The 72,089-nt window shown below is 45.1% G+C and overlaps 1 protein-coding gene across 2 annotated transcripts; it reads left to right on the forward strand.

Moving 5' to 3' along the window:
• The first annotated feature begins 3,674 nt into the window (after positions 1-3,674).
• Positions 3,675-57,395, forward strand: DPYSL2 (dihydropyrimidinase like 2). Of its 2 annotated transcripts, none has more exons than XM_035139242.3 (14): positions 3,675-4,204; positions 16,048-16,136; positions 18,868-19,052; positions 37,416-37,580; positions 38,629-38,690; positions 40,204-40,284; positions 40,700-40,768; positions 43,739-43,859; positions 48,106-48,262; positions 50,346-50,487; positions 51,780-51,950; positions 52,745-52,924; positions 53,893-54,058; positions 55,976-57,395. In XM_035139242.3, exons 1-14 carry the CDS (start codon positions 4,166-4,168, stop codon positions 56,065-56,067), a joined length of 1,719 nt encoding a protein of 572 aa, XP_034995133.2. In that variant the 5' UTR covers positions 3,675-4,165; the 3' UTR covers positions 56,068-57,395. The 2 variants fall into 2 exon arrangements, with proteins under 2 accessions (XP_034995133.2, XP_034995132.2); XM_035139241.3 differs by having other exon boundaries at positions 3,681-4,204; positions 53,893-54,070; positions 55,976-57,085.
• Positions 57,396-72,089: the final 14,694 nt, after the last annotated feature.

Raw genomic sequence — 72,089 nt, forward strand, 5'->3', positions numbered from 1 at the left:
GAGATGTTATCTCTACTAATAGGGTAAAACCTGACATAGAAAAGTTTGAGGCTACTGGAAATATACCATGACTCTAGTTCAAGAAGGATGTGGAATAACTCCTGAGATAGTTAGCTAACTAACTAGTTCTTGTCTCATGACATTGAACCTAAACTTATTACATTATGGTGTAGGGCAGGACTCCAGGTTGGCTCCAGGTACGAGGGGGTCCTTGGCAATGTGCCTTCTGTGTCCTGTCGTATGTTGGTAACCTGGCCTGGCTGTGGGTGTTACTTGGCTGCTGAGCTGTCAATTCCCACTGCAGGCAATAGCCCAGGGGTCAACAATCTTTTGGGGCCTGTGGGCACATTTAAAATTTTGAGAAAGGGCTGTAGTTAGAAAATGTCTGCTATGGGTGTGTGGCATGGCACAAAATGGCTGCTGTGAGGGTGTGGCAAAACACAAAATGTCTGCCACATCTAAAAGAGCAGGGGAAAAATGCCACGATGACTAAGTAGTGCACAGGTAACCCCTCCGCAAATCAGCAGGGGAAAGGAACCTTCACCCTAGAGTTGCCATATTCCGAAGAGCAAAAAGGAGGACACATTTGCTGGGGCGGGTGGAGTGGGTGCCAGGGTGTGTGCCGGGCATGCCATGGAGCAACATGCGCATTGGAGCAACATTGGAGGGTGCTGGGGAGGGATAAGGCAAATTGTAAGGGAGAGAGAGACAGACACCACACACACACACACACTGCCAACCCCTACCCTGTGCATGGTTTCCCCTCCTCGCTACCTTGGGCAGATTTGCAGCTGGGCCACCCCAGCTGGAGGGCACCGGGGAGGGGTGCTGCTGGTGTAAGCCAAAGCAAACAGGAACCAAGCAGAGAGCGCAAGCAGCCTCTCATGCATTTTTGAGGTGATATTTACTGAGACCACTTGTGGGTGTTATAAGAGGTAGCGGTAGGCACTCTGTTGCCCATGGACACAGTGGTGACCTATGTATTAGCTGTTGGGCTTTGCTGGAGTGCAGCAGTTCCCCAAAGACCAAATGGGCCTTCTGTAAGTGGGAGGGCCGTGGAACCCCCTACTTGACGAGTCTTGGGTGGCCTTGTCTTTAATGGGTCTTCAGTGTTTTGTTAAACAAGCATTTGGGGTTAATATATGTTCCCCCATGTACTCACAGGAATTCTGTTTTAACCTGATCTTGAGTTTTAGTTGTATTTCTCTCTCTCCAATTATATTGTGACTGAGCTGCCTAGCATAGTGCCTAATGGCAGGGTAAAAAACAAATTCACAAATAAATAAATAAATAAATGAGAAACTTATGTTTGTGATATGGTGAATACGTAATGGCTCTGCCTGTAATGCTGAGCCATAGAATCAGCAAGCAAGCGTGCAGCTATGCAAGACAAAAATCGCAGCTGCTTTGCCGCTGCTGTTGTGGCACCCGAGATTAAGCCATAGTTCGAATCAGTCGTGTCTGAACTCATGCTAATGGTTTGCCTTGTTCCAAAAAGACCAAAAGCTGTAACCATGGTTTTTGTGTGTGTCTTACTGCTCCCCCCTTTTTATATGCCCACTCATAATGATATCGGAGTAGCTATATGTAATCCCACTTTCAATGCTGTTTGCACTTGCAACACTTTTGGAACGAACATACTGTATTACTTTGTTTCCAGTCAGTGTATGTCCCACAGTTGCCTGCTGAAATCCTGTAATTTTTTATACCACAAATGTTCTGGTTAATTTTTTTGTCCCGCTTTTGTGGGAGTGCTCCTCCAGATGGCAATAATGTGGCAGCAGTCAATGTCACAGAACAACTAATACAACAGAATTGTGTGTGGAAGCTCTAGAATAAATGCTCCACTCAGTGGCGGAGCTTCATGCTCTGGCACAGGGGGCGGAGAGCAGGCAGGGCGGGGCTGGCGCACGTTCTAGGGGCGTGTCAGCCAGCACGGGGGGGGGGCAGCTGCCAGGGGCGGTGCGCTCCCCCCCGCAATCCTCTTCCTCAGCCAGTGGTACCACTATGTTGCAGAATCTTGCAAGCAAAAACAAAACCACTAGTATGGAGGGCCCTGTTTTAAAATGACTTTTTTATTATGATGAAGATGATCTGCAGGCTTCCTACAGGCATCTAGTGAGCCACTGTGAGAACAGGATAGTGGGCTAGAGGGGCCTTTTTGGTTGGTCCACCAGGTCTATTCCTATGGCACTAGTAGGAAATGGGTGGCACTGTGGTCTAAACCACTGAGCTACTTATGCTTGCCGATCAGAAGGTCGGCTGTTTGAGTCAGTGCTCCTGCCAACCTAGCAGCCTGAAAGCATACCAGCACAAGTAGATAAATCGGTACTGCTGCGGTGGGAAGGTAACCGGTGTTTCCATGTGCTCTGGCACTCATCAGTGTGTCCCGTAACTTCCGTTGTACCAGTAGCGGTTTAGTCATGCTGGCCACATGACCTGGAAAGCTGTCTGTGGACAAACGCTGGCTCCCTCAGCCTGAAGCCAGATGAGCTCCGCACCATAAAGTCAAGTTTGACTGGACTTAACCATCCAGGGGTCCTTAACCTTTACCTAGATAGTAAATTTTCCTAGGTTTACTCAGTGTACTAGCCAAAACTTGATCATCAAAGGACAATTAATATGCAAGTGGGAACTGACCAGCCCAGATTCAAATTCGTAAGACACACTTTATTAAAACGATCCCTCGGCAGTGCATGAAACTGAAAGCAGACTGAAAGCATGTTCATGGATAATTGTATGTCGTTTCACAATAACCTGCAGTTTCTATTTTGGAAGAGGCCCAAACAAACGTTTTGGAAGGATGGGGGAGAAAGTGTTAAAATTAAAAATAAAATGCACCAGTGAAGCTAGTATCAATCAAGGGAAAGAAATCGGAGGTTCGTCTAGTCTAGCTCCTTTTAATAGCCTCCTCCATCATGGGTGGATGCCATTTCCTGCTTCAAAGAAAAAGCCAAACAATACCTTTGCAACCCTCCCCTCAAACTAACTGATCCAGCAGTTAGCAGCTGCGAATGCAAATACAGCCAAGCGAATGCAGAAGCCGCTCTCCTCCCCGCGACAGCAAGGGATCAAAAGCATATACGCATTATCCCTCTCTCTGTGTATGTCTGGCTGGCAGAGAACAGGGCGTGGGCAGCAGCAGCAGCAGCAGCAGCTCATCTGCAAGACTGCGGATCTCTCTCTCTCCTTCCTGCTGCACCAGAATGCAACTGAAAGCAGCACTGGAACAACCCTTTGAAGGTGCTGCACCAGCCCGTACAGCCGGAGATAAAATTGGCTGCCTTTTGCAGCATGTTTTTTTAAAAAACCAACACCCGAAGGACAGGGATTTGGATGCATCCGTGCAAAGGAGATAAAGAGAAACCCCGCCCCCCCCACTGCTTCCTTATTGGCACTGCAGCCTGCAACCCAAAGGACGGCAACGGTGGCGGCGTCCAGCCCTCTCCCTCGTTAGCGCGCGCCCTGCCTTCCAAGTCGCCGCGAGCCCGCCGAGGCTGCAGCCCGCTGCCGGTTGGCTCCTCCACTGCGCCACTTTGCATGTTGCCGCTCTGCTCGCTCCCCATTGCACGGCGGCTGGGCGGTATTTGCATGCCGCCTCCTCCTGCAGCCAATCAGGGCCCCGCAGCCGGCCGGACCCACTCGTCTGAGGAAGACAGGGCGTGGCGGGGCGCGCAGGCGCGGCAGGACCTTCCTTGTGCTAAGGCTTTGATTGCTGTCGGAGAGGGTTCCTCTCTCTCTCTCCCTCTCCCTCCCTCCCTCTCTCTCTCTCTCTCTCGCCTCCTCCTCCTCCTCCTCCTCCTGCCTCAAGACTGGGCTGGGTTTGGAGCAGAGGGAAGAAAAGGCGGCGCACGGGGGGATCGCGGCTCCTTTCTCATCCTTGCGATTTTTTTGGGGTGGGTGGGTGTGCAAGCGACACCGTTTCACGGTTGCTTTTGCAATATATATATACTGCATCTATAGTTTTAAATATTATTTCTTGCAAGGAAGACAAGCGCAGCACTGTTTACGTACCCTTTTCAAAAATACGAATAACAATATTGCAATTTTAAAGCAAACAAGCGCTTTTCGGGGGGGGCAACTAACAGAATCTGCAGAAAGTAGGGGTTTTATTTATTACTGTTTTTTTTAAAAGAAAGGTTGCGTGGGACTTTGTTTCCCCGAGATGTCTTACCAAGGAAAGAAAAATATTCCACGCATCACGGTGAGTTTCAAGCTGTGGCGAGGAGGGTGGCGCGTGGGAGGGCGATGTGGATCAAGCCCTTTGTGTGTGTATTAAGGGGGAAAAGGCAGAGAGGCTTATGCAAGCAGCGCGCCAAAAAAAAGCCTTTGATGCAGCCGTCGATATATATACTGTAATGATAATGAACATGATGGGGAGGGAAGGAGGGGAAACCTGGTGCAAGCGGGGGAACAATGGTTGCCTTGAAGTTGCGTAGCGGATGCAAACGTGAAGAGCTCTCTCTCTCCCCCCCCCCGCGCTCTATTTGTGGCCGCCAGAAAGATGCTTTTATTTTGCCATCCCCCGATAGTCACAAGCCGTTTGCAGATTTTTCAGTGTACATGCCTGAAATAATAAAACTGGACACAGAAAGGGAGAGAGTGTGTGTGTGTGTTACCCTGTGACTGTACGTTGTTTCATAAGCCCATGATGAATAGCTGCCCTTAGCGGTCTTGAAGATCTGTTTTGTTCTTCCTTTAAAATCATAGCTGCCAAGTTTTCCCTTTTCTCGCGAGGAAGCCTATTCAGCATAAGGGAAAATCCCTTAAAATAAGGGATAACTTGGCAGCTATGTTTAAAATACAATTTAACTCCACGCATTCATTCTGTTTTGTTGGATGGTAGTGGAGAAATGGGGTCCGAGGGGTGTCCCCCTTGGCAGCGAGGGTGGGCAGTTGGGTGGTCGACCTGAAGGTGTGTAGCCTCTGGTAGTGGTTGTGGCAGGCGAGCCAGTGAGAGTATTTTTAAAATTATAATGTCTTTTTAATTTTACTATTTGAAGCGAGGATTGAAAAGAACGTGGTTGCGATGTTGGGAGCTTTGGCAAGTCTGCCCCACCCGCTGTCTTTGGGTGCTGGTGAAGGGAATGGTTGAGTGGTGGGCTTGGCTGGTGTCTTAAATTTCTCTTCTCCGCCCTCCCTTTCCTGATGTTTGCTATCCTCCCCCCCAATTTCGCCCTCATTATTCATACAAAGGAGGCAAATGGGAGCGGGTAGGGGGAAGGCTGGAAGACAAACCTACCGTAGGGCTTTTTCCTCCCACCCCACCCCTTGCAGGAAGTAATGGCGGTGATAGCTTGGGTGATTTGAGCAGAAATGGGCTGTTCATCTTTGCTGTCCTTCCCCAGCAAGGAAAAATTGGGAGTGGGCAAGCAAGTGAATAAATGGTTGCCTGTTGGTACAGGAGACCCTCACCCTCTGCAGCATGCTTCCATTCTCCAGTCCACCCACCCTTTCCCCATCTGTATGCAAGATGAAACAGGAGTCATTTACCTTCTGGAAGGATTTCTCCCCACTTTGTCAGTCAGAATCTCCCCATGTTCATTCCTGCAGGAAATCCGAAGGGGGGCGGGCAGAAGAGACCAGTTACATAATAAAGTCCTAGTGTTCCTTATTGCAGGACCTGATTGCCATGCATGGATTTCTAGATGTAGGGGCAGGATCCATGTACACAGCACAGTTGGATGCGATTGCAGTATATATTAGTAGGAGATGCAACCCACTACTTAAATTAATACTCTAATGTGCTCTAAGAAGCAAGAGGCTTAATTTCCTTCTCTTTCCTGTGACTTAAGTGACAGCTAGACATGACTAGGACACACCTCATCATGCCAAGCCTTTTTTCTTTGAGTATTAAAGCTGAGAGTTGTGAATAAAATTTTAAGAAGCCGAACAAAATGTTGGGTTGGACAGCAGTCTCTCCCTCCCTCTCTTTACATAACATGCCTCATGTCAAAGAATCTTTTCAGTGAATCGGTATTTTCTCACTGACTCTTAAAATCTAAAGCCCTTAAAAAACCATGTTGGAGTGACATTAAGCACGAGGCATTTAGGCCTTCAGCTGTTTGGTACACTTGTTTTTTCCTGCAATGACAGCAGTGATCTAAGATAAACGGGTGAAATGCATAAAGAGTGCGATCTAGTTTGTTTCAGTGTGAAACCGAGAATAACTGCAGGGTTAATGGAGTGACAACAATGGAAAAGCACTGACCACGTGACTCTGCATAGAAGTGGATTTTGCCAGGAGCAACACTTCTGCAACCAACAGTTAATACAGTGTTTCTCAACCTTTTTTGGGCCACGGCACACTTGTTCCGTGAAAAAAATCACGAGGCACACCACCATTAAAAAAGTTAAAAAATTTAACTCTGTGCCGCCCTATATTATAATTATGACTGTAAGAAACACTTGCCAAATATTGCTTTCCGGCGGGTAAGTGTTGTGTATTGGCGGCTGCCAGGCTTGTTTGCACTGAGCTTTGGGAAAGAGGAGGAGAAATATTGCTTTCCGGCGGATTAGTTTTGATCATTGGCGGCCGCCAGGTACGTGACAATGCAAATCGCCCTTCTCGTTGCCGCACGTCGCGGCACACCAGCCAGCGTGTCGCGGCACACGGTTGAGAAACGCTGAGTTAATAGAAGGGTGGAATTATTAGGCCTGGATGGGGTTTGAAATTCATTTTGACTAGTAACCTTCCACCTTCCAGCTCTGCGATTCATTTTGTAACTCATAACTTGCAATATGGGTACTGATTTTATGTACAGTATTTATTTTTATCTTGTTCTTCTACATTCTTTCTCTGCACTTTCTCCAGTCTTCTATACTCCTCTTTACAAAATGTAGTTGTGGCACTCTTGGTGCAATCTGCATAATCTAGTTATCGTTGCAACTCTCTGGTTGAAGGGCAGTGAACCAACCCCTTGAAACAAGGCAAGTTTCAGTTAACACAATCCTTTAGAGACCAGGGTCACATCCACAGTATTGTACAGTATAGATTTACAGACCTCAAAGAGCTACAATTCCTGGCACCCTTAACAAATGACACTTCCCAGGATTCTCCATCACTGTTATGCTGGTTAAATAAAAAAATTCCTTCAGTAGCACCTTAAAGACCAACTAAGTTTATATTTTGGTATGAGCTTTCGTGTGCATGCACACTTCTTCAGATGTTATGCTGGTATAAGAGTTCTTTAAATGTATGTGGATGTGACTTAGCTCACATATTCCACACTGTAGAGGGACTATAGAACAACTTTGACCTTAAACATAATTGCTTGATTTATCCTGAAGAAGAGCAGATTTAGCTCAAACACCTGAAGGGCTTTCACATAGAAGAGGCCAGTGGCATCTTTGCTGCCCCAGAGGGTAGGACAAACAAGATTATATGGGCTTATATGATGTGAGATTTCAATTTAACATTTTGGAGGAATGGTAAATGATTTATGGGGTGGGGAGTTGACTGTCCCTTCCGGAAGGCCTTCAAGCAGAAACTGGACAATTTGCTATGCTCTAGGTTTGGATTTTTTGTTAATGGCCCACCAGGCCGTCTTCTCCAAATGCCAAAGGAGGCCCCCTCCAATTCCTATGATTCTCAGTCATAAGAACATAAGAAGAATCAATCTTGATGAGTTTCATAGGCACCTATTTGTGGGTAAGTGTGCCTTAGAAAACCAGGTCTAGATTATTCAAGGGAGTGAACGTATCATGCTGCTTAGCAGTGATGACAGGCATTTTTGGCAAAAGTGTTGGGAATCCAAGTTTAATGTATAAGAGGTTGCCACCATGGAACATTTCAGATGTCTACTTTGACTTGCAGACAGGGTGCCAGGTGCATTTTGCGCTTAAAGATTCTCCATTTGCGAGCACTTCCAAAAGTCTGGGTGTCATTTTTTGCACCTGGGTGACACTCAAGTATATGTTAAGGATAGACAATATGTTAAGGAGTTTTAAGAATGAAGAGTAGAGTGTTTTGAGGACTGAATTATGGTACCAATATTTTTTATTGTAAACACCAAATTAAGCATGAATTAACAATTTCTGCTAAAAATGTGATATTAACAATGTGTCACGTATGTGAAATGTGTATTAATTCATGCTTATCAAATTAAAAAAATAAAAAGTGTTGCCAGCGCCCCCCCCCGGCAGCTGTTTTCGCACCCACAACCCAGGACCCAGAGACCATTTCGCTCCTAGCTTTTCTAATCCAGTTTCTAACACTGCTTTCAGAGCAAGTTACAGTACAAAGTTGAAGATGGATTCAAATGTGTGTGTCTGAGCCCTATCTGCACTGTAATAGGGGCTGAGGTGGTGCTTGAATATGTGTCCCCTACTCCCCTGACAAAGCTACAATTCTGAGAGTGGTTTAACAATCCCTCTTCCCAGGTAACTGGGAATTGTAGCTCTGTGAGGGGAATAAAAATGTAAAGGTAAAGGGACCCCTGACCATTAGGTCCAGTCGTGACCGACTCTGGGGCTGCGCGCACATCTCGCATTATTGGCCGAGGGAGCCGGCGTATAGCTTCCAGGTCATGTGGCCAGCATGACAAAGCCGCTTCTGGCAAACCAGAGCAGCACATGGAAACACCGTTTACCTTCCCGCTGAAGCGGTTCCTATTTATCTACTTGCATTTTGACGTGCTTTCGAACTGCTAGGTTGGCAGGAGCTGGGACCAAGCAACAGGAGCTCACCCCGTCACAGGGATTCGAACCGCCGACCTTCTGATCAGCAAGTCCTAGGCTCAGTGGTTTAACCACAGCGCCACCTGGGTCCCTTGCCATGAGGGGAATAGGGATCTCCTAACAATTCTCATGAGTTTGACCAAAGTGCGGGAGGCAGTGGAAGACAGGAGTGCCTGGTGTGCTCTGGTCCATGGGGTCACGAAGAGTCGGACACGACTAAACGACTAAACAAAACAACAACTCTCAACACCCTTAACAAACTACAGTTCTCAGGATTCTTGCTGGGAAACCATGACAGTTTAAAGTGGCGAGATACTGCTTTTAATGCATAGTGCAGATGGGGCTTGAATCTCTGCTGAAAACAGACCTGTGGCCTCTTGCATTTTTGTGCCATGCATCTTGCATTTTGCACCTGCTCCATAGAATGACCACCCATCTACAGCATGGGTGAGTAACCTGCGTCCCTCCAGATGATGCTCAGTGGTGTCCTTGGCAAATACAGCCCACTATCTACAGTGGCGGTCCCCAGATATGGAACTCCCACCCTGTGAATATTGCACATGTCTCTTAATACGAGTGTCTTTTAAGGGTCAGTTAAAGGCTTGCTTCCGCCCCTCCCCCAGGCCTTTGGCACATAGTGTTAATGACACCCACAAAGTTCTGCCTGTGGTATTTTTATGGTTTTACCAATGATTTCAGATTGTTTTGATGTTGTGGAATGATGATTGAAGGGCCAGGGATAAGAAAAAAGATTGGATAATTGCATAAGATGGAGAGTCGCCAGTTATGTGACTCTTGACCACCAGATTGCCACTGTGCTGAAAGGATGGAGGAAGAGGTCCCAGTTTGATTGGAATAAGGCATGTGATTTCTTGCTGATGTGACTGGATATGTGGTGGTTGTGAAAACTTGCTTAAAAGTAGAGTAAGGTTTTTACAGACTCTGGCATATCAGTTTTTATAGTGTTGTTCCTAGCCTAAAACCGTAGGCTGGGAGGTATGATTAGGCCAATGCCAAGGAATTGGGTTTACTCCTTATAGTTGATCCTACCACTCTGGCTACCGATTGCAGCAGATCCCACCTACATATTCTCTATATAACCACCATGGGTTATATTTTGGTTTTCGTGTGAGGGTAAACCTAGAATTGGAGACTCAGGCAGAAGTTGAGCAAATAATAAAATATTTATTTTATAGAACAAAGTTGATAAAATACAGGATGTGTCAGCTGATAAAGGTCTTTCAGGAAAAAGTTAACTTATTACAGTAATCATTATACTAAATCTAGTAGATGTTTCTGGCTTCTAATCAAGGTAGTAAATACACAGTTGCTTAATTCAGTTATTTCTCCTCAGTTAGATGTTACAGGTTTCTAGACTAGATGGTAAATGCTCAGCTTATTTCCAGTTATTAACTTAGTTGTTGTGTAGATGTTACAGCTTAATACGTTGGTTCTTAAACAAGGTGGAACTTTCTGACAGTTTCCAACCTTTTCTCAATCCTGAGGTACTTCCAGCAGTATAGCAGACTCAGCAGATCACTACTGTCATACCTCATGTTACGGACGCTTCAGGTTACGTGTTTTCGGGTTGCAGGAAAACCCAGAAGTACCGGAACGGGTTACTTCCGTGTTTCGTCGCTTGCGCATGCGCATGCGCAGAAGTGCTAAATCGAGCTTTGCGCATGTGCAGAAGTGCCAAATCGCACTTGCGCAGACGCAGCACTTCAGGATGCGAACGCTGCAGGTTGCGGATGTGCCTCCGTCATGGATTACGTCCGCAACCCAAGGTTCCACTGTACATCCCTCTTAACTGGTTTGGGAGTCTTTTCTTTCTGGAAGATCTCTCTCCTCCTGACTAACACGGGACCCAAGGAGACGATATCCTCACAGCTTTTACTTCTCTAACTCAGCCCTCCAGTTAACTCCCTTCTGAATACCCTCCCAAGACAGTTTTTTTCTATCTAAGGTCAGAGGCATCCTTCTCCAGCTACAGATAATTTCCTCAGAGTGGATGTTGGACGCATAGATCCGAACCAACTCTCCTTCTCTTCTTCTTGCTCTCTCTTCAGCCTACCCTATCTGAACCTTCCTTCAGAAACTGCTCCTTTTTTTCTCTCCCCCAAAGTGCTGGTCCATCTCCCTTTGACCAGCTGTCTTGGTAGCTACTAGAGAGATGCTCCAGCCTCTGTTGGAATTCCAAGGCACTGCATCACCAGACTCTGATCTGGCTCAGCTCTCTGTCACCCTCCTCTTCTAATATCTCTTAGGAACAGAGCTCATTGTAAGGCAGCCAGCTTCCATGGAGGCAGCCAATACTGTTTATACTTGTGATTCCCAGCGACTGGTATTGAGAGGAATGCTGCCTCCAACAGTAGAGCTAGGACATCTACGAAAACCTTGCATTCTTTCAAAGCTGCAATCCCATGTGTGCTTCTTGGGCCTAAGGCTAAGCCTTTAAAACTGAAGTGGAAAAATGTTTTATTATTATATACCGCTTGATTGTATATACCGCTTGATTGTAAAAAGAAACAAAGCAAACCTCTAAGCATTTTAGAACGACAGCACAACTTCCCAGTAAGCATGCCAAGGTTCAGATTGTAATAGTTGCACGTGAACATTTATTTTAACCAGCCTGCTTTGTTCGCTTGATCTCCTGTTGTGCAACTCTTAGTTTCTCAGCAAAGAAAATTAATCTGCATGGTTGCTTCTCCCTTCCATTAAAAGCAGTTGAGTGTAGTCTCTTCATATTTAAGATGCTGGGAGCAATTAATGGCCACAATGTTTGTTGCACATTAGTATGCTGTTTTATTTTTGGGAACCATTATTAGAGATGCTAGATCAAAGGGACTGGATCACACTTCCCTAGCCTGGTGCTCACCAGTTGTTTTAGACTGCAGCTGCTATCTTCCTTGATGGGTTTTTAAAAATAATAATGCTTTTATTAGTTTTTAATTACAGTCCAATAATAGCCTCATTATAACAATACCAGCTTGTAATAGAATTATTAATACTAACCATTCAAGTAGCAAATTATATAATTTAGTTAAAGTGCCCCCCCCCGCGTGCTAGATTTGATGATTTCATAATTTTCTTTTGCGTTCCAAAATCTTATTTGTTTCAATTTCCGTACATTCCAGTCATAATAACCCCTTATACAGCAGCTGCAATATTAATAACTTATATTCATGTTGACACATTACATGGTTTATAAAACTTCAAGTGAGGAACTCAAACTATACCCTTGTTCTTCCTGTGTGTGGCAATTATTCTGTCCATGGTGTTTCTTCCTGTCCTTGTAAGATATTATGTCTTTCTTTCCCCCAATTGTTGCTATTATCCATCATCCCATTGTTATTCCATAAATTTCTCCATCGCTCCATCTTGTGCTTCATTGTTTTGCACTAAGAACTTTAACAACAGCTGCAAAAGTTGCTATGTCCCAGTGAATAAACTGTTGTCAGTATTCCCCCCCTCAGTCTAGGAAGAAGAGTGGTCTGTCTGACAGCAGATGACTCAATAAGGAACTTTATCCATTCCTTGGCAGCTCACAGACTCCTTTCATCCTCCCTTCCAGCTGAAGATATACCCTTCCAATTAAATTACCGTAAATTCCAAGTCCTCTTAGCGTTACTCTTTTTACTTTGTAGATAATAAAGGATGGGGAAGAGTCAGCTCTAAGTTTCCATCGCAAACCTTGTGCAAAAGAGAGCTTCCCTCCCAAAATAGAGAAACCGTAGGCTCCCCTCCCCCTCCCACCGTCTTTTGCACCGAATGAAGTCTTATCTCAAATTCAAACCTTGAAGTCCTTGCAGTTGGTTTGTTCAGCAGTTCGCGAGCGCATCTCTTCCAGCACACACCTGTACTTTATTCCAATGAAGCTCTAATTAACAGGAGAACCTCAGCTTCTTAATGGCGGCATTGGAGGGTTTTTGTTAGGCAAAGTGCTTTTACATTCAGCGCCTCCTCATTCCATACCGGAGCGAGAGTCAGGTACCAAGATGAACTGTGAGTGAAGCCCATTCCCCCCATCCCTGGGGGGGAATTTGCAAGGATGATTTACCCTCAATCATCCTTGTTTTCCCTTTGCCTACTTTCTCCCACTGTTGTGGGGCTGCTTCCATTAAGGCAGAGCGGAACCGGATGGTTGGCTGTGATGACTGGTAGGGATGGGTGACTTATTGATAAAACGCCCAAAATTGTTTTGAAGTCCACATCATGATAATGGTTTCATTATATTTGACATGGTAATATCACAAATCACAATGTGTGTTTGTGTGTGTGTGCTACACAGCTTGTACTGTCCATGGAGGAATTGGAAGTTTTGACAATTCAGCAGCCCTCTTTTGGATGAAGGAATGGGTGGACCTCAAAAACGATGATATATTGGATCTGGAAGGGGATGGGTTAGGATTCGGGTGGCACTTCTATTTACTCCAAGAAAATCTAAGGCCCCAAAATATTTTCTTTTATAATATTATTAGGAAGTCTATTTATAGAATCTGGGTAAAATATAGAGGCATCTTAGAAACAAAAATTCCCAAGTGGATATCTCCATTGGAAGTGGTGGCAGTCAAAAAACGCAATATGGGCACAAACTGGCCAACTTACAAAGAATTATTAGAAGAAGACGAGGGCAAATTAAAATTAAAAAGCTACAATGAATTAAAACATCTTCTAAACAGCTGGTTACAATATTTCCAACTAAATCAAAGATTTCAAAAAGATAGAAAGATAGGATTCAATAAGGAAATGTCTAAATTTGATAAAATTCTAACAATCGGCAAAAGCAAATACATAAAAAATTTATATAATCTACTATTGGAATGGGAAACAAAAGAAGAATTAACTAAGACTTCAATGATTCGCTGGGGACAGGATCTGGGAAAAGAAATCATGATTGAGAGTTGGGGAAAACTCTGGAACAGAGATACGTATTTCACACCAAGCTACGATCTGCAAGAAAACCTAATCAAGATGCAATATAGATGGCATCTAACCCCACACAGATTGGCCAAAATGTACAAAGGAGCAGACGAAAAGTGCTGGAGGTGTAAAAAGGAGACAGGTAATTATATTCACATATGGTGGAGATGTAGTGAAATCAAGCCATATTGGGATATGATATATAGGGAACTGAAAAAAATACTCAGATACTCCTTCAAAAATAATCCGGAACTCTTCCTCCTGGGAATGCTTCATGATGAAATCCGACCAAAAGACAGAAATATAGTAATGTACGCAGGAACAGCAGCGAGAATTTTAATTGGTTCAAATTGGAAAAGCAATAAGATACCGACCAAAGAGGATTGGCAAAATAAATTGTTTATATATTATAACTCAGCAACAAAAAATGCTGAAGTTAAAGGAATAAATGAGGAAGTTAGAAATAAAGATTGGGGGAAATACAGAAACTATCTAAGAACAATGGTGGAAAATCCCTCGTTAGCAGAAGCCATATGAGGGCTCAGATACAAAAAGGTTCAGTAACAGTACCACAATAAGTAATCAGGTATACAATTGCACGCAAGAACATGAAAGGCGCAGAACAGAATAAGGCTGGAAGTATCTAATCACGCACGGTGGGTGGCGGGTAGGGTGGAGGGATATAGGAAACAGGAGTATAAGAAAATATGTACAACTTGGAAAAAAATGTATTATTTTTGTTTTGTCTCTGTTCGATGTTTCATATTTTGTTATTTATCAATGTCTGTTTTGTCCATTTCTATTCTCCTTGTTTGTACAAATAATGTATTTTAATAAATACTACTTTAATTCAAAAAAAAAAAAGGAAGTTTTGACAGCCGGGCAGGGAAGGTGACCCATTTTTGCATGCACTGCTTGAAATTGTGGCCAACCGATTGCCAGCCCTTGCAAACACTTTTATTTGGTTTCCCTGATTGGGTTTCCCTGAGAAATTTGATTCCATTCACATTTAAAGGCGAATCTACCTAATTTGCACTTTATGAAACAATGTGCACACGAAAACATAGTCATCCATCAAAATTGACATTTTTCCACATTTTGCAATGCAATCCTCTAGCTCAGGAATGAGTACAAAAATGCATAAACGGGGGGAAAGTGTGCATAAAAATGCATATTTTTGTGTGTGTAGAAAGGTGCATCCTATTATGGGACATTGCTTTGCTAAAATGTGTATATTAGGCAAAATGGCATTAAAAATTTGTCTGTCTGGCTAAAATAGCACTACAATGCTGATGTGTTTTCATGGATATTCATTTTATTTTTAAAAAAACTGTAAACTGACATGGAAATGTGGTGAACTGCCCTTAAGACTGAAAAAAGGAGAAATTCAGGTGGAATCTACACACATAAAAACCGTTCTGAAAATGCCTTTTAAAAGCTTTTTAAAAAAAACACATTGAATTTTCCATAAGGCTCACCATTGCCATCTAGTGTCACATTGTATATTGCACTTAAAACACATTTTAAATGGTTTATTTGCAGCTGTATAGCTGAGGCCTCAGAAAAATCGAAACTGACAGGTTCCACCATTCCTACTCACACTTGAAATAAATGGGCGCGGCTTGAGCGAAACAGCCTCAAAAGACATAAGGTCTGGAGGGTTACATGCTCTCCATCTACAGTGGACAGGATGCAAAAGGAACGTGTCTTCCTTAATACACTTGTTTCAGTGTGACTTATGCTGGCTTCAATGCTACTGCAGAGTAAACGCTTCTGTTTCTACTATGAAAACATTTGGATCTGGTTGAAATGGAGTCACTCTGGCTTCCGACTCCCCTGCCCCTCCCTTCTCCTGCTTAACTTGTGACTGTAGATATGTTTTCATTGGACTTTACAGTAGCTGCATAAGAGGGGAGAAAATATCTCCTGAATTGAAACCTTTCTAGCACTGAGCTGAAAGGACTTGTTTGTGTTGGAAATCCCATGGCAACAGACTTTTGCTCAGTTTCCTTACTTGCCGTTGACTCAGTACAAACCCAAGTGAAGTAACCTCTATCTAGGGTGTCTTTAGGCAGCTAAGCTTACAGCTAAATTAAAAATAAGACTTTTTGGAAAGCCATTAATATGCCTCATCTAAAGCATGTTGCTCTGCAGTAGCCAAAACTTGGAAAGACTTTAATTGGTGGTGGATGCTGCTTAATAAACAGATATACAAACCCTGTCTATGTAACCTAATTTTTACTGCTTTTCAGTTGCCACATTGACGAAAGGTTCTGTGGTTCTGAAGCATCATTTCATCTTTCCAGTTGAAAGTGTGGTAGCTGACTTGTTTATATGAAACAGCCTTTGAATAATTCAAAGAGAGATCCTACCGCCACTTTTTAATCTGGCACTGTACGCTTGTCTTCCAATAATTAAGTATTGTTTGATGTCTCTTTGTTTCAGAGTGATCGTCTTTTGATCAAGGGTGGCAAAATTGTTAATGATGACCAATCTTTCTATGCAGACATTTACATGGAAGATGGCTTGATAAAGTAAGTACCCAGTAATTATTTTTTTGGAGTGGGGTTGCATATCAGAAATGTAAAATCTCATAAAAGAAATCTCAGAGGACAACTCAGCAAGGCTTTTGTGTTTTCGTTTTCAAAACCTTAGTTGATAATCGTAGGGTCTGGGTAGGTTTATGTTGGGAGAGTCATTCGTTAGATATTGGGTTCTGAACCATATAATGCTTTAAAGGTAAAAAAAAAACACAAAAAACTGGCAGCTTTCTAATGTTGTCTAAAAACTGGGCATAGGGTTCCATTATCATAAGAAGCTACCTAAGGACCACCTTGCCTTTAGGGGAGAGAGAGAAAAGGCACAACACCTTGGAGAGCTGCCCAGTATCTGACTCTTGGTGTTCTAGCTGAGATGGTCTCTCTCTTCCATGCATTTGAGGACTCATTTCTTACTTGTATATATTTTTTAACCATATTCTTGAATGGGAACCCACCTTGGATTAGGCTGCACTCTGGTGGTAGGTCCCGATCCACCAGCTGAAGACCAGTGCTCTAGAGCAGCCTTCATTCAACCTTGAGTTGTTGGGATACAACCCCATTGTCCTCTGCCAGCATGTGCAAAGGTTGGGGGTAGTGGAGTCTGCAGTTCCCAGACCAGGGGTTGGGGAAAATTTCTTTAGGATCTTGGGCAGAACGTTTCCCATCACTTGTTCCCAGAACTCCTTTAATTTGTCCTTCTCCAGCCTGGTGCCAGAGAGTGTGGTTGTTCTGTCTGGGGCTGGTGGGAATTGTAGTTCTCAACATATGCGGAGGCACCAAGTTGCAGGAAGGCTTTTTTAACTGGAGATGCCAGCAACTGAATCTGAAACCCTTTGTGTGCAAAGCATTTGCTGTGCCGCTCTGATTCTTTTCTATTGCTCTGAGTGGGCCTTTGGGTGCTTCCCGGATGATTCTGACAATGTCAGATCCAGGTTTTAAGAGAGTCTCTTCCAGCACATACTTTCTGACATAATAAAAACCTGTTCCAGACTTCCTTGGAATAAAATTTTCTTTGTATGGGAGAAAGGAGGGATCATGGATACACATCTTGGCTACATGTTCAACACATCTGTTCTTTTACTCAGAAGTTAAAGTAAGAGTAGTCAGTGACAGACATGTGATTATAATGTTTCTCTCTCTCTCTCTCTCTCTCTCTCTCTCTCTCTCTCTCTCTCTCTCTCTCTCACACACACACACACACACACACACACACACACACACTTTAAAATATGAGCAAATTAGTTTACAACAGAAGTTTGGTAGCAGCTGTCTAGGTAGGTTTAATATGCTTCTTGGATGGAGAGACCTGAAAGGTTTCAAGTCTTTTTCAGAAAGTTCTAAGCTTCTCCTATACCTGGGTTAAGGAATCTTTCAGCCTGGGGGCCACATTACTTCCTAGGGAACCTTTCAGGGAACACGTGACAGTGGTGGGTGGGGACAGAGGAAAATGTGGGTGGGGCAATGAATGTGATTGTCATACAGTGGAACCTCGGTTTATGAACACCTCGGTTTATGAATTTTCGGTTTATGAACGCCGCGGACCCATCTGGAACGGATTAATTCATTTTCCATTACTTTCAATGGGAAAGTTTGCTTCAGTTTATGAACGCTTCAGTTTATGAACAGACTTCCGGAACCAATTACACCCATGCTTCAGTTTATGAACGCTTCAGTTTAAGTACTCCGCGGACCCATCTGGAACGGATTAATCCACTTTCCATTACTTTCAATGGGAAAGTTTGCTTCAGTTTATGAACGCTTACTCCGCGGACCGTCTGGAACGGATTAATTCACTTTCCATTACTTTCAGTGGGAAAGTTCGCTTCAGTTTATGAACGCTTCAGTTTATGAACAGACTTCCGGAACCAATTGTGTTCATAAACCGAGGTACCACTGTATTTGTACAGTAGGCTACATTCGAACTACAGTGGTACCTCGGGTTACGAACAGTCCTGCTTACGAAAGCTTCAGGTTACGAACTCCACAAACCCGGAAGTAGGTTTTGCGAACTTTGCTCTGGGGTATGAACGCATTCTGCTTCTGGGGCTATGTAGGGAATGCGCACCTCGGGTTAAGAACAGACTTCTGGAACGAATTAAGTTTGTAACCTGAGGTACCACTGTATGCTAAATGAGAGCTCCTGCGCACACACATTTCTCTAATCTCAACCCAAGCAAACAAAACACATTATTCAACTGCAACAATAATTAATTCTTAGATTTCTTAGTCACTTGTTACAAAGGCCTTCATGTGGCTTACTTTCTTTGTCCTATTGAGAAACGGATGTGTATTAATTTTGTTTTTTTCTAGAATTTAGAACCCACAGTGCTTCAATAATCCTATGTACCATGTTGCAACTCCTATAGAAAAGCAAACTCAACCTCTCTTTTGGTTTTGTGTAGCCATGAATGCAAACATTCCTGTTGGGTGATGAAAATGATGGCAAAGCAGAGGTGGAAAAAAGAATCTGATTATATACCACTTCTTTGTGTGGAGATGAAGTTGATGTCTCAAGCCTGCTTCTGTTCATGTTACAGCACAGAAGTTGTATTGCTGGAAAGTTCTAGAAATATGATTGGAGGGACACCTGATGAAAGTTTGTTATTTATTGAATTTATATACCACCCTATACCCGGAGGTCTAAAGGCAGCCCGAGGCATATGCTTGACTCTGTCCATGTGGTTGTGACATTTTGTATGACTCTGCACAAATGGTCTCTTCTCAGACAAATTGGAGAGAACCTGATTGTGCCAGGGGGAGTGAAGACAATTGAAGCTCATGGGCGGATGGTGATCCCTGGAGGAATTGATGTCCACACTCGCTTCCAGATGCCTGAGCAGGGGATGACCTCTTCTGATGATTTCTTCCAAGGAACAAAAGCAGCCCTGGCTGGAGGCACCACTATGATAAGTAAGATCTTGCTGTCTATCAAATATAAATGTACTAGGCTTAACATCAGTGCTTGTAATAAGAGAGAGAGAGAGAGAGAACACAAGCTGGTTCCAGGACAAATGAGGAAAAGGGTCCGGTTGAAACAAGCTACAAATATCGATAAAGGAATGTGGCCAATGGAAACTGGGAATGAAATTGATTTTTACAGTGTAAAAAAAGGTTACCAACAGACAATACTCCAAGACCCTGCCCAAGTTCACATTGAGCTGATAGCCATCATGGCAAGTGGTCAGGGATTGTATTTATATTGTGATTTTATGTTGTAGCCACCCTGAGACCTGCAGTATATAATAATAATAATAATAATAATAATAATAATAATAATAATAATAATAATAATGGACTTCTAGTCCCACACAACTGGCGGGTGACAGTTTCTCTTGCACATTTTACAGGGAAGGCATCAGATAACTTTATTTGCAGATTCAGTTTGTGTTTGCAGTCACTTTTACTTAGGGGGAGGAATACAGCCCATCCATTAAAGAGAAGGCAGCTCTGTCATTTGCAGAACTTCCTTATGGGAAACCTATGATTTTGCTGAGCAGAGAACAGCCACACTTAGGGCAGTCTTTACAAACCTTTCAAGTCAAGTAAAAACTTATTGGTTAACCCAATACAGGTTATAGAGAGCCAGTGTGGTGTAATGGTTAAGAGCGGTAGACTCGTAATCTGGGGAACCGGGTTCGCGTCTCCGCTCCACCACATGCAGCTGCTGGGTGACCTTGGGCTAGTCACACTTCTCTGAAGTCTCTCAGCCCCCACCCACCTCACAGGGTGTCTGTTGTGGGGGAGGAGGGGAAAGGAGATTGTTAGCTGCTTTGAGACTCCTTCGGGTAGTGATAAAGCGGGATATCAAATCCAAACTCCTCTTCTTCTTCTTCTTCTTCTTCTTCTTCTTCTTCTTCTTCTTCTTCTTCTTCTTCTTCTTCTTCTTCTTCAGCCAAATATTTCAAGTCAGACTGTTTCTAAACCACCTTCCATGGCTCCTCAACTCCAGGTCTATAAAAAGTTCCAAGGAAAGCCCAGGAAGGGGCAGAGGTCACACTGTGCTCCTTCCAACATTGTCACAGATTATTGCCCTAACTTCAGTGCCAGACCCAAGACACTACGCAGATAACTGGGAAATAAATGTTCACCCACCGACTCTGCTACCATAGGTATGAATGGAAAGAGCGTGAGTTGGAAGTGACTGTACCAATGTGTGCAGCTGTTCCAGTGCATATTTACTCTGGAAGATGGGACATTGAGAAGAGTGAGACTGCTGTCCATGACCACAGATATCAAAGTACCCTCTAGCCACACCACTAGCAGCTGCTAATTCAGCGTTAATTAGAAAGCATTAATTAGAAAGGGTTGTATGTGCATGACCTCTTCCTCACAAATAGGACCTCAGTTTGACCCAGATGTACTGATTTGCATCATCCACTTGCCTTTGCAATTGGAGACGAGCAGAGCCTATACATTTTGTCCTGTATCTTTGGTTCTACAGAATCCTAGAACCTTACTCATTTGAAATGAAAAAGTGGGGATAATAGTTCTGGGGGTTGGGGTTGGGTGGGGTGGACTGGCACCCTTGTACACCCCCCCCCCGATGCCCATGTGCCCCACTTACTAATTTAGAAACAATCTAAAATACTCTCGATAATAACACAGATAAAGTCATTACAAAATTTTAAATAACTACATATAACTAAATTATATGTCTGGGTAGACTTACTGGGGGAAAAGGTTTTGTACTTTCCCCACCCCATACACATTTGCTGTGTCAAGAAGGGAAAGGCAGCTGGGGGGGGGGGGGATGGCTCAGTCATGTGAGCCTCAATTTAGCCAGATGTCATACATGCTGGGTAGAGCCAATATGGTGCCCTTCAGATGTTGCTCAACTACAACTGCCACCATCCCTGATCATTGACCATGATTTCTGGGGTTGATGGAGGTTGTAGTCCAGCAACACCACATTGCATACCCCTGGCCTATACAGAGACCCCTCCGGGTTCCTAGGTCTTCAGTCTGATATATTTACTCATATTCTCGTGGTTTTCCTCCAGACCTGAAATGGGGATCAACCATTTGGTACACTGACTACTGAGCAACTGTTTGCTCACCATGACCAGCTTTTAGCTTGGAGGTGGCCAATGCGGTATTCTCTGGCTGTCGCTGAACTACGGTTCCTATCAACCCTGAACATTGGCAATGCTTGCTGGGGCTGATGGGATTTGTAGTCGAAGCGCTACAGGACGAGACCTCTGTTTTGACTGCTGGCTTTTGATGCCTTAGTAGGATTACAGGAGACTTCCTTGTACCAGGTCTGACTACTTGCCCATTTCCAGGCACCTGTGCCTCTGGACACCATATTTGGGGGGGGGGAATCTAATGTGAGACAGAAGTTGGTAGACAGTTGAATTTCTCTAGCAGGTTCAGAGGTGTGATCCATAAGTTGACACTTTGCACGTGGTGATATTTGTGCTTTCCAGGTATGCAGAGATTCAAAAGACTCCACCTTTGAAAAATATAGGGAAACAAAATGGATTGCGCATTTCCTTTGATTACTTGCAAAATATTGTAAGATATGTATTTCTGCAGAATTTGGAATGAATCAGGGATGCTGCGCAAACATACCCAGATTTGCAGATTTCCCTTCCCTTTTCTATTTTATACTTTGCTCCATCATGGTACATAAAATATACCTCTGTTTTAATGAATCTTAAAATCAAATTGTTACAATTCTAATTTGATTCCAGTGTTAAATAAAAATGTATATAGTTTACATTATTTGAGAGGTGTGTGTATATATAGGCATGAATTAGAATCTTTCATTTTTCCTGCAGAAACTTAAATCTGACTTCCTAATACATAATAATTTAACAAAATGTATATGTCGCTAGATTGTAATAAGACCTTTAAAGTTTTACAAGGAATATTAAAATTATCACTAAGAACAATTAAGAACAATTGAATATATATATATATATATATATATATATATATATATATATAATGTTCACACTGCGTGCGCGAAGATAACAGCCTTGAAGATATATATATACTGTATATATATATATATATATGTTCACACTGCGTGCGCGAAGATAACAGCCTTGCTCTGTAACTGCTAAACCGAATTGCATCAAATTTGGACACAGCATTCCATGCCCATCAGGGAGGGATCTGGCATAAATAAATTTTCAAAAAACCACACCTTTCATACCTAAAATACTGATTAAACACACAAAAAGTGGCGCCCCTATTAGACGTCCCTAGCAAAAGCTCTGAAGACTCCAACATCAACCAATAGAAAGGCAGATCGCACACTGCCGCCTCCAAAGCCACGACGCCATCTAAGCACTTCCACCGGCCACACTCAAAAGCCTCTCTGACATTTGCACACACCTCCCCTCAAACAGCTGCCCGCCATTTAAGCTGCCGCCTCCAAAGCCGCGCCGCCATCTCCCTTCCACCACACCCTCAAAAACATCTCAACATTTCTGGCCTCCCACCAACCACCTCCGAGGGGAGCCTTCTATTGCTCCAACAGGTAAAAAGCGAACAGGAACCCTCATCTGCTACCCACCCCAATCCCCCAATTCTGATGTTAGGAAGAATTCCTAGAGGGAAATCGTGTCCCTATTTCCCTCCCAGCGCTCAAAAAGAGTTAAAGGTTCATAGCTTCAAGCAAGGGAACACCACGCAGCAAAAGCATTGTGCAGCCCAAACGAATAACTCTAATCAAGTCAAACGCACTCCTGAAAACAATCACGGAAAAGTCCGCTTGCTACGAGCCTTTCAGAAACAAAACCCTCTGGAAAAAAGAAATGGAACGCTGATGGTATAGAAGGGAGTAATAAGGGAAAGGCCTTGGGGAAACCTGGCTTTCCCCTAGAAATCATCACCCCGAATTCAAATATGTATAGTAAAAGCATTTTTTTTAAATGCAGCTGGAGGGGGGCGGTGGGAGAATTGGCATGACTCCCCCCCTTCCCCCCTTTGTTCCAACGGCTCTGGGGAGGCTTTGGAGCAGTGGGCAGCTGTGCTCCCAGGCTGCTTCCGTGAGGGAGCTGCACTGCTTTGCCAGCAGTGTAAAGTCCTGAATATAAGCCCTACTTTAACTTTTCATGATCGGAATTTGGGAAAAAAACTGTGGCTTATATTCGGGCCAATATGGTAAATGCTGTGCTTGATGCTGATACTGGGTTTTTTTTTTTTTTTAGTATTTAGGTCAATTTTTTGGTGTCCTATGGACATTGTCTTGGGTTAGTTGCTTTTCTACTAAATTAATAATAATCACATGTTGTTCAAATGGGAAAGAATTGAAACTGGATACTCTCTTTACCTCTGGCACCAAAGAATTTTTTTGGTCTGCCCTGACACACTTTAAAAACATTAATTATTTAGCTTAATTTGATTTACATTTGTATGTGTGTTATATAACCAAATTTATTTTTTATTACCCGAGGGATGAAAACACTTTAATAATTGCCCTTCTACTTATCTGAACTTGCAGAAGCATTTGTATGCCAAAACTATATGGAATAATAATAATAAAAAATCTGGCAGATGGATTGCATTCAAATATATCCTCCCCCCCCCCACCTTTTAGTATCGCTTGCTGGGAACTATATATTAAAAGGTAAACGGTAAAGGTAAAGGACTCTTGGACGGTTAATTCCAGTCAACTTCGACTATGGGGTGGCAGCACTCAGAGCCTCACTTTCAGGCCGAGGGAGCCGGCGTTTGTCCGAAGACAGCTTTCTGGGGCATGTGGCCAGCCGGACTAAACTGCTTCTGCGGCAACGAAGCACCATGACAGAACAATGGGAACTCACCCTCTCACGTGAATTCTTACTTTTCTCATATATTAAAAAGCATGACTCAAGCTCTTAAGTTTAACATTGTCAAGAGGATTGGAAGCAATTACAAATGAACAATTTTTTTTATTAAACTCTGCTTCCAACAAAATTTATTCATATGAACATATTATACCAACCTTGTAAATAAGCCCACAAATTCCTAGCCTGATTTCTTCTTTTTAACTACTCAGCTAAGAAACTATGTCTTCTGCCAGCCTGTTCAGTAGAAGACAAAGAAGGAGCATAGGAATCTGTCTTATACCAAGTCACACCATTGCTTCATCTAGTTTGGTCTTGTCTACACACTGGGTGGCTCCGTGGTTTAGACCACAGAGCCTCTTGGCAGTTCAAATCTGCCTGACAGGGTGAGCTTCCGTTGCTCTGTCCCAGCTCCTACCAACCTAGCAGTTCGAAAGCATACCAGCATGAGTAGATAAATACAGTAGGTACCACTGTGGCGGGATGGTAAATGGTGTTTTTGTGTGCTTTGGTTTCCATCACACTGTCCCATTGCGCCAGAAGCAGTTTAGTCCTGCTGGCTACATGACCCGGAAAGCTGTGAACAAACTACAGCTCTCTTGGCCTGAAGCGAGATGAGCGCCGCATCCCATAGTCACCTTTGACTGGACTTAATCGCCCAGGGGTCCTTTACCTTTTATCTGTCTACACTTACTGGTAGCAGCCTTCCAGATTTTAGACAGGACATTCCCAGTTTCATCTGCAGATTCCAGGAATTGAACCTAAGACCATCTGCTACTGAACTTGGCTTCTTCCCTCAGGGGTGTACCTAGGGTTTGGTTAGGTAGGCCCCCGCCAAGGGCGCAATCCCTGGAGGGTGCAAAATCACCCCTCTCCATTCTGGTTCAGTGGCTAGGAGCCCTCCTGCCCGCTTGCACACACCTCTGCTGATTGGGGAGGGGGGGCACCAATACATCTTGTCAACTCTGCCTTCCCTAAAGGATCATAAGAGGCAGAGCTGAGATGTGGGCTTCCCTTTAAGATCCAGCATAAAACAGTGGGCTGTTGGAAGAGGAATGTCCCTCTTTCGCCAGTCCACTCACTTGCATGTTATTTTGCATACTCGCCTACGTGGAATTCCTGCTCATCTAAATCTACCAGATGTACTACTGAGTCAAATTATTGGTCCAGTTTTGCAGTGCCCCCTACTCTGATTGGCAGAGTCTCTCCACGGTCTCTGGTCATGACTCTTTCCTAATCTCACTTGAGATGCTTTTAGCTAGAAATGCTGGCAAATAAACATGGGGCCTTCTAGATGCAAAGCATGTGCCTTGCACGCCCTTCCCCCCCCCAACCCAGCTGACTCAAGTTTGTTCTGTCTGGCTTCACAATAAGAATATATTGTATACTCCTGTCATCTGTCATCATAATGAATGGAAATTATTGCTTTTATGGGATTAACTCATGCAAATTAGCTGTGACATTCCTGCTTGTGGTAGTGTTCATTCATTGGAGATACATTTGTCAAAGTGGCTTATGGAGTAAGAGACCTGCTGCTTTTAAGGTGTCACAAAGATCTTTGGGGGCTGTCACACAGCAGTTTATAGTGGACACTTGATGCTGCTCATGCCTGCAGGTTTTGTGTGTCGTCCACACAACATGGTCACATATTATTTTCCTGTTTTATTGGTATTCATCATTTCCATGGGGAAAGTGTGCAGAGCAAAAATGTGTGGATTCTTTTCTTCCCAACAGTGGGCTAGTTTCTCCACCTGCTTTCCCTTTCTAGTGTCCAGGCAAGCAGGAGGCATTGGAGTTCAAGGTCACAATCGAGCCCGGCAAAAAAAGATTCTCAAAGAGAGTACAAAGTGGGGCCAGTGAAGGATGTAGTTTAGGAGCCCTGGGTGTGGCTGGGAAAGGTGTCTGGTCTAGTGAGATTCTTGAGGGTCAGTGAGAGAGAGGCCTGGTGGCCCCTGGGCCTCAGGTTCCCCATCCGTATTTTTGTGTTAAAGGCAAATATTGCATGTGAACTGTTACATGCCCAATGGCTTTGTCTGAATCCTGAATAACTCCTCAGATATTCCTGCCAAGAAAAAAAAAGATTGCATTCATTTTTCCTTTGCTGAAGAGTGGAGTCCCCTGTCTGTTTCCCCTGCCCCTTCTTACTCCATGTCTCTTAAGCGCATTGTGATAACACAACCAACATGAAGCCTGTGTGCATTGTCTGCCGATATGCGTGTGTCTGCTCCTGTAGTTGAAATGCCTCTCAAAAACCTTTCCAGTGCTATTTTCCTAGCTAAAGTAATTTTATGGATTGCTTTACTGTCGGGATTCTGCTGGGGCCCTTCCCTAGATGAGCCTGTGGGGTGGCTTGCCAATTAGCACAGAGGGAAACAGCAGCTTATGCTTTCACGTTGCATCAAGCTTTTTGCATCTGGTCATGGTGATAGGATTTATTATGCCTTCTTGCTTCTGTCCAGGAAGAAAGATTACTGAGGGTGGAAGCCTCTTTTTGATAGGGGGACGGTATAAACAAAGATTATGGTGTCATGTCAGGCTAGATAAGGCGCTGCGTCTTTTTTCAACAGCTCCAAAACGGAATCTTGAGCTTGTTTCTCTTGCAGGATATCGTAGGAGGAGCAGAATCCCATGGATTTTGCAGTCCATTGCTGAATCCAGTAACAGCTGGCATGCAGGATAGGAAGGGCATTGGAAAATATACCCCCTGCGGCCAACAGGAAGCGGTACCACTGAGATTTGGTTCAAAATTAATTTGAGGTCTGAATTTCAACAGTAGAAGTCATTTTGAAAAGAGGGTTGCAGCTAGCTTGGTGGTTGCGGGGAGAGGGAGTTAAACTATTTTATGCAGCAGAACAAGAAATTGGTGCTTGTTGTTGAACTATAGTTTCTACCAACCCCACCCAACATAGCTAATGGTCAGGGAAGATGGGAGTTGTAGCCTAGCGGCATCAGAAAGCTAAAAATGGGGTAGGGCCAGTGAGTAGTGTTTAGGATGCAGAATGTCTCCAGTTCAGTTCCTGGCATCTACAGGTAGGGCTGGAAATGTCCGCTGCCTGAAACCCTAAAAAGCAACTGCCAGCTTTCAGTGCTCCTAATGAGGCACCTGAATTTTAAAGAAGAAAAGCACACCCATAAAAAAATCATATTTAATTGTGTGACTTGATTTCATAAGCAACTGCATTTACCATGTTCATTATTCAAGCCTGCCATATAGTCATTAACAGGGGCTAACAGGCTTGTTGAATGAAATTGCCTTGTGGATGGCGAATTCTTTGCTTAGCTGAAGACTAAAGAGTGCTAAAATGGCATTATTGCCAGCCTCTTTCCAACAGACGTATGTGGATGGCTGACCTAGATATTTCTCCCTTCCTTCTCCCCCTCCCCACATACTCTGACAAGAAGGATTTGGCATCTTTTCTAGGGAAGCAACCACTGTTTAAGTGCTCTGTGCAATCACATTTTAATCTCAAAATGCCACAAAATGGCCCAGATCAATGCAAGCTTCTTTCATGCTGGAGGGTAAACAACATTCTGATGGACTTGATTCATCCTCTTCCCCTTTTGCTTTTAGGTTAGTATTGCTCTGTTCAAACTCACAACATTTATGTCTCTTTCTGGATAACATCTGTACTTAGTTTGTAATAACAAAGGTGTGAGGATATAAGGTTGCCTGGAAATAATTTGTCCTGGCATGCATATTATCTTACGGTTTGGACTCTGGAAATGTTCTATGTGGCTGTGGTGACCAGAGCAGGCAGAAAATTGGTGGGAGGTGTGTTTATGAAGAATTTTTTTCTCTAATTCAGAGTGAGGGCAGGAAACACCACCCTCACTCTGATTTGGTTGATGATGTGAAGCCAGATCTGATTGGCTTTCTTGCACCAAGTTGTCCGTCATGCAGCAAACATGAGCTCTAATCTCCTGAGGCACATAACTTGTCTGTTTAAAAACACAAAAACCAACAAAAATAATTGCACCACAGCAAAAAGGTATGAAAACCAGCATGCTGTGGGTGATCATTTGGAGAACATTTCAGAACCCTGGAAATGTCCAGTCCATTACAATTCTCAGCCCTGCAATTAGAGGGTGGCCCTTTTTACTGTGATCTTCTCTTCCACAGCTGACTTGCAATCTGATGAAAAGGACAGTCCATTACAGTGGTGCCTCGCTTAACGAATGCCCTGCTTAACGAAATTTCCGCTTGACGAAAGGATTTATCAAGCGGAGGTTGCCTCGCTAGACGAATTTGTTTTATGAAAAATTCGTCTAGCGAATCGCGGTTTCCCATAGGAATGCATTGAAATTCAATTACTGTAATGCGTTCCTATGGGCAAAAAAAAAATTCAAAGAAAATTCAATGCATTCCTATAAGAAAAGACCCGTGGAACGAATTAAATTGGTCTAGCGAGGCACCACTGTATTTGGAATCTGGATCTTATTGGCCACCCAGGCTGAACTCACATGGTATTGGACCCCAGTATTTCCCCAACAGGATGATGGGAGATTAGGAAGAACAGGGAATTCCAGACACAACAAAGGGCAGAATACCGTAGTTCCTGGCAGTGGTTATCTTGCTTTAATATACAACACTGCACTCTGGGAGGTGCAGCTATGTGCCACCAGTTGATAGTGATTGAACTCCTTACATGAGCAGAAGAAGCTGCCTTACATCAGACTGAACTATTTGCCCATCTAGGTCTGTGTTTATGCCAACTGGTAGCAATCAAGCATTTCAAGAAGAGAAGTACCTTCCACCACTTGCTCCCTGATCCTTTTTAGTTGGAGGTGCTGTGGACTGAACCTGGGTGGGACCTTCTGCATACAAAGCATATACTGTACTCTGCTGTTGTGTTATGGTCCCTCCCTAGAGGGAGAAGCATTGTGTTAGTTCAAGAACAAAATGGCAGAATTTGGAAGATCTACACCAGGCATCCCCAAACTGCGGCCCTCCAGATGTTTTGGCCTACAACTCCCATGATCCCTAGCTAACAGGACCAGTGGTCAGGTATGATGGGAATTGTAGTCCAAAACATCTGGAGGGCCGAAGTTTGGGGATGCCAGATCTACACAGATGGAACCCAACTTCTGGAAATAAGAAAGTTTAGCTTTCCCTGGGGCAACACTGGGGCTTTTTGAAAAATGTAATGAAAGAGTGAACTTCAGAAAATGAATGGTTGTTGCCTAGAGACAATGGTTCTTTTGGGTCAACACAGCAGTGGTTGGTGAGCACATACTGTGGTTGCTAGGCACCCACAAAACACACATCCACACACACACCGAATCATCAGAATAGGTGCTTAGGAGTTGCTCAGGGCTGCTCAGTCACTACCCTCTTAGAAGTGTCTGTGTGCCTGAGCACCATAGCATGAAAGCCAATTCTTGCTCCTTGTCTCCTTCAAGCATACTCATTATTAAATTGGCTTAACTTTGATCCAGGGTTTAGTTGCCAGTTCCTAGGAACATAGGAACATAGACCACACCAGACCATCACTCAGAGTTGTCCACACTTGATCAGCTGTGGCTCTCTAGGGCTTCTGAGCAGGGTCTCTCCCAATCAATACTTCCAATGTAGGCAGCAAGAATGAATCTGTGATTTCTCTGTATTATGGCTATTTTTATCATTTCTGGGTATTTGGAAAGAGTAACTAATGGTTGCCTTTTGGATGTACACTCCTATTTGATGCTTTTGGACCCGGATCTTTTTATTCATTTTTTTATTTGGGAATTGATGCGGCAAATGAAATGTCAGTGGCTCTGTGCACAGCAGTTGTTTATATCTCTCATTATAGCGATCACCATTCTTAGACTAGCATGCATCATCTGGCTCCCTACTCACTTTCCTTTAATCTCATCCATTTTGTTTTGGAAAGAGAGACCGATTCATTGAATCTAGCAGACAGAAAACAACATATAACATCATTTGTCTCCTTGGATTCATTTAGAATCGAGAAGTAAACAAGACATTGTTGCATTTGCAATTTAGTTTAGCAGTTGTCCCCGAGTGGAATATTGCTCTTTTCCTAATTTGCATCCATTCCAAGTCAGTTACTTAAATATTTGATTCTCAAAGGAAGCTTTTGTTTTAGTCTTAGCTTGGAAAGGAATTTTAGTTGCAAATGATTCCCAGGCTAAGCACACACTTCCTTTTTTCTCTTCTTTTCTATGGGTCAGTGGTGACATAACATTGGAGATCTTTTACCCATAGAAGTGGTGCTGTAACCATAGAAGTCATACATGCTTCCTGCTCCAAGCCTCTCCGGCACATATCTCCCTTTGCAAACCTTAATCACAGTAAAGCATGACATTGATTACCATCAAGGGAAGATTCCCGACTGGCTGTAATTGCTGTTTACAACTTAGCACTTTGTTTTGGCATCGCCAATCTCATTTCCTTCCTCTCCTCTTTCCCTGCATGCTTCTTTCCTTGTGTGTTGTGTCACCAAAGCCACCCATGGTTAATGCTAATGGGACTGTTTTAAAGCAGGACTTGAGGCTGGTTAGTGAACCCTGGTTAAGAGGGAAGCTGGTTAGTAGGAACCACAGCAACTTATGATTCTGCTTTCTTCTATTAGCCTGTTTAAGCTAAGTGGCCTGGTTAACACATCAGTGGTAAGCCATGGTTTATGTAGCTTAACTGATTGGTTTGTGTAGCTTACTACACAGCCAACTAATTATGGTTTGTTTATGGTTTATGAACCAGAAGATGAAAATGTTGTTTTAATTTGGTAAATGATTCTTTGCTTGAGTAAACAATGGTTTCTTGTAACCTGTGACATTATCCTTTTTTGTTTTGGTGCCATGTCCCCACATGCTTGCCAGGCTACAGAGAAGAGAGGCAAGAAGAGTTAGAAAATGAAACCAACACTGAGCAAACAAACAAACAAACAAACAAAAACAAACAGTGCCTTGGCTACTCATCTGTTAGACCGATTTCTGGTGTATTATTGTTTGTGAATTCAGCCATCATGTGTGTGCCATTTCTCAGCCTGGGCCCATTAGCCATTGTTAAGAGAATTTCAATGTTATGTCTGTTTTGTCACTATGAAACCGAGAAGAGGTTTCTCAGGACTTGGGCAATACTTTGCCTTTCAGTATTTGCCAGATGCAATAAAATGTTTGTTCTATTTTATGAAAAGCAGCAGTCTATTTTAATAAAACAGTTAAACAAGCCACACTAAGGAACCCGTTGGGTGGGATGTCTCACTAAAGGATTCCTCGCCTCTTGAAAAATGCATGACTTTTGCTTTATTATTATTATTATTATTATTATTATTATTATTATTATTATTATTATTATTATACTGCCCTTCATCTGAATGCTTTTGCCAGCTTGTGAAGAGAGAGTGAGGAAGGGGAAAAACCTGAATGTGACCACCTGTCAAAAAAGGTACTGCTGGAGGATGAGTGGGCAAGGAGCAACAGTGGCAGCTCTCTGCTTGCCAAGAATAAAAGGTCTAACAGCTCCAGCTGCAACTGCTTGAAACAATAGCTGCTGCAATCTCCAAGAGGCTTCTGTGCTTCTAGAGCCTACCATCACTGGAAACTTCCTAAATCAGTGGTGTTAAGTGTGAGATGTGGTTTTAATAAAAGTCCCACCCCACAAAGTTTGCTGAGCACTGAGTATGCCTATTCTATAACAGCAACTCCAAATTCATGTGTAGGGAGGAAGCTGGCCAGCTCCCACTGCTAACTCTAATTACATTCTTAAATGAAATGGCTTGCAAGAGGAAATTCACTTTGGTAGAGTTCCCACAATTTCATCACATGCAGGCCGACCTAATGCTGTTGAGATTAAGCCACATTACCCAGATGTGTTAGAACATACAATTGTTATTTAATATTTCACTTGGGAGGCAAAGATGTCCAGTAAGAGTTTTTTTGTGTATCCCTTTTTTAAAAGATTTCTGTGTTATAAAAGACTTTTGACTTATGATCAGCTCTTGCTAGTTTGATTTTGTGTGCATAAAACAGTAAGCGTTTCTATAGTGAGCGGAAAGTTTGATGCAACCCTTAAGCAAAGTTTTTAATTAACATAAGCAGTTTTCCTGCTGTTGAGTATTATTCCCTAACTCAAATAATGAAGGAAACTTCCTATATGCTTTTAATGATTAGCCAGACCTTTGTGTGTGAGAGTGTAAAGTTTAGGGGAGCAGGGAAGAGAGAGCTTTCCCTATGTGCAGATAATTGTTATAGTGTCTATTAATAGTTATGCCAGGAAAAAGTGGCTGAATAAAGCACAAACTGTTCATTTGCACAGCCAGGATGTTTTTTACACACACACGTGCACAAAGATGGCAGTGCAGTATAATAGCAGGAAACGATAAAATGCTTCTTCCTTGCCTATTCCCCGCTCCCCATCTGTCTATGTTGATTTCACTTTTTTATGCATGCAGGGCTTTTACTATCAAAGGGGAGGGTTTTTCCTGCATAGGATGTTCTCATACTCTTTATTTATTTACCGTATATAATTTATACAATGCTTGACTGTAAAAACAAACCACAAAGCAGTGTACAAGAGGAATAAAAAAATAAAATTGTCAGTAAAAACAGTTCAAAACAACGATTTGAAATTTTTTAAAAAAAGTTAAAATGGGTGATACACTTAAAAAAAATATTAAGATACCAATCAACATTCTGCATGTCTGTGTAGGCTTGTCTTAACAAAAAATATTTTTAACAGGGTCCGAAAGGAGTACAACAAAGGTGTTTGCCTGATGTCAACAGGCAGCAAGTTCAAAAGTATAGGTGATGCCACACTAAAAATATCAATTTCTTATGAATGCAGAATGGGCATTATGTGGCTCCTGTAACAGTGCCAGTTGTGCAGATTGAAGCGGTTAAGTGGGCATATGTGGGGTAAGGCGATCTCTCAGATAAACCCCCAGATGATAGATAGATAGATAGTAGTATCTATCTATCTATCTATCTATCTATCTATCTATCTATCTATCTATCTATCTATCTATGGATGACTTTCCTGTTACACAATCCTGGTGGAGCCCCATTCAAATAAAATAACTCCAATAGATAGAGTGTCATTGTCCTGGCGGCTAAGTTTAGGTTCATCCAGGTCAGCTTGACTCCCTCTGTGCCAGGAGCAGATTGAGCCAATTCTAGACAGTGGGTGTTGCAAATACACTAGAGTTGTTTGTCTTGATTTAGGGACTGCTAAACATTTTCTTTCAATGAGTGACCTGATACTGGGGTTCCCTTCGCTTTTGATTGGCTCCTGCAGAACACGGCTCATCAGTTAAGTTGGAGCTGTCAGAGTTGGCTGTCAGAGTATTCACTATTTTGCACCTCAGAAATACCAGTGGCTGTAACCCCAATTTTGGCTGAAAACATGTCCGATGCAGGAGATCTGTATGTTCTTCTTGTGTGCCCTATGCCTAAGAGACATCTTGTTCTTTTGCTCTGTAAGGCCCCACCTGCCCTATACATTTATAGCAGTACCATACTGCTTTAAACAGCCATGACTTCCTGCAAAAATCCTGGGAACTGTAGTTAGTTAGCAGTGCTCAGAGTTGTTGAAACACCCCTTTTTTCTGCTCGGAGAGCTACAATTCCCAGAATTCCTCACGGCTGCCATGTAGAAGATAGAACAAGCTTGTTTTATGCTGCTCCAGAGGGTAGTAACTGAACCTCTGGATTCAAATTATAAGAGAGGAGATTCCAAGGAAATATTAGGAAGAACTTTCAGAGGGTAAGAGCTGTTTGACGGTGGAAGGTGTCATTGGAGGTTGGTTGGCTAGAATCATAGAATCATAGAATCATAGAATCATAGAGTTGGAAGAGACCACAAGGGCCATCCAGTCCAACCCCCTGCCAAGCAGGAAACGCCATCAAAGCATTCTTGACATATGCCTGTCAAGCCTCTGCTTAAAGACCTCCAAAGAAGGAGACTCCACCACACTCCTTGGTAGCAAATTCCACTGCCGAACAGCTCTTACTGTCAGGAAGTTCTTCCTAATGTTTAGGTGGAATCTTCTTTCTTGTAGTTTGAATCCATTGCTCCGTGTCCACTTCTCTGGAGCAGCAGAAAACAATATTTCTCCCTCCTCCATATGACATCCTTTCATATATTTGAACATGGCTATCATGTCACCCCTTAACCTTCTCTTCTCCAGGCTAAACATACCCAGCTCCCTAAGCCGTTCCTCATAAGGCATCGTTTCCAGGCCTTTGACCATTTTGGTTGCCCTCCTCTGGACACGTTCCAATTTGTCAGTATCCTTCTTGAACTGTGGTGCCCAGAACTGGACACAGTACTCCAGGTGAGGTCTGACCAGAGCAGAATACAGTGGTACTATTACTTCCCTAGATCTAGATGCTATACTCCTATTGATGCAGCCCAGAATTGCATGGGCTTTTTTAGCTGCTGCATCACACTGTTGACTCATGTCAAGTTTGTGGTCTACCAAGACTCCTAGATCCTTTTCACATGTACTGCTCTCAAGCCAGGTGTCACCCATCCCATGCTAGCAGAGATCTGTATTGCAGGGGCTTGGACTAGATGACCATGGGGACCCTTCCAACTCTACAATTCCGTGATTGTAGTTAGGTGCTGTATAAATGGTTAAAATCTGAGGTTTTCAACCTTTTTGAGTCCACAGCTCCCTTAACCAACTCCATTCTTTTTGTAGCAGCCCTGTGGGGCTCAGGATCCCAGTTGTATCACCTCTTACCTGCAGAGCTGGCAGCCTCTCATCCTTTTTCGAATATCTTCCCTTTTGGAGCATCCCCTCAACCTCCTCTCCTCTCCCCTCGCCTTAGGAGTCCTATGAGCTGCCCCCCCCCCCGCCTCAAAGAGAGGTGCCTCCTCACACTGTCCCACAGGGGCCTGGGAAGCACCTATTGGCCAGCTCCAGAGGTACCATTCACCCGGGTTGCTGCAACAGAGAGGCAAGAGGGCATCCAAGGAGGGAGGGAAGAGGGACGGAGGCTAGTGTACCATGGCACACTGGTTGAAAAACACCGGTTTAAATAATAAAAATTAAAAGAACATAAATGTTTTGAGGAAAAGTTGGTCTTTCCTTTCAAATGCACCCATGTTTACCAGTGTGGTGAACTTCCCATTATTTTCTAAACATTCTTGGTAGAATCTTATTCTTGGATTTTGCTTGCTCCCTTTATGAATGGCTACTGCCTTATGAAAGGTTTCTTTCAACTCTATTTTTGTTTGGTATTTGGGAGTTTTTAGAGGGGAGGGGCTGAAATAAATCTGATAATGCAGAGTCTTTTGCAGTTCCCTGTCGGATACATTAATGGTGCTTATCTCCCCCAACCAGTTTTTTTTTTTAATAAAAAAAGAAGGCACATAATGTTTTCAGTGTGGCTTGGTGCATAAAACCTCACTGATAAGCAAACAGTGATTAGCCTTGTTGTCTAGCTTTGGCTTATTGTCTGTTTGTTTTTATTTTGAGCTGATGAATTTGCTCAGGGGGAGAAGGAGGGCGGGGGGAACGAGACAAAGGCAGCAATCAAGAAACAAGCCAGGGTTGGGAGGAAGAATGCTGGAGGTTGTGATTGGAGGTTTGCTTTGGGAATTGGGGTTGAAAGTTACATGTGCACACACACACACATCATGGTTTGTGATATATTGCCAGGTCAAAAGTTACGAAACTGATATCACAATATGGATTTCAAACCATTTTGGATGATATATTGCCCAGCCCTACTTCTGAGTTCAGGATACAAGGTAGTAGTAGAAGGGTGGGACCTGCAAAGAGCAGAGGCATGACCACCATGGATCACGGCCATCCAGAACAGTTGGTTCTGGGACCTACTGACAATATTTGCTGGATCCATTTAGACAGGGCTTTTATTCAGCTGGAACTCACAGGAGTTCAGTTCTGGCGGCTCTCAGGTGGGTCCCATTGCCATTCTGAGCGAACGAGGGAGGCGTTCATAGTGAGTTCTGGCAACTCTTTTTCTAGAAAAATAGCACTGCGTTTAGAGTTTCTGAATGCCATTTTGCTATCATTTGGCTGCTTTTGTACATGTAAAATACTTGGTGGGCCTTGGTGGCTGCTGTTTCCAGTACTGTAGTGTTTGATTTGCATAATACCCTGAGCTATTTTTGCAAATAGTGTGTTATTTATCATGAGCAGCTGTCAGCTTCCAGATGAGAATTAATAAGTGGTGCCAGTCTTGGCTTAGTGCAGCCTTGAACTGTCAAAGTGCTGAAAGGGAATTGCAGAAAATGGGGAGACAGTGTTGCTTTCATGTGCCACGTTCCTAATCCTGAACCAGACTTCCTTTTCCATTTGTACCACAACCACTTCTGCTTTTCTTATCCTCATGATGTAGCCTGCTCTGATACATTGGTGGGCATTTGGACTGAGTAAACCCTAGCTGCTTTCACATGGGATTGCGGAGAATGTGTCTTTTGTTTTTGCTTTTAGTTTTGGACTTGAAATTTGGGAAGGAACCATTTTGATTGATGAGTTTCCAGGAACGTGATGATTGCAGTTTGGCCCAATTCATTTCAAATTTTGTGGCTATCTTCGGGGGTAACTCTTTTAATATATTCAAAGCAGAACTGAGGGATCCTTTGGGGTTCCAGAAGTTGTTGGACTACAATTCCCATCATCCCTCAGCATTGGTCTTGCTGGCTGGTGCAGATGGGAGCTGAAGTCCAACAACATCTGGAGAGTCCCACCTCTGATTCAAAGTATGTCTAGAGCGCCTTTCAGATCCTTTTCCAAACAGTGTGATGGTGGCAGGAGGACTGCACCTACCGCTTGTCAAATTGTCACAAACACTGTCTGCTGCACCGACCCTGCTCTCAACTTTTGCATGTCAAACCAGATGTCTGAAAAGCAGTCCCCCATTTCTGATCTGTGGCACTGTACACGGAGTGTGGCAATATTACGTGCAAGGCAGGGTTTTCTGCTCTGCATGTGTGGTGAAGGTCTGGAAGGCACTTAAAACAGCCTCCTATACTTTCGCAAAGTAATGTTGCTGCAAGCCTTGAAATGTGTTGGAGGGACCAGCAAAATAATTTGCAGCGCGCCTTTTGGGGTTTCTTCTCTCTCCCCACTTCAACAGCATGTCAGATATACCAGAAAAATAGATTAAAAAAAAATTAAACTCCACTTTATAGTGATGTGACTCGAAAAACAAATGACAATATATTTTTCAAGATTTTGGTTGTATCACGAAAGGATTTCCAAACCTGCATGTGAAGGGGATTTTCTTGTACTGTCTGCATTTCTCCCATCTCTGCACACATTGCAGTGTGCAGGGGATGGTCTGGTCCATTTCCAAGGCAATGCATGAGCAGCAAGGGTTCCCAAATGCCCTTCCCACCTTGCCACTGGCGAGTGAATCTTTTGCTGTTAAGCATTTGTTTTTAGATTGTTGTTGGTGGTGAACTTATAAAATGTTTTCAGCTGCTTTGAGCATTAGTGATGAAAGAATTAAAAAACAAACAAACCCATGAGCATGCATTCATTTTTGCCAATGTTTGTGTTTTTTTATTTTATTTCTTCAGTTGATCACGTTGTTCCTGAGCCAGGCACCAGTTTGCTTTCTGCATTTGACCAATGGCGAGAGTGGGCAGACAGCAAGTCCTGCTGCGATTACTCTTTGCATGTGGACATCACGGAGTGGCATAAAGGAGTTCAGGAGGAGATGGAAGCCTTGGTTAAGGATCACGGTAAGCTGGAGGAGTCTTTTTTTTAGTGCTTGCTCAGTTCTTTAGTTTCTGAGGCAAATCACAAAGGCACAAAACCATCTGCATGCTAGCTGCAACTTTGAATTCTGCTTTCCACTTAGAAGTCATACCTGGTATTGCTGCACAGGGCATAGAGATGATTTATTTAAATAATGTATCTGTCATTTGCCCATTCTCAGTGTATGTAAATCTCCCAGGCTTATGTAAATATCCCAAGCATAAGGCACATCAATGAGAGCAATAGCAACAGCCTTTAAACACACTACACAATTAATTTGGTAAAAACTCCAAGTGAGTCAGCTGCCAGATGTCATCCAGAATGAATAAACCCAGGAAGCTGATTTAGGCCAAGGCAGACCTGTGGCACAACTAGCTCAGTATGGCCAACAGTGACTGGCAGTGGCTCTCCAGGGTTGAAGGCAGGAGCTTTTCCCAGCCTTGCCTGGAGGCGCCAGGGATTGAACCTTGGTGCCTATACATGCAGAGCATGTGCTCTACCACTGCTGTGGCCCTTCTGTTTTCTGTCCAGAGAGGGAATAGTAGCTCCTGGCCTCGCCACAAAGCCACCATTCTCATACCCTATGACTGCTCTCGTGGTGCATGTGGGATTGTGTTCCTGCAATCATAAGTAATGAGGACGTGCAGATAGGCAAATCTGATCTGCGTTTGTTTGTTTAAAAACTTTGCCCTCGGCTCTTCGAGCAATAGGGTTTCCAGAGTGGCTTCCAGATAAATTAAAAAGAAAAAGAAAAGAAAAAACAGCCCACCCAATTGGACTTTCCATCTAAAAACACAACAAAGAAAAAAGGGAGGAGGGAGGAGCAAAAAAAAGCAAATTTTGACACCAGGTCTTAAATCCAGGGTTACATAACTGGCTTGTTGTGTGGTGTTTGGGTTCTCTATCAGACTGTATGGTACATTGGGGCTTAACACAGGTTATAGATATGACCCAGTGTGGTTGTCCATATGTTCACAACTAAATAGAATTCTGATGGATTTTAAATTTCCTTCCCTCTCTTGCTTCTGATAGGAGTGAATTCTTTCTTGGTGTATATGGCTTTTAAGGATCACTTCCAACTCACAGATTCTCAGGTAGGATACCTTCTTGGTTTACATTATAGCCGATCCAAAATATTTGGCCCAGATTTTTTGGACATTCCTTGGATGCAGGGCAAAAATATCCCTGACAGTTTTTCAAGGAAATATGGATTTGAGGTAGGGTGGGGGCTAAGACCTTTTGATGGGAGGTTCTTACCTTAATACAAAGTGGCTGAGTGTCCCGTCCCCCCACTGTTTTCAAAAACCAGGAGTGAGGAACTTGTGACCCTCCAGATGTTGGGAGTTCCAACTACCATCGGCCCCAGCTAGCATGCCAGGGGATGGCAGTGACTATGGAAGCTGTAAACTGGAAACATACATACATTTAAATCTCTTCTAGATTTTCAAACTCTGTATACTGTGTGAAGCTCATTGTGCTCTTAGTTTACTTTGTGGAGAGCAGCTGGCCCAGCCCAGCCAATACAGTTGGAGGCCAAGGTTCAAATCCTTGCTCACCTGTCGCTCTTTCTGGGCAGCCTTGGGGTAGCTTAACCCACCCTGAAGGGTTGTCAGATGAGGATAAATTGACAGAATCCTTGTCTATGCTCTCCTGGGCTGGAGGGAGATGTAGAAACGAGATAGATAGCTGCTCAGTTGTTATGGCTGTACGGAATCTTTTTGTGTTAACTTCTCAGAATTCCATGGATGGGTTGAGGTACAGTGGTACCTCGACTTACGAACGGCTCGACAACCGAATTTTTCGACTTACGAATGGGGCAAATGGCCGCACGCTTACGAATTTCTCGACATCCGAACGGAAACCGCGGCGGTTTTAGATAGGGTTTTTCCGACTTAAGAATTTTTAGATGGGGTTGCTTCGACTTACAATTTTTTCCGTTTCCAATGCATTCTGTGAGGGGGAAAGAGTACAGAGAGCCCCCTCCCATCCTGAGGAGCAGCTCCTCCACCAGCAGTAGCGCCAGCGGGGAGGGGGAAGAGTCCAAGGAGGAAGGAGGAGACTGGGCTCTGGCAGCATAGGAGAGCCCCTGCTGCACGTGGGAGAGGAAGAGAGAGAGGGGGAAGAGGGGGAGAAGGAAAACAGGGAAAGGAGACCCTTTTCCCCTCCGGTTCCGGAATTACGCAGGAGGAAACGCGGGAGGAGATTTGGCATGCCCAGACTCTTATGTTGGAAGAAGACGTGGAGCGCGCCATTCCAGGGTTCTGGTTCAGACTAAGCAGATGTATCCTGTATAGCTCTAGCACTGTAAATAGCCTGCACTTAATAAAAGCATGAAAAGGCAAAGGTGTGGAGAGTCGTTACTCTAGAGTAGTCGCAACGCAGCGCCCGTGACACATTCCTATGGGAAATCGCGTTTCAAATGGCGCTTTTCGGCTTACGAATTTTTCGGCCTACAAAGGTGCCTTCGGAACAGATTAAATTCGTAAGTCGAGGCACCACTGTAGCTGGAAAACTCATTCCCTGAGTCCTGGAATGGGAGGGTGAGTTTTAGAGATGTTGGAAACGTAATTTAGAAAAGCCAGCACCCTTTCTTGTCTGCCTCCCTAGATATACGAGGTCCTGAGTGTGATCCGTGACATTGGGGCCATAGCCCAAGTTCATGCTGAAAATGGAGACATCATTGCTGAGGTAAGCAGAGTTTCCTGATCACGAGAAGTAATGAGCTTTCTTCTGGCGTTCTGAAAGGGAGTTTGCTCAGCAATAGTGATGGCTTTTCCCCATTGGGACTGGGGCCAGAGCCGGCAGCAAGTGGAGCCAACTTAATTCTAGTTTTGTCCCCATCCTCCTCCCCACTGAATTCTACAAGGGCAAGGAGGAGGAAGATGGCAGAGACTGGCACCCCCTAGACTGGTTGTTAGTAAGATGGGGAATGGGGCTGTATCCCATTTTCTCAAATGGACCAGGTTCCACTGTCAATGGGCAAGATGGCAGGTCGGGGGAGACACCATGGAGACAAGCAAATTAGCCTCAGGACTTTGGGAGACGTCCTTGACACATGTTAGTAAAAGACATTTAATCTTTCCTCCTTTCCATTTTGCTTTAGGAACAGCAGAGGATCCTGGAACTGGGCATCACCGGCCCCGAGGGGCATGTTTTGAGCAGGCCTGAAGAGGTGATGTATAGTTTTGGCTTACTCCTCTGCCTCAATTGCATTTCATGGTGCCAGTAGCAGGGATGCAGAATACTGCCTCCCACATTGAGGAGTTTGCATTCTACACGTGGCAGCCACATGTATGGCAGAGGTGGTCAGATGGCACAGAGGCCCCGATGGGGTAGCGGTCAGTTCCTAGAATCATAGAGTTGGAAGGGACCCTGAGGATCATCTAGTCCAACCCCCGCAATACAGGAATATGCAGCTGTCCTACGGGGATGGAACCTGCAACCTTGGTGTTATCAGCACCACGCTCTAACCAGCTGAGCTATCCACCTCTTCAACTGAAAGGCAGTTGTTGTAGATCTTGTTAGCCTGGATGAAGGAATAGAGAGAAGTGTGTGTGTCTGTTTAGAAACTAGTCCACTGCACAGAGGAAACATTTATATTTGTTGCTCTGCCCGCTTTTTCCTGTGGCCGTTCCCACCCCAGCACATGGCACCCAGAAGGGAATGCAGTCTTCAGGCAAAACATGGTTCCCCAAACCTCCTGTAGGAGGTGGTTAGCTAGGCATCTGGGTCAGCGAGCTTGCCAAAATGTATATTGGTGTCACAAAAGCAAGTTGCTCGAGAGGGAAAATCAAGCATCAAGATCTCATCAGGACACGGAGGATCTGACATGAGGGGAGGGGGTGCGGAGGGGCACCAGGCAGAATTTTGGCTCACGTTTGCAGTCTGTGCTACTTGGACCCATTGTGAGTGGGGTGTGTGTGTGCGTGAAGAAACCTCTAAAGGAGAAGGCAGCAACAATGTCAGTGATGGGTAGAAGGGAAGCCACATTTCTGCGAGGGTAGGGAGCTGAAAGCTGCAGGAGTGTTGCTGATTTCTTCTGAGGAGCAGTGGAACACGAGATGGGAAGATTGAGGAGGCAGCATGCAGTGGTGAGGTAAGGGAAGAATGATCAGGTCCACACCCACCCCCCCACCCCAGAATGATTGCAAGATTCCCCTTACTTTCCTAATGCTTTCCGAATCCACTTCATGGGACAAATGGAGTTTTATATTTGCATCACAGGAAACGAGGAACTGGGGCCATGCTGTTGAACAGAATGGTCCAGGCACAGGGAATGTTCTTCAGCTTAAGATCCACATTTCCATCTGGGCAATCTTCTTTTGGGGTGGGTGGGGAAGGGGAGGGGGCACATGCTAGTACTGGGTGGGACCAGGGGTCAAAATGGGTGGAAAATGAAAGCAGATTTTACCTTTGTACAGTAGGCTAGTTTCTACTTACACCCCCTGCCATTCTCCATCCAGGCAAGCAAGAGGCATGATCAAAGCTCTTGCAGGTGAAAAGCATCCAAGGCGAGAATATGAAGCAGGGGTGTTGAGGGGTGTTGCCTGGGGGGGGGGACAGGCCTGGAGGTTCCTCAGGATCTTCACCCCTGGTGCATTGCCCAATGCATTTGCAAAGCTTTGTCCACACCAGATGCTATCTGTCTGTCTACCTATCTAATTTCCAAATGGCACTTTCATATAAAATATCTTAGAGCAGTATACAAGCTGAAAAACACAGTAAAAACAATAATCATTGCCATCTGTCGGTCTTGAGAGATAATGGAGTGCGCCTCTGGGAATGAGGTCAAACCACTGGAGAATCACCGTGCCTCCTGTGGCTGCAGAGACCGGTGACTTGAATTGCTGCCTGAAGTGGTCTCTCTAGGATACAGAATTAGAACTTATCCCTGCAGACAAACAAACAAATATACATACATGCATGCATATGGGTAAAAGCTGGTTGGCAAAAGAACTCAGGTTTGAAATTCCTGTCTGAATGAGACAGTTTTTAGAAGAAGTCTGAAAACGAGCAGGGATGATTCCTGGCAAACCTCTGTTGGCAAAGAGGTCCACATCAAAGGCTCAGCCTCTGGTAAAAGCCCATCCAAACTTCAGGGGCATGTAGGACCACTGAAAGTGGCCCATCAGAAGACTTCACTGGTTGAGGTGGAACATAAGGAATTGGACAGTCCTAAAGGTACTTTGGGCCCAGGCTAAATTAACACCATGGTCAGTGGTCAGGGTTGATGGGAGTTGTAGTTTAGCAACCACTGGTGGACTGCAGTTTCCCCATTCCAGCTCCATAGCTTTGCCTGGAAAAAGAGGGAGGAAAAGGACAGCAAAATAGTCAGCAAGGAACACAGAAGTGCAAAGTGGGTTAAGATGTTTGGCAGTGATCCATGTGACTATATTCATCCAGGCGGAAAGCACAACTTGCATTGGCCGGGGATTTGAAAGGTGACATTTTGCAGCCCTGGCCTCCCCACCCACACGGAAAAGGACACAGTGAGGTTTTAATGTGGGCTTTTAGTAATGGTTTGTTTGCCTCCAGCAGTGAGTCAGAAATACTTGCAGCGGCCCAAGAGGCTTTCTAAAATTTTGGAAGGGCGGAGGTAAATGCAAATGAAGGGGGGCTTTGTAACATTATGCATGGTTAGGAGAAAGTGGATAGAGCAGAGCCCCTCCCCCCCCGGCTGCATAATATTAGACCAAGATCCTCCGGCAAAGCTGAATAGTGGGAGATTCAGACAAGCAGAGGGAAGTCATTATTCACACAGCACATCATTAAAGTATGGAATTTGCTTCTAGAAAATGTGGTAATAGCCATCGACCAGAGGCGTAGCATGGGGGAGGCCAGGGAGAACCTGGGAGACTCCCATCAGCCACACCCAGCATGGATTATGGGAGTTGTAGCCCGACATGCATTGAGACAACAGTCTTAACAACTACAATTCCCAGGGTTCTTTGGAAACACCACAACATTTAATCCAATTTGTTTGTAGTCTCCACATGCCACTTGTTTTGTGCCATTAATTTCTTCTTTTTAGGGTTTCGTTTTCCAAAGGGAAATAATAATTGAAACCTTAGCTGGGGGGTGCAGTGGCAAGGGTTGGCTTATTACTAGGAAAGATTTGTGTGTCTTCCCCTCCCCACCGTAGGTGGAGGCTGAAGCTGTGAACCGGGCTATAACCATTGCTAACCAAACCAACTGCCCCTTATATGTCAGCAAGGTGATGGGCAAAAGTGCAGCTGAAGTTATTGCCCAGGCCAGGAAAAAGGGTAAGTGCTTGATGGAAAAATCCTGTTGACTCTTCCACTCTTTTGTTTTCTTGGCAGTGCTGTATGGATACATTTGCGTTCTCTGTCCAATCTGGATTTTAACTTCCTGAGCATTTAGTTTTTTTCTGATGAGCTTGTTCTATAGGCCAAATAGCTTGTTTGGGACTGGGGCTGTTCCACCACTTGCACAGTTGCCTTGGTGACACAAGTTTTGCAAGTATGAAAAGCATGATCTCTTTAACTATGTCATAGACCTTTGACTGTCAAACTCTTTTGACAAGAGCCAGTGTGGCATAGTGTTGGAGTAGGACCTGGGAGACCAGGGTTCAAATCCCCACACAACTATGAAGCTCTCTGTTTGGCTTAGAGCAAGTCACTCTGTCTCAGCCTAGCCTACCTCACAGGGTTGTTGTAGGGAACAGCCACGTGTTTGCCACCTTGAGCCAAGTGGAGGAAAGGTGGGATGTATAAATAAAATTGATCCTTCCTCCAAAACCACTCCTCTACATTTCTTTCTGAAATCCTTTCAGTCTTTCAGCTGCTGAAAAAATCCACTCATTTTTCCAGATGTGGTTGCAGCAGGCAAGAGAAATAGCATTTTAAAATTTTACCCACCCCCCACCCCCAAATCAGTAACTGTTGAAGATGTAGTCTGGGTTGGTTTGGCATTCTCAAATGGCAAGCAAAGGGTAGCCTTGCTCATACATTAGTTGCATGTAAGGCATTCATGTGTTGAAGCACGAGTAGACCTGTGGTGTTTCCATGCAGTGTCCCGACCCTTTTGCCTCCACGTTGAGCAAGAATGTCTGAAAAGGTGCCCCTACATATGAACAACTGAAGATGGATTGGGGCTCCATGTGGTTGGGACATCCATTCAGTTGGTTGCCCCCGTCACATTGAGGCCTTGCACACGAGTAGCTGCTCATGGATAAGAGTTTCTTTTTACATGTTGTGTAAAAAGAACATGTATAAACAATAATAAATAATTTATTATTTACTAAATAAATAAATTTAATATAAATAATTTAATATATTTATAAAAATTTAATAATAATGATTATGATGATGATGATGTTGTGCTCTCAGGCATGGAGAGCTGTGCTCTACCACAGAGATACCATGTGCAGGTGTCATACTGTCATACAGGTGACTAAGCATGGGGATGGAATTCGATCCAATTCATATTTAAAAGATGAACCTACCCAAGCCCCTCTTTCTGAAACAATACATGAGCTGAAACAGATATCCCGCAAAATTCACACATCTCTGAATTTTGCAATGCAGTTCTCCAGGCTCAAAAATGCATCTATATTAAGACTAATGTAGTCTTAATATAGTCTCTGTCCCAGCTCCTGCCAACCTAGCAGTACGAAAGCATGTCAAAATGCAAGTAGATAAATAGGAACCGCTACAGCGGGAAGGTAAACGGCGTTTCCGTGTGCTGCTCTGGTTCGCCAGAAGTGGCTTTGTCATGCTGGCCACATGACCTGGAAGCTCTACGCCGGCTCCCTCGGCCAATAATACGAGATGAGCGTGCAACCCCAGAGTCGGTCATGACTGGACCTAATGGTCAGGGGTCCCTTTACCTTTTTTATTAAGACTAAGTGTACACAAGAATGCATAAAATAACATTTAAAAATGCACCATATTGGGGGGAAGGGCTTTAAGATGTGCATATTAGGAAACATCTGCACCAAAATGCTGATGAATTTTCATTATTAGTATTTTTATTTGTGTGTACTGACCTGTAGAAGTAGAGAACTGACTTTAAGTATGGAAAAACAGCTGAAATCGACCTCCTTGCCCATCCCTACATGTGACTAGCACTGGTGCTGTGCAGAGATGCTAGCTGGTTGACTTGATGAGTGCAGAATTCTCTCCCAACCGGATGAGGTTTTTTTTTTACTTCAAATCCTTTCTCTGCATTCTAGCCTTCAGGGAATTGCTGTTCAAATGGCGTCAAGAGCTCCCATTTCCCCCCTCCCCCTCTCTTTTATTGCTAAAGCCTTATAAGTTTCTATTTAAAGCATCTGAGATACGGGTTGTTGTTTTTTAACAAAGATACCCGCCTTTCTTTCCCTCCTGCCCTCCCTCTATGTATGGAGAATGTGGATTGAGTGTGACACAGTCTAAATAAACCCAAATTAATGAGATCACTTTTCCATCTCTGTTGGTGCAGCCAGTATAAGCCTGAGAATGTTTATTCACATCTCAGCAGAGCTCGATTGCTAAAGCTCAAATGTAAGTCAGGTTACACTGCCAGAAGGATATCCCCTTACACACACACACACACACACACACACACACACACACACACACACACAGCAGCTTTCCTCAAAAACTAGTTGCATGGCGCTCGCACTCTGTGCATGCTTAAATGCATACTTTAAATTCTTTAAATGCTTCCAATTCTAAGCTGAATTGCACTATAAACAGGTCGGAAGGCTAATCTCTTTTGCTGTGGGCTTGTTGGGGTTTTTTTAATGGGTGGGGGAGAGGGAAATGCCTGTTTCCTTTCGAAAGACCTGCTTTCATGTGGACTAGAAACCTGGACAAACTCTCCTGGGCGCAAGCTACTAGCCCACCTCAATCCCTGACTGGATATTCTTGGGCTTGCAAGTTCTATTTGAAGCAATGGGCAGAGGGCAGCAGCGGTGCTCGTGTTTACTTGTCTCCAGATTGAGCGAGGATCCTGTTTTGCGCATCAGATTCTGTTTCAGGGTCCTCCTCCTCCTCCTCGTCACCCATCCCTGGTTGCCAATAATGTATTTTGGTATTTGTTGGAAGCCGCCCAGAGTGGCGGGGTATAAATAATAAAATAAATAAATAAATTAATAAATTAATAATAATAATAATAATAATAATAATAATAATAATAATAAGTCTTGCCAAAGGCTGCAGGGATTTTGTGCCCCCCCCGCCTACACCCCAGTGGGGGCCTTCCTCAACCCCCCCCCCCCAGCTATGGCCCTGACCGAAAGAAGAAACAAATGCCTTTACTAGCCAGTGGGAAATGGTTAGAAAGGGCTGCTCAAATGTCGATAGTATTTTAGTTATTCATTACCAAATGAATAACTAAAACGAATAACTAAAATAATAGCTTGCCTTTTGCACCCAATGAGCTCAAAGCAGCATGCAGCATGTCCTCCCTGTTCCCTGTTTTTTTCTCACAACCACCCTGTGGAGTTGGTCCGGCTGTGAGATCTTGTGTGACCGACCCAAGGTGTAACCCAGCGGAGTGTCTGGCTTTGTCGTGGGTCCCATGGCTGTGGTGATTTGAACCTGGCTCCCTGGTCTTACTTCAGCACTCTTAACTGCTACACCAGGCTGGCTCTCCCAGCAAGGATCTTAAGGCAGTAGGCAGATAGATAAGAGAGGACGAGGCCTTTCAGGCACATTTAGAAACAGATTATTTTCAAACCACGTTAAACAGTGTTAACAAATGCAATGACTTGTACAAAGGAAGGCATGAAGAGAGGCAGAGAGAGGGAGAATGAAAGCTGCGAGGGAGATCAAAGCTGGGGGGACACCTCAACTTTGACCTCCAGGTGTCGAAAGGTGAAGCTGTTGCTTTGAAGCAGGAGCTTTTCTTTAGCTTAGATTCCCTGGGGTTACAGTTCTCAAAACACAGGAGAGTTTTTCATAGAGTGTGGGTTTTTTAAAATGTATTTTTATTTTAAAAAGTTCTTGGTTTACAAAAGTATGAGCAGTGTCTCTCTTTTCCAAGTAACATTTTCACAGATCAGTGTTTTTAACAGTTCCCAGGTTTCTTTGGAGAAAACCTTGATGGTTACAGTGGTATAATACTGTGTTAAGTGTAAGGTGCCTCACGGGCAGCAGATTCAGCATGGAGGAAAGAAAACCCTCTTTTTCTCACAGCATGATTCCTTTATGAGAGGTGAGGAGCCAATGGCCCTCCAGATTCCAACAGCCATAGGCCCCAGCCAGCTTGGGCTATAGTCAGGGAAGATGGGAGTTGTAGTCCAACACGACCTCTGGAAGGCAACAAGGGCCTCATTCTTGATCTGTGGAACTCACTGCCACAGGATATGGTGATGTGAAAAGATCCTGAAAAGCTGCTGCCAGCCAGAATAGACAATACCAGGCTAGATGGAGCAATGGTATGGCTCGGTATGACAGCCATGTTGCCAGTCTTTCAGACATCTCTTCCTTAGAGCATGCAGAAAATATGCATAGTATTCTGCAACAATTACATCTCTCCTGTTTCTGTCATCCCGCTCTGCAGGCACTGTGGTGTATGGTGAGCCCATAACAGCAAGTTTGGGCACTGATGGGTCCCACTACTGGAGTAAAAACTGGGCCAAAGCAGCTGCTTTTGTCACCTCTCCACCCCTGAGCCCTGACCCAACTACTCCAGACTTTCTCAATTCTCTGCTGTCCTGGTAAGTAGAAGGAAAGTTCCTGAGATGGGTGTATTTAAAAAGGGAAATTCTGTGCTATCTGAATTCTGTGACCTGTATGAATTAGGACTGAACCAAAACTTTGCGTTCTAATAAAACTCTCACCACAACCTCCCCCTTTTGACAATAATTCAAGGAAAGTAGAAACATTTGCCCATGCTGAGTGGAGGCAGAAAGCATTGCTCTCACTCTGATTTGTCTTCACAACATAATTATATAGCTGGATCTGGTTGGCTAACTTGCCACTGCAATGCTCTCACACAGGCTGTGTGATTCCTGACAGGCTAGTTCACACAAGGAAGAATAACACTGTTTTAAAAAGAGAAGAAGGCACTGCCCAAGAGGAAGCAAAAAAGTGCAAAGACATACAAGATTTTGATTGTCATTCAGTTTTTCAATCCCTCCTCATCTCCCTTTTTGTGCAGAAAAGGTTTACCCGCTAAAATATTGCAGAGCCCCACAAATTATGCAAAAGTTCCTATATTTTTGCATTATGTGTTCATGGGAGCCAGCATGATGTTGATTATTGTTGTAGCCCAACAACATTCGGAATCCAAGGTTGGGGGAGGCTGCTGTTTTCCCTTCCAGGATTTAATTAAACTTCTGTTCAAACAGGTTATACAATTATCACCAACTCCACCCCATTGGGCAACCTGTGGCCACTTTCTCCCTCTTTTAACTGCCAGCGTTCACACAGGGATTGCGCACTCATTACCTCTGGGTGGTTTCCCCCCCTTTCTCCAGGTTTTTGATGTCTTCCTTTTCTGGAGCATCGAGCATTGGTAGAGAAAGCATGATGTGAAGGCAGATAAGACAATTACAGTGTTAAGCCTATGGGCAGGGCCTGCCTTTGATCTTCCTTGCACAGTGTGGACTGGAAAGTACTTGAGAACAGCGTGTCTTGGCTGAAACAGCGATCCAATTGCTGCTATGAAGGAAGCTGATAATGCTTAACAATTTCCCCCAGATTTTTTTCCCCATTCTGTACCAACTGCCCCCAATTTTCCATTGTAAAATTTTCTTTCGAGGGGAGGTTGAGGAGGAGTCCAAGACTTGCTGTGGCTCCTGTTTGCCAACCTACACTAACCACACTAAACAGACTTTTCCAACTTTTTTAAATAAAAAAGCAACATAACTCTTCTCCCCAGAGAAAATATTCTCTCCTTCCTCTACTCCCCCAAACCTTCCCATGAGCATAATTGCATTCCTGTGGGAGGGGAAAAAAAGAATGAAAATAGCAGATTTAAACAGTGTTGCAGAAGGACTGGTGTAACTGCACCATTTTTTAAAATGTTAAATATAAATTCTGCTGAAGCAGAATTGTAATAAATAAAACAAATGTTTAAAAAGAGGTCTCATTTGAGCAAGTTAGCAAGGCTATGCCAGAAAACTACCAACTCTTTTCCTTGGTTATTTAGGTGAATGCTAGCAAGCCATGGGTAAATAGATAGGTTTCTTGGATATGAAGAGATGGGAAGGTCACTAGAGGTCTTCTAGTCCAAATCCCCTGATCGCTGCCAGAACTATAACACACAGTGCAGCTGCAGCAGGGGGAGGCAGCATGGTATTCTTCAGAAGCTGTTGGACTTCAGCTCCCATCTCCCCTAATCATACTGGCTGGAGCTGATGGGAATTGGAGTCCAACATCCTCTGGAGGTTCTCAGATTGTCTGCTTCTGAACTTTGCTGTTGTTTAGTCGTTTAGTCGTGTCCGACTCTTCGTGACCCCATGGACCATAGCACGCCAGGCACTCCTGTCTTCCACTGCCTCCCGCAGTTTGGTCAAACGCATGTTCGTAGCTTTGAGAACACTGTCCAGCCATCTCATCCTCTGTCGTCCCCTTCTCCTTGTGACCTCCCCAGCAGAGGAGAGACCACCACCTTCCAAGGCAGACCATTCCCTTCTTAAACAGGATTAGGAAGTTACTTCTTTTGACTGGATGAAATGGGTTCCATCGTTTTCCATTCAGCCCTGACCCCTGAAGTCTGTTTTGATCTTTGCAATGGTAGCTTCTTGCTCTGGACGTAACTCCTGTTGATGACACGCCTCTCGTCTTTGGTTTTAGCGGAGATCTCCAAGTCACCGGTAGTGGCCACTGTACCTTCAACACTGCCCAGAAAGCTGTTGGGAAGGACAACTTTACTCTGATCCCTGAAGGAACCAATGGAACTGAGGAAAGGATGTCCATCATCTGGGATAAAGCTGTGGTGTGTTGCTTTGATGGGGCAGGAGAGGTCTTGGTTCACCCAGGCAATCTCTTGTTGATGTTACTTGAGATCCTAAGCCAGTTCCTGGTGCCTTTTGAGCATTGATGTAATGGACAGAGCACAATGTTTGGCCAGAGACATGAATCCACAATGTTGGAAGACTCTCATATCGGTCTTGGAGTTTTTGTATTGAAACATTGGGCGAGGGGTGGGGAGTTCCCTTCCTTGCATGGACAGAATCACCAGAACTCAAGCTGCATCTTAGCCTATCCATGGGATCATAGAAAGCTGTCTTGTATCAAGTCAGACTATGGGTCAATGTAGCTCAGTATTCTCTAAACTCTCCAGGGTTTGTAATAGGATGTTCCCACCTCCAACCTGGAGATACAGGGGATTGAACCTGGGACTTCCTACATTCAAAGCATGTGGTCTACCACTGAGCCACACCATTCCACCTTGTCCCTTCCCTCTCCTATGATTATTTTGAATACTTCTGGTAGTGAACTGCGATCCCAGTGGACACTGGCTTGCCGCTGGTTAGCTGCTCATTTGAGCTGGCCTAGACTGTATGCACTTTACTTTTAGAAGTGTTGGGGGAAGGAATAAATATTTTGACCATTTAGCAAAAGTGCTTAATGTATTCAAAATGCTCAAGTTAAGTATTTTGTGATGAGTGTGGCTCTAAGTTGGTGGAGTATAACCAAAACATGATAAACAGGTAACCTAATATATTCAAAGTATCACAGCTGATGTCTCAAGTACAGGAAACAGAAGGCAAATTTATGTCCCAGTTTGGATGTAAAAAGAAACCATGCTTTTCTGCTACATGAACAACCAGGTACATGTGCTTCTCCCCATTTCTCCTCTTTTGCACAGCAAAGGAGATGAGAAGCTTTTGTTTCTAATTTTGTTTCTAACCATAGTTCTTTATTATGCCCAGGCTCGGGTAACCAAGTTTTGATTAAACTATGGTTAATGAGAACGAATCAGGCTCAAACTGTACCTATCATACATCTTATAAGATGGAACAACAAATACAGATGTTCTATGTAGGTGGTATGCTTATCCTGATTTGAAAAAGCAACCTGATTAAAAAAATAGGCAAATTTAGGAAAGGATTCCAACTATTGGTCAGCTTCATCAAAGTGAACGGAGGTTTTAACTATTATTTAAATTAGCAGAATTTCCCCCTGTTTCAGCACTGCATGAATTTTGAGTTATTGTTTGCTTTTAAGGATTTCTTTATTATTGCCTCTGTTCTTCTGATGGGACTGCTACCGTTCTACGGTTAGGTTACTGGTAAGATGGATGAGAACCAGTTTGTAGCTGTGACCAGCACCAACGCAGCCAAGATCTTCAACCTCTATCCAAGGAAGGGACGTATAGCTGTGGGCTCTGATGCTGACCTGGTGATCTGGGACCCAGACAGCGTCAAGACAATCTCAGCCAAGACTCACAACATAGTAAGTGATTTCTGCACTTCCCCCCACTCCCTGTCCAAGCACAAACCTCCACTGCCTTGTTTGTGTGAGTGACAGAAATACAGAAGGATTATGCAAGAACATGCGAGCTCTGAGTTTCAAAGAGCCTACCTTTCAGTCCGTTGCACATCTGGACTGAAGGGGCTTCCCCCAAACTTCTGATGGCTTAGGCACAGTTGCTTTCTGAATTAAACTTGCTTTCTGAATTCGAAACTCGAAGCACACATCACCCTGGCACCCGAAAATATCGCTTGGCACCAGAGGGAGCCTTTTAAAAATGTCTAACTGTAGGGGGTGGGTGGGAACTGTCTTCATGGAGGGAAGGGTTAACAGTGTGCTATGAGAACATAGAGGGACCCAGGTGACCCTGTGAGTTAAACTACAGAGCCTAGGGCTTGCTGATCAGAAGGTCGGCGGTTCGAATCCCTGCAACAGGGTGAGCTCCCATTGCTCGGTCCCAGCTCCTGCCCACCTAGCAGTTCGAAAGCACATCAAAGTGCAAGTAGATAAATAGGGACTGCTCCGGCGGGAAGGTAAACGGCGTTTCCGTGCACTGCTCTGGTTTGCCAGAAGCAGCTTTGTCTTGCTGGCCACATGACCCTGAAGCTGTCTGCAGACAAAACGCTGGCTCCCTTGGCCTATAGAGCGAGATGAGCGCCGCAACCCTAGAGTCGGACATGACTGGACCTGATGGTCAGGGGCCTTTATGAGAACATTAAATGAGAGCAGCTTCAAATAAGATTTAGACTGGGGCTAACTCTTCAATTCCCTCCTAGGCTGTGGAGTACAATATCTTTGAGGGTATGGAGTGCCGTGGGTCCCCACTGGTGGTCATCAGCCAGGGGAAGATCGTGCTGGAGGACAGCAACCTCCATGTGACTGAGGGCTCTGGGCGATACGTTGCCAGGAAGCCCTTCCCTGACTTTGTCTACAAGCGCATCAAGGCCAGGAGCAGGGTGAGTATACTGGATGAATGTTTGAAGGTGTGGTTTAGGGAAGTCAGTGGGCTGCACCAGAAACAAAAGCGCCAGAAACAAAAGCGATTAGCAAGAGGCCCAAAGTTTAAAACGTGCCTTGATTTTCTTCTTTTAGAGCCAAATCCAGTTGTAAATCAACATAGCTACACTGAAGTTAAGCCTAGCTCACTGCCCTGATTGTAATTGTTATCTGGCTCTCTTCAGGAGATCTAGGAAGAGAAGCCCGTCTTTGCCATCCTGGTGACTTCTGGATGTTTTTGGATTATGGCTGAGCTGTCTGGGGATGATGGGAGTTTGTAGTCAAAAACATCCAGGTGGCTCCCAGGCTGGTGAAGTTTGCTATAAGAAAACTGAATCTATTTCAAATACTGCCCTCTGCTGGATGAAAGCATTCTGTTTGGTTTGAGTTTAAGGCGCAGTGGGAAAGGGTTGGCTTGGGCAGGATGACTCCTCCATTAAGAACATTTGATCCATAGGGCCTTTTTTGATCCTTTGTCAGCTTGAAGCATTTGAGTTTCAGTTCTAAACACACTTACAGGGGAGCAAGCCCCATTGCCTGAACAGAAGTGGGGCCTTCTGAATAAGCATGTATAGGTTTGCACTCTAGATCAGGCGTGGGGAACCTTTGGCCCTGCGGATGTTGCTGAACTACAACTCCCATCAACCTCAGCAAGCATGGCCAGGAGCAATGGGAGTTGTAGTTCGGCAACACCTGAAAAGCCAAAGGTCCCTTCAGACGTTGGACTACAACTCCCAGCATCCTTCAGCACTGACCATGCTGTCTGGTGCTGATGGTAGCTGGAGCCCAATGGCAGCTAGAGGGTCACCAATTTCTCCTTCCTGCATGTTGAGAACTGGAACATTGATAATTAAAGCTGAATGTGTCCATAATTCAGGGCTGCTTCTCAGCGCTTTTTTTCTCCTGCATTTCCCCTTCTTTCCCCTAGTTGGCTGAGCTGAGGGGTGTTCCTCGTGGCCTGTATGATGGCCCAGTCTGTGAAGTGTCAGTGACCCCGAAAACTGTCACACCGGCATCCTCAGCCAAGACGTCTCCAGCGAAGCAGCAGGCCCCGCCTGTTAGGAACCTGCACCAGTCCGGATTTAGCTTGTCTGGTACATACCTATGTGAGGCTAAATTATTATGGTGAAATCTTATTTCTGTTTTATTTATTGAAGGCCCTGGGTCCTCTTCCTTCCCATGCACAAAACAGGAATTCCACTCCAGAGGGGCCATTATCAAAAAGGCCCTGATTCTTGTCAGCAGCAACCAAAACTCCCCAATTAATGGAACTTTGAGCAGGACCTGATGAACAAATTAGTAATATTGCAGGAGGAGATGAGTTGATATGGAAGGTGCTTTCATGTTTGTTGTGAAGAGAGGTCCTGAGAGTGTGCCGGATTGAGAGCATTGTGGACTTGGGAGCACATTTTATTGTTCATTTATGCTAATTAAAGCATTTACAGGTGAAAGTCGGAAAATTAGAATATTGTCGAAAAGTGCATTTATTTCAGTAATGCAACTTAAAAGGTGAAACCAATATATAAGATAGATGCATGACATCCAAAGCAAGATATGTCAAGCCTTTATTGTAATTATTTGTCGTTAGGTGGGTCAATTATAAATGGAATGTAATTTATGTAATGTAACAGCGATGTTTATCTTTGTAGTATTGTAACTATTTGTTTTATTACTGTGGAATTCACAAAAGAAAGCATTTGTAAAAATAAAAAATAAAAAGTTGCATTACTGAAATAAATGCACTTTTCGACAATATTCTAATTTTCCGACTTTCACCTGTATATGCTGTTCAGTTACAGTGGTGCCTCGCTAGACGAATTTAATTCATTCCACGGGTCTTTTCTTATAACGAAAAATTCGTCTAGCGAATCCCATAGGAATGCATTGAAATTTTTTGAATTTTTTTTTGCCCATAGGAACGCATTAATTGAATTTCAATGCATTCCTATGGGAAACCGCGATTCGCTAGACGAATTTTTCGTAAAACGAATTCGTCTAGCGAGGCAACCTCTGCTCGAAAAATCATTTCGTTAAGCGGAAATTTAGTTAAGCAGGGCATTCGTTAAGTGAGGCACCATTGTATTAGCATTTCTAGGTGGTGTACATTAAAATAGACCCTGCAGATAATAAAACCAGACACTGTTAGGAGCGTCGTATTCTTGTGTAGGACCCCGGCAGAGACACATGCCCAACTGGCATGTTCTCTCCCTCCTGGTCAATTGTTCGGGAGCTTCAAAACCTTTCTCCAACTTGAACATCACAGCGACTGATGCCATGGAGACATCAGCACACTACCTTAAAATGGCTGCTAGAATAAGACAGTGTTATGCACCTGAAGTTCAGCTAGGAGGGTGGGCACCTGGGAGGCATTTCTACAAGCTTGTGCCCACAACACTGGGCACACAGTTTCTAGAAGTTGCAAGCTGCACATCTTGAGTCCTGGGGTGGGCGTGGGGGCACCACCAGAGACCTCCAAAAAAAGGTATCCATGATCTGGTACAGATGTAAGGGATCAGGTGTTCCTTAAGATATCCTGGACCCAAAAGGGCATTGCAAATTAACACAAGGACCTTGAACCTGGCCTGGTCACTGGCAGGGGTGCAGAGGGAATGGACCGCCCCTGGCACCACTATTTTGGTAGGGTGCCATTGCAGTGCCCCCCCTGGACACGTACCAATCACCCCCCCTCCATGCGGCAGGTGCCACGCCACACCCTTGTGGGTAGCATGCCATGCCCCCGGGATACATGCTACGCCCCCCAGGGGCACCAGCCACGCCCCCGCCTGCTCTCCGCCCCTGGTAGCGGAGCATGCAGCTTCGTCACTGGGCCTTGGTAACCTATGGGCTGATGGCAGTCTGTCCCCATCAAGTGTCTCTCTGCATCATTTTGCGCCAGCCAGAGCCAGATGTTGAAGTCACCATTAACTTGACATCTCTATGTATGTATTTATGTATATATGCTCAGTTTTTCACTATGCTTATGCACATCTCCTCTGTCTCTTTCCTTCTAGGTGCACAGATTGACGATAATATTCCACGCCGCACTACGCAGCGCATAGTGGCGCCTCCTGGTGGCCGTGCCAATATCACCAGCTTGGGTTAAAAAAAGAGCAATGAAAGGGGAAAAAACATGACCGTTTAGCGGATCATGGGAGAGGGTGGGGCACTTGAAGACCCTTTTTTATTATTATTTTAGAGCCTGTGATGGTTACTGCGGGCAACCAATGGGTAAGGCCTAGTTAAGGCTGTTGTTCCCCAGCCCCTTTGTTGTCAATCTCCCCCCCCCCCAATCTTCACAGAACCTATTCATTCCTCCCCCTTCTTATACATTTGGGAAACTCCCCCTCCCCCATTTTGACACATGGGGGATGCAGAAAAAAGGAGTAAATCATTGAAGAGTAGAACTTGTGACTTATATCACCATTAACACCATTTTTTCTTTTTGTTGTTCTTTTAAAAAAGGAAGGAAAAAGTGAATTTCCCAGGAGCTGCTTTTTATTTTACTTTTTATATAAATGAAGGTTTAGGTTTAACTATTGGAAAGAGGAATAGGGGGAAAAATGAGGTTTTAAACTGGATGTTTTAGAAACTGGACTTGCAGCCCTGCATCTTAAAAAAATGTGGGAGTCACGATTTCCCTAGGACCAAATCTGTATCCACCCCCCTTTCCAATTAGAGGAAGGTAGAAGTTGTGCTGCTAAGGTTTCAGGTATTATGGTGCTGGGAGGATGTAGCCCATCTTGTTCTTGGGTTTTAATGCTCTAATCCCATCTCGGAATTGAAGGATCATTTGTTCATCCATTTCCTTGTTTTAATAGATGTTTTTGTGTGTGTGTGAGAGAGAGAGAGAGAGAGAGAGGGCATGTGTGCTTGCTGTTATGTTTTGAGATGCCTTATTTTGAAATTAAGCTCATCCTTGTCTTTCTGAGCCACATGAGGTCCAGGGTCCTTCTAACAACTTACGGTCATCCTGCCACAGGTATCTGTATGTCAGATAATTCACTTGATTCTTGGGCCAGCTCCACCTTGATTTGTTGGGTGTCCAAGCAGCATCGTTAACTGGTTTTCCATTCTCCTTTTCCTAAGGGTGTCAGATTCTGCATAAAGTATGTCACCTTTTATTGGAGCCATTGCATGTCTATCCGTTGGAGAACTTTCTAAACACCAGCTCTTTATCCATTGGGTTCAGAACTAAAATCAGGAGATCTAGCTAGGAATCATGCTGCCAAATGACCCATTTCCTTAAAAAACAAAAACCCAGCATCTCCTGACTTCAGTAGAACTTGGAGAGCAATGGGAATCTCTTTTAAAACTAGTCTAGTCCAATGGTTTACAAACTTCTTTCTCTGGGACACACTTTCAGAATAAAAATTTGCTCGTGCCACACCAATTTCTTTATTGATAAGAAATGGATTGGACAACAAAAAGAAACAAGTCCTAGCAGTGCTTGATTCATAACGTAGAACACAACTACTGTACTTTAGAATATGATATTGGAACATCCAGAAAGTATAAAACAATGCAGCTACATAAGAACTTGAACCATTCCCAAAATATAATGATAAATAAGCCTCATAACATATGTATCTTAAGTATGTATGCTTACACATCAGTGAGTGGCGTGAGCTTGCTCATGTGGAGAACTGTAGAAGAATAGCCAATGCTCTTGAAGAGAGGCATGGATACGGTTTGTGGTTGTACAGTATATCCATTCTACACCGAAATGTTTCTGTCACAGTGGCCGGAGTGGACTACTTCAGAGTAACGACGCTACGCAGCTCTGCATTTTATTCTTTTATTGGTGCTGCGTATTTACAGTGCTCAAGTCATTGCTATTTACACGGAGCGATGTTGTCAGTCGGTTTCAGAACCTCCTAATGGCTTTTGGCGCGTCTTTCTCCAACACAAAAGCTTTGGCAGACCCATCCTCTTGCCCCTCCTCTTCCTGCGTAATTCTGGAGTTGGGGGGATGGGTCTTCCCCCCTTACTTGCCCCTTCCTGTCCCACCTGGGACCCTGGCTCCTCTACCTTGCCTGAGCCTCGGACACGACTTCCTGCTTCCCCACTGGAATCGGAACTCTCCCTGCTTTCCCCTTTGCTCGGGGACGGGCTTGAACTCAGGAGGGGAGGGACTTCGCGATATCCCCTGTCCCTCACATCCACCCCCCTCCCAAGCTCTCCTTCACCCCTCCCCAGGCCCCCCCCATGTGTCGGTGACGACTGGAAGCCTAAAAACTCGGTGCTCTCCGAGCCCGTTGGTGTGAACACCTCCCCCCAGTCCTGCGAGCCCCCCCCTTCCGCCTGGGAGGACGGGAATCCCAAAAAGTCCGTGGCGTCAGAGCTGGTGGGGGTAAAAATGTTTTGCCAATCTGCTCCTTCCTCTGACTGGGTGGATCTTGGCGACACCCATACCTCATCCTCTGGTTCCTCAAACTCCGCTTCCCAGCGCCATGGTGAGCTGTTCTCCCGTGCCTCCTCCTCCTCCCCCTCCCTTTCCATGTGCCAGGGCTTGGGTCTGTGGGGAAAGAGGGCGTGAAATTCTTCCACCAAGAATTCCTCCTGTATCTGAGTGGCGGGAACCCATTCATTCTGGGACGGTGGAGCATCCTCCCATGCCATGAGGTACTCCAGGCCCCCCACCCCCCACCTTGAATCCAGGATGGCCGTGGCCTCATTGAGTTGCTCCCTGCTTTCCCTCTCCCCCCCTCCCTCGGGGGTTTGTTCGCTGTCTCTGAGCCTGCTGCTTTCCCTGTACGGCGACAGCAGCGATCTATGAAACACTGGATGCACCCTCATGTCCTCTGGCAGTGCCAGCCTGTATGCCACCGGGTTGACCTGTTGCGTGACCGTGAAGGGGCCCAGCCATTTGGGTGCCAGCTTTTTGCACCTCCCTCTGGTGGGAAGGCCCTCCGAGGACAACCACACCTTGTCCCCCACCCTGATGACCTCCCCTTGTCGCCTGTGGCGATCTGCCCCCTTTTTGTACGCTTCCTTGGCCCTCTCCAAGTGTTCTCTGAGCTGCTGGTGCACCGTCTCCAGTTCCTCTGCCCAATCCTCAGCCTGTGGGCCCTCCTCCTCCTCCTCCCTCTCCCTCTCTGGGAAAGATCTGAGGTCGCGCCCGTAATTGGCCTTAAAGGGCGACACCCCTGTGGAGACGTGCACTGCATTGTTGTAGGCAAATTCTGCTAGTGGCAAGCGATCCACCCAGTCCGTTTGCCGCTGGCTGACGTAGCATCTCAGGTACTGCTGCAGAATGGCGTTGACCCTCTCCGCTTGTCCGTTGGTCTGCGGGTGTCTAGCCGTCGACAAGCTGACCTCCACCTGCAGGAGGTTCATGAGCCGCCGCCAGAACCTGGAAACAAATTGGCGGCCACGATCCGAAATAACCCTTAAAGGTAATCCATGCAGTCTGAAAATGTGATCAACAAACAGTTTGGCTGTCTCTTCTGCCGAGACTGCCCTGGCACACGGTATAAAGTGACACATTTTGGACATGAGGTCCACCACCACCAACACTGCAGTCTTACCCCTGGACGAAGGCAGATCTGTGATGAAGTCCATGGACACCACTTCCCACGGCCTGTGTGGTGTGGCTAAGGGCTCCAGCAACCCTGGTGGCGCTGCTCTGACCACCTTCGCCCGCTGGCAGGTGGTACAGCCCCTTACATAGTCTCGAACATCTTCCCTCACCCCTGGCCACCAGAAGTGTCTCATGACTAGGTGAGTGGTCTTGTCCCTTCCAAAATGCCCCGCTGTAGGGTTGTCGTGCATCTGCTTGAGGACCGTACGTCGAAGCTGGGTGGTGGGTAGGTACAGCGCACCCTTGTAGAAAAGCAGCCCTCTGCGTTCTGCAAAGTCTTTTGCCTGCTCCCTCCCCCCTCTCAGTTCTCTGAAGATGCGGTTGGCAAATTCATCCGCTGCCGTCAGTGCTGTGAGTTCTGCCTCGCTCACCACTGCTGCTCCGCAGGACCATGCCGACGGGGGGAAAATGTGCCTTGGGGCTGGTGGCGCCTCCTCCTCCATGTACTCTGGCTTGCGGGAGAGGGCATCCGCCCTGACATTCTGCTCTCCTGGGATGTAGTGTATGGAGAAGTTGAAGTTCGAGAAGAACTCCGCCCACCGTATCTGCCGCTGGTTGAGCACCCTGGCAGTTCTCCAGAACTCCAGGTTCTTGTGGTCTGTGCACACCTGGATGGGGTGCTTGGCGCCCACCAGGAAGTGTCTCCAGTGCTGGAACGCCGCGTGGATCGCAAGAAGTTCCCGATCAAAAACTGTGTAGTTTCGCTCGGGCTGGGTCAACTTCCTGGAGAAGAAGGCACAGGGTCTCCACTCTCTGTTGGCGTCCAGTTGCAACAAAATGGCGCCCACAGCCTTATCAGAAGCATCTGTTTCAATGCGTAGGGGCGCGTCCTGAACCACGTGGAACAGGTTCTGGTCTGAGGCGAACACCCTCTTGAGGCTTTCGAACGCTGCTTGCGCCTCTGGTGTCCACCTGAACTTCTGCTTGCCTCTCAGGCAGTCAGTGATGGGAGCCGTAACTCGAGAGAAGTTCTTGATGAACTTCCTGTAGAAGTTGGCAAAGCCTAGTAGGCGTTGGGCATCTTTGCGCGTCCTGGGGCTGTGCCAGTCCAGGATGGTCTGCACCTTGTCCTTGTCCATTGCCAGCCCCTTGTCTGACAGCTTGTAGCCCAGGAAGTCCACCTCCTTGGTGTGAAACTTGCACTTCTCCAGCTTCACATACAGGTGGTTCTCCTTCAGGCGCTGTAACACCTCCCTGACGTCCTTCACGTGCTGCACTGGGTCGTTGGAGTAAATAAGGATGTCATCCAGAAAGACCAAGCATTTCCTGAAGAGTAGGGACCCCAGGACGTGGTGCATGAAGGCCTGGAAGCATGCTGAGCCCCCTTGCAACCCGAAGGGCATCACCAGATATTCAAAAGAGCCCAGAGGCGTGAACATCGTGGTTTTCCACTCATCGCCTTCCCGGATCCTGATCAAGTTGTACGCCCCCCTCAGGTCTAGCTTGGTGAAAATCTTGCCTCTGCGTGCCGCTGTCAGGAGATCATCCACTCTGGGCATGGGGAAAGCCACTGGCTCTGTCACCGAATTCAGCCGTCTAAAATCCACCACAAGACGGCGCTGTTGCGTGTCTTTCTTGTCCACCCAGAAGACCGGGCTGCCCCCTGCTGCCTTGCTTTCTCTGATGAACCCCCGCTTGAGGTTCTTGTCGATAAAAGCGCGCAGATCCTCCAGTTCCTGGTCTGACATGGCGTACAGCTTGGCTGGGGGTATAGTTGCCCCAGGCACCAGGTTGATCTGGCAGTCAAAAGGCCTGTGTGGGGGCAGGTGGTCGGACTCCGCTTCACTGAAGACCTCCTGCAGGTCCCAGTATGGTTTGGGTATCCCCTCACCCCCTTTGACGTGCATGGTGGCCACCGTGGCTATCGGAGGCCCCTCCCCTGGTTGGTGCTGCATGCAATGTTCCAGGCAAAAGTCCGATCCAAAAGTGATGCATCTCTGATGCCAACTTATGGAGGGGTCGTGGCGCGCCAGCCAGCTCATGCCCAAAACGATTGGGGGGTCTGAGATGGTGGTGACGTTGAATGCCAGTGTCTCTGAGTGCCTTCCAACCGTCATTCTCATGGGGGGGGTTTGATGAGTGATGGCCCCTCCCAGCAGCTCTCTGCCGTCAATGGTTGCCACGTGCAGAGGAAAATCCAGCTGCAGAAGCTGGATCTGGTGCTCTTCTGCAAAGTTTCTCGAGAAGAAGTTGGCTGAGGCACCACTGTCAATTAGGGCGAGGACCGTCAATGGATAGCCATTTGGGAGCGTGAGCGTCACTTCTAGAACCACTCCTGCTCTGGGAGGGGTGGGCTGGCTCTGCTCCTCTCTGTGCGGGTGGGTGGGCTGGGGCTGTTGTCTGCTGACTGTGCCTGGCTGCCGCCCCTTGTCTCCTGCAGCCAGGCTTTCCCGTTTCCCTGCTGTGGTGCTGCGTCAGTGGGGGAGGGCACAACCGTTCCCGCCTTTCCTTGCCACTCCCTGCGATGTGGGCAGTCTCTGACGAGATGCTGGGGGGAGTTGCAGAGAAAGCAATTCCCACCCCTTCCCTCCTTGCGTCTTGGCGCCGCTGGGGTTTGAAAAGCCCGCGCGCGCGCGCTATCAATCTGCATGGGTTCCTGGTCCTGACTGGCCCCAGGCGTGGCTTGAAAGGGTTGTTGAGGGAGTGGCTTCTCCTGCGACCGTGGGAACCAAGCCCGCTTTGCGCGCGTTGCTTGCTTGTCGCTCCATCTGGATTCCTGCCTCACCCCCACCGCCAGAGCCGCTTTGCTCAGTTGATCCATATTACTGGGCTTTGGACCTCTCGAGAGCTCATCCTTCACCTCCTCATGCAACCCCAAGTAGAACGCCGCTTGCATTGGGGCAGACTCCAGATCCCACCCCAATCTGTGCACCAGCATGGTGAATTTCGCCCAATACGCGCGAACTGTCATATTTCCTTGGCGTAAATTATGAAGTTCCTCCTTAGTCTGGTCCATATGACTATCGGACGAATACATCGTTTTCAAACCTTCTAGAAATAGTTTGACATTCTTCATGCAAGGATTCCTTGTTGCAATTAACGGTCTTAGCCACTCCCTGGCCGCCCCTGTAAGGTGCTCCACAATAAACGCTACTCTGTGCTCATCATCAGGGAACTCATCGTGGTGCAGCTCAAGAGCATACACAATCTCAGTCTCAAAGCCCTGAAACTCCTTCGGGTCTCCATTGAACTTGCTTACTAGGGTCCCGGCTCTCCTTCCTGGCAGCACTTGGACTTGGGGTGCCCCTCCCGCCTTGTTTTTCTCTGCATCCAGCTTGTTTTGGTGGTCTACCGCCACCGCCCTTAAATGCTGCTCTTTTTCCTGGAGCTCTCTCACCTGTTCCGCAAGTTGTAGCCGGTCGTCCTGGACCTTCTTAGTCTCCTCTTTAGCTGCCTTCAATTCTCCCTGCGCCTGCAGCGACAGCTGTTGCAGTTCTAGCTGGGCTTGCTCAGCGATCTGCCGCCACTTCTCCGCCTCTGACACGCTCATCCCGGCAACTCCAAAGTAGCCCAAAAATGATTAGGAGGTTGCTGTCACAGTGGCCGGAGTGGACTACTTCAGAGTAACGACGCTACGCAGCTCTGCATTTTATTCTTTTATTGGTGCTGCGTATTTACAGTGCTCAAGTCATTGCTATTTACACGGAGCGATGTTGTCAGTCGGTTTCAGAACCTCCTAATGGCTTTTGGCGCGTCTTTCTCCAACACAAAAGCTTTGGCAGACCCATCCTCTTGCCCCTCCTCTTCCTGCGTAATTCTGGAGTTGGGGGGATGGGTCTTCCCCCCTTACTTGCCCCTTCCTGTCCCACCTGGGACCCTGGCTCCTCTACCTTGCCTGAGCCTCGGACACGACTTCCTGCTTCCCCACTGGAATCGGAACTCTCCCTGCTTTCCCCTTTGCTCGGGGACGGGCTTGAACTCAGGAGGGGAGGGACTTCGCGATATCCCCTGTCCCTCACAGTTTCAATGGTTCTTTGATTGTCCTTGAATCCTCTCCTGCCACACCCTTTGAGAACCACTCGTCTGGTCTTATCATGGATGCACCACCAGGGGCATAACTGCCTGGATTCCTCACCACCTCCTGTGGAAACACTGTGCCAGTCTCTTCCACCACCCTTCCTCCCTTGCCCATCAACCCCCTTTGCCCCATGCCACCTCCCATGCCCCCATCCACCCTTGCCTTCTCCACAGTCAAGGCTTGCAGTCTTATAGGTGGGGTTGCTTGAGTAGATGAGAGACTGAGCAAGTACGTGGGCTGCACATAAGACTCTTGGTTCCTTGGGCTGCCTTGGAACATTGCCCCTGCACATGAGAGCCTGTGTTGTACCCGATGGCAACCGTCCTGCCATCGTGCTTGCAGCAGGACTGGGTTAGCCTGGAGCTGAATCTAATGTGCAGTGTCTGTGTACTGACCCTTAAATCGCTTGTGCCAATTTAGGTTGCTGCATTCTACCAAGTTGATAATGTGCTAAGTTGCACTTCAGTCATTCCTCCCTTTTTTGGTGCACCACTGTGTAGAGGCATTTCATTAGACCTATGGGGAATCTGAAGTCAGCCTGACACCCTTTAAAATGTGGATTGAGCTGCAGGGTCTGTGTGCATGGAAGCAGATTACACATTGTGGGGCCAATCACACGCTTTCCCCCCACCCCCTTATTAGAAAAGGTTTCCCCAAGTACAGCCCACACAGATTCCGGTTCCTGAGTGTCCATGTGGAGGTGCCACAGGATCAGGCCTGGTAAAGAACATATGGAAATGCTGCGTAGAACCTTACAAGAAGTTCTTAATTGTGAAGGCAGCATAACCTCATTTTCTTCATTCACTCATTTCAATTGATTTTAAATTGATACTTTGCCACACATTCCCCCTGTTTTTTAAAAACAACAACAACAACAAACTACAGTGGTACCTCGGTTTACAAACACAATTGGTTCCGGAAGTCTGTACTTAACCTGAAGCGAACTTTCCCATTGAAAGTAATGGAAAGTGGATTAATCCGTTCCAGACGGTCCGTGGAGTACTTAAACTGAAAATACTCAAACCGAGGCATACTTAAACCGAGGTATGACTGTACTTTTAAAAACCCTAACATCTGTATATTTGCTGATTCTTTGAAAGGAAAAGTAGAATATAGCCAGGTCAATGTGTTTTGTCTTTCAAAGTACAACAAGTGATGGAGTTGTGATCTACAAAACTGGCTCCACAGCCCGTTCCTCAAAACAGATCTGCCACACTAAAGCCAATTTCTTTGACTGGTGTGAAAAATGGGAGCAGCAGGCTCATTGGAATCTGGGAGAGGGGCTAGGAGATTGCAGAGATGACTATCCCTACAAACTGAACTCCCTCATCTCCCACCACTGTAGTTAACGCCTACATTTGCCCCTTGCTGATCCTTTCTGGAGCCACACACCCAGGAAGGAGGGTGTGTGGATTTCTAGTGCTGCCTAGTGTACCCTGCTGCACTGGGCAGGGGGCGGGGGATGAGCCTTGAGTCCTGGGCATTGGTTCCCAAGCAATGGGCCTGCTGGGCCTATGCCTGACATCACACACCTCACCCCCTGTATATTTGCCAGGGTATTTACAGCTCTGAAGACACAAGAGGCATGATTGCTGGGGACAATGGGCACATTCACATTCCCCCCTCCTTCACATGTTGAGCTTACATGGGTGGGGGGGTTCACATGTTATACGATCTGTGCACACAAAATATATTACCCTGAAGACAGTTGCAAAGTATCGTGCAAGTGTTTGCTTGAATGAATGTATGCTTGATTGTGCATCGAATACTACTTGTGAACGAGTGCACAGCTCAGCTCTTTGTCTACAGAGACCACACATTATATTCAATGAGTGCACCAACACCCCTTTCTAGTGGAGCTGTGGTCTTCTGTAGGTGTGTAGTCAACAAGTGTGTAGTTTGCACAGTCAGTCAGCAACAGATGCACCCACCTTGCACACAGCTTGTACCTGTGTTTAGTGTAATGTGTGAACAAGCCTAAGGTAAGGCTCAACTGGACTTCAGTGTAGGACGCTTTCTGTATTCTAGGCTGTGCACTATGCAACTCAGCCAGGAGTAGTAAAAACCTGCCAGTCACAGATGCTGAAAGGCAGTCGAGGCTTGAACTGAGTTTCCCCTTTCTCACCCTTTCACCCACAACTGATGGCTGTTCATCATTCCAGACAGTTTCATTTGTTGTTTTGGCTCTGTTTTGTTTGCTTCAGAGATTGCACTTTTTATTAAATAATTAAAAAATATTTAGTTAAGGGTAATATATATATTTGCAGCTTTTTAATTTTTCCTCCTCTCCACTTACGCTTTGATGAATTTAAACAAAGTTCTGTTTCGGGAAGGGGGAGGGGGGAAGTGACCATGGGTTGTATCCAATGTCAGTTCTGATCAGAGTAGGCTCATTGAAATTAATAGACATGGCTAACTTAGATCAATTAGGTTCAATGAGTGTGCCTTGAGTAGAGGTTAGTTGGATGCAACCCCATGTTTCAGTTATACGAAACATGTGCAGCTCTTTGTGATTCACTTGAGTCTTCCTTTCCCCCCTCGTGTTCATTATTTTGTTCTTGGACCATTGTGTGTATTTTTTTAAGGGGGGAAGGGAATAAAGGATTTGTTAAAAAATAAAACTTTGCAGGCTATGTAAGCATGTTTTATTCCTGTGGGAGCTTGCTCGCTTTGTGTGTCTGTTTCATGAATGTCATATGTAAATGCTTAAAGGAAATGACATTGAACTTGGAATTAATTTGCCGCAGTGACTTGATGCTCTAAAGAAAAAGGAAAATAATGATAATAATTTTAAAAAAATTTAAACCATGTAGAATTTACTACTAGATGGATTTTAACCCTTGGATTTGTGCTTGTGAACATGAGTGAAGGAGCTGTAAGTGAATAAGCTGATCATGTGCGTAGACAAAAGGAGTACTGATAAAATTTGACCATTCTCTCAATGGCATAAAATGAGTCTTGTGTTTTTTCTTCCTTACGAACTCTGTGTTATATTACCATGGGAACTCCTAATAAAGACAAAACGTTGTTGTTTCAGTCAGCGTCTCCTTGTGTCTTGGTGGTCTTCCGTTTGGTTCTTTTATGTTTGTGCTAATTGCAATCTAGTGAGGTCCATGTTGCTTCATGGCAACTTGGATGGCTTTAAAGCACAAGGACAGTAGTTCAAGTAGTAAAAGCATCTGCTTTGTACACAGAAGGTCCTGGGTTCCATCCCTGGCGTGTCCAAGTAGGACCAGGAGAGACTCCTTTCTGAAACACTGGAGAGCCGCTAGAAGTCTCTGTAGACAACAATGAGTTGGAAGGACCAATGGTGTGACTTATTGCTATTTTTCTAGGAAAAAAAGGTGCTGGAACTCACAGTGAACTCCTTCCTTGGCAATGGTGCCCACCTGAGATGTCGGAACCCATCTGAGAAGTGCTGGAATTAAGTTACATTGAGTTCCAGCTGGTGTGACTACAGTTAAGCTATCTCTACTCTTCTAAATTCATGTAGTATAACACTACATTTTGCCTTCAGTGTTGAAGGCAGCAAGCCACAGAATGCTAGTTTTAAATTACTGTATGTTGCTTACTAAACATGTATAAGCATTGCATTTGGGACGTACATCTTTCAGAATATACATTTTAATGAGTAACACACAAAATGCCTGGTAATGTCTTAAAGGCAAGCACATTTTTGACCTCACATGTAAACATCCCCATGGGTGTGGATCTGGAAACCTATTGCAAGTGTTGTAGCTCTTCCGCAGAACAACCATGAAAGTTGAGTAATACTGAGTAGCCGTACCCCAGATGTCATGTGCTGGCCAGCCACACCCTGGTGTCCACAGATAGCTAGGGTTGCCACATTTCAAAAAGTACAAGCCAGGGCACCCTGAAACATCAATTCCACCTTTGAAATCCTGGTGATGTCTGGGAAAATCTGGATGTATGGCAGCCCTACAGATAGCAAAAGACTTGCAGGAATAGGAGCCTCTGCTCAAAGGGCTCCCCATGACCTGGAACCCTGCACAACCAGGTCATGGGGGTGCCTTCCATGATACTGCTGTACAAGCAAAGCCCCCCTCCCTGAAGGTGTTTTCACTGCATGTGTGAACATGGGGGTGTGGCTATTCCAGGTGGCCCTTCTCCGAGGTTTTTATTATTATTATACAATCAAGCTGTAAATATTATGAAATACCTCTGTTGCTCTACACAGGAGATAACATGTCTGAATACAATGGTGTGTGAACATGTCTTAATGGACTTGCTCAGATGGTGGTGCTCAAGCTCTTTTGAGGAGTCTCTTTTTGTCACTCCAAGGCCAGGATGGGCTGCATTAACCTCATGATCCCTTCCAACTCTACAGTTCTATGTTTCGTTTCTGTCCATCCGTCCACCCCCCCCCCCGCCCCGTTCTTTGCATGTGATCAGTTTTAACTAACGTCGCATCTGCACTATACATTTAAAGCATGTGGCTTCTCCAAAGAATCATGGGAATGGAAGGTTGGCAAGGGTGCTGGGAATTGTAGCTCAGTGAGGGATGAACTACTGTTCCTCAGATTCTTTTTGGGAAGTCCTGTACATTAAATATGTGAATTAACCTGAGACAGTTCCCCCTTTCAAAGCGACAAATCTAGTAAACAGTGGAGAAAACTCCGCTTCAACATTTGAGAACGCTAGGTGGTAGCAATACACACAGAACAGAAAAGCTAGAATCACTGCTACATTTTTTTAAAGTATCAAATACACTGGTACCTTGGGTTAAGAACTTAATTCATTCTGGAGATCCATTCTTAACCTGAAACTGTTCTTAACCTGAGGTACCACTTTAGCTAATGGGGCCTCCCGCTGCCCCCGCGCCGCAATTTCTGTTCTCATCCTGAAGCAAAGTTCTTAACCCGAGGTACTATTTCTGGGTTAGCGGAGTCTGTAACCTGAAGTGTCTGTAACCCGAGGTACCACTGTACTTTCTGGCTTTCAAAAAGAGCTCCTAACATGGCTTAATTCAATACTAATAATAAACAGAGTCACAGATAGATTTCTTTCTCTATATAGATTTCTAAAGTGCATAACCTCATTTTATTTCAATGGCCAACACGTTGAGAGTTAAACGCTTGGCAAAATAAGGACTTTGCCATTTAACTAATGGAAATATAACTCGTTCTAGAACCTGGGGGCATCTAAAGACACTGAATATTAGAAACAGCACAAGAAAGTACATATTCATACAGATGTCTAGATTAAGGTGGCTATTTCTAAAAAGAAGAGATTAAATGCATCACCAAGAGAGGATAAAGGTAAAGGAACCCCTGGCCATTAAGTTCAGTCGTGAGCAACTCTGGGGTTCCGGCACTCGCTTTACTGGCCGAGGGAGCCGACGTTTGTCCGCAGACAGCTTCCGAGCAGTGCACGGAAATGCCGTTTACCTTCCCGCTGGGGAAGGTATCTACTTGCACTTTGATGTGCTTTCGAACTGCTAGGTTGGCAGGAGCTGGGACCGAGCAACGGGAGCTCACCCCGTCGTGGGGATTCAAACCGCCGACCTTCTGATCGGCAAGCCTAGGCTCTGTGGTTTAGACCACAGTGCCACCAGTGTCCCAAGAGAGGATATAGATTTGCATAAATCTGCATATGCTACTTTATATGCATTGCTTTAGAAATAGCTATCATTTAAACAGAAATGCAATACACTCCACTGTTGTGGGGAGGACTGCCCAGTTGACCTCCGCTTACTATTCCGGGCAGCTTCAAGGCCCTCACTTTCCCTGTTTTTAAGGTTTTTAAAACCAGATGGTCCTTCAAATAGACACTGCTGTCCCCTGTAAAGTAGAAATGTGGCCACACAGCTGCTTCTAGACCTCCTTGTAAGATGAATTACAGTAGGCTGACAGGCATTTGACACTGGGTCTTTTTGGGTAGGGCTACTCTCTTCCAAGTGAACAGTTTCCCAAGGAACTATTGTTCCCAGAAATGATTTTCATCAGTATTGTAGCATAAGACCTATTCACCATGGTCCTGTTCTTCACTCCCAAGCTGTTATCCAGAACAGGGAAAGACAATTATTTAGAACAGGGCAAAGCACCATCCCTGGCCACTGATCATGCTGTATGGGGCTGAAGGGTGCTGGGAGCCAAGCAAGCTCTGGAGAGCATCACATTGACTATCCCCGATTTAGAAGAATTAAACCAAGGCATGTTAAATGCAGTGACTTTGGCTGCAACCTTAAGAACACTTGATGAGGAGTAAGGACCATTGAAGCAGAGTGGGGGACCTTATTTTTGAGCCCACGTGCAAAAGATTGCACTGTTTCAGTGCACCTGTGGAACCATAGAAGGGAGTTCCATTGTTCAACCATAGTGTTAGAAGCAACCATGAGGGCCACCTAGTCCAACCCCCTGCAATGCAGGAATCTTTCACATGTAGGGATTGAACCCACACCCCGAGATTAAGAGTCTCACGCTCTGCTGGCTGAGCAATCCCAGGTATTTCAATGAATATAGCAGGATGTTATAAGGGTGGTCTCTTCCACTAACAAGGGGACAAGCAGAAGGTTTCATGTTCAGTCCCTGCCATCTCCAGGCATGGCTAGGATAGACCACTGCCTGAAACCCTGGATAGCTGCTGATAGTGTCCACACTACTGAGAGATTGGCGCAGTATAAGGCAACTTCCCGTGTTCCCACTGGTTATCTAGGTTCTGACAGCCAATGAACATTATTGATTGGAACAGGAGAGCTGAGTGAATTTGCGTTTGAACCAAAATTGCATAGAATATTTATGAGTGTTATGAGCTGAGGTGGTCCAGGGAGGAACTCTTGTCTTGACTGACAACCCACCATTCCTCTTGTTGAATTATGTGAATGCCAGGAGTGATGGATGAGCTGAATCCCAACTGAGACTGCGAGAAGGCACAAAGCTGGGGTCTGACAGGCTTCCAAGCTAATAATTCACCAGCAGCTGTCTTGGACTGTCAGACTCGGCGGAGTAAATGTTAAAGCACCAACGAGGGGCTAGGCATTGTTCAAACGCAGCCCATCCCAAGGTATGTAAAAGAAAGCGGCGCAGGTAATTACTCTTTGGGAGAGTAATTATCTGAACATTTTCAGTGGATTGTTTCATGCATCACATAATCAAATTCTGGAATTCACAAAGAGGTAGTGATGGCTTGGACGGCTCTAAAACTGGTTAAGACAAATACACGGATGATGATGAGACTATCGGTGCTATGAGCTGTGATGAACAAAACCTCTCTTCACTGTCAGATACCAGTTGCGGTGAATCACAGGTGGAGAGGCTGCTGTTGCACTCAGACTTTCCTTGTGGATTTCCCCTTGGGGCATCTGTGAAGACGGAGTGCTGGACTTAGAATTGTAGAGTTGGAGGAGATCCCAAGGAGTGTCTAGTCCAACTTCCTGCAATGCAGAAATTAAAGCTAAAGAATCCCTGACAGATGCTATCCAACCTCTGTTTAAAATGCTCTAGTGAAGTTCACCACCTTCCGATGGAGTCCCTCCCACTGTCAAACAGCTCTTCCTGTCAGAAGGTTCTTCCTAATGTTTAGTTGGAATCTCCTTGTAATTTGAAGTCATTGGTTTGGCTCCTGCTCCCTGGAGCAGCAGAAAGCAAGCTTGCTCCATCTTCTATGTGACAGCCCCTTCCGATACTGGAAGATGGATATCATCACTGCTCAGTTTTCTCTTCAGGCTAAACATCCCCAGCTCCCTCATCTATTCCTCATAAGGCTTGACCATAAGGCTTGGCTTGATCCAACTGGACTCTTCTTATGACTGCAAATCAAGGTTTATTCCAAGCTTCCATCTCCCCCAATATTCTAGCATAACTCCTCCTCTCCCCACACCTCTCCCAGTCCATGAGTATGATCTGCCCCACTCTAGCCCTGGAACCTTTTTAAATTAAAAGAACACAAAAGGGAAGAGAGAGCATGAGAATGGAGGATAGACATAAAAACGGAAATGAAAAGGCCAGAGAAAAGAAGAAAGGAGGTACTTTGCAAGGAATATCAGGGTCAGGGAAACCTCTAATATACTATTAGTATAAAGCCATCCGGCTTTATACTAATAGTATGCTCTAGCTGCTATCATGATGGGGGCTCAAGTCCAACAACATCTGGAGGGCCACATGTTTCCCATCCCTGGTATCAGGCTATAAAGATTAAACTGCATGGAGATGAATGAGTTTAATGAGTTCACAGGGGGTTCATCAAAGAGTGAAGGGCGACTGGGGCATCTGTTTTAAACCAAGTGTCCTGTCAGTTTTGTTATACATAAAAATAATGCTAGATGGACCCTGATGAATTAGACCAAAGGCCCATCTAGTTCAGCATTCTGTTCTTACAATGGCCAACCAGAATACTTGTAAGAAGCCTAGAATCAGGGCATGAGTGCAATAACACCGCCTTGCTTATGAGCCCCAGTGACTGGTATTCAGAGGCATGATTAACAGCCCCTTTCATCCCCTTTCAAAGACGTCTAAGAGGATGGCCACCCAAGCAGTTTCTGACATCCATGTAGTTATCTCAGCCCCAG

The sequence above is a fragment of the Zootoca vivipara genome, chromosome 14 (assembly GCF_965207765.1).
Source record: "Zootoca vivipara chromosome 14, rZooViv2.hap1.1, whole genome shotgun sequence".
NCBI lineage: Eukaryota > Metazoa > Chordata > Lepidosauria > Squamata > Lacertidae > Zootoca > Zootoca vivipara.

Excerpts from the sequence above, each read along its gene's own strand:
- DPYSL2 (XM_035139241.3), top strand. The coding sequence starts at position 4,166 with ATGTCTTACCAAGGAAAGAAAAATATTCCACGCATCACG. Across the intron at positions 16,137-18,867 it reads ATGGAAGATGGCTTGATAAA|ACAAATTGGAGAGAACCTGA; the intron begins GTAAGTACCCAG and ends GTCTCTTCTCAG. Across the intron at positions 43,860-48,105 it reads TGCCCAGGCCAGGAAAAAGG|GCACTGTGGTGTATGGTGAG; the intron begins GTAAGTGCTTGA and ends CCCGCTCTGCAG.